The sequence below is a fragment of the Equus quagga genome, chromosome 2, assembly GCF_021613505.1.
Source record: "Equus quagga isolate Etosha38 chromosome 2, UCLA_HA_Equagga_1.0, whole genome shotgun sequence".
NCBI classification, from domain to species: Eukaryota; Metazoa; Chordata; class Mammalia; order Perissodactyla; family Equidae; genus Equus; species Equus quagga.
Window position 1 is genome coordinate 176,730,182 of NC_060268.1, and position 71,786 is coordinate 176,801,967.

Genomic DNA, 71,786 nt, shown 5'->3' on the forward strand with positions numbered 1-71,786 from the left:
CTATATCTTTTAGCTTAAAAAATACTTGAAGTATTTGTCCAAGGATCCCTAAGTCCCAAACACCAGTCCAAAACTTGACTGCACAGGCATAGTGCAATTACAGCACTTTTCAGTCTAAAGTGTGCAGACACAAGGATTTTCTACCAATACAGTAGCGCCTCACAATGGAACTCACCAAAGATAAGTTCTGCTTAAAGGTTAAGCTTTCAGTTTAAGATTTACTCTTCCTCCTATTAAGTACAGTTTCCCCTCCCCCATCACTTGCCTTCCCTTCCTACTTCACCTCTCTAGAATCCCTGCTCCTCTCACCCCTCCAAGTTACCGCTCATCCTTACCTTTCCCCACAGTCATTCATTCCTCCATCTAATAATTCATAAAATAATTACTGAGCGTCTGTTTTAGGTCACATCACTTTCTCCCACCCCAAGATGCCCCACTATCTCCTCGCTCCCTCCTCAGGTCATCCTCCACTCCCACCCCTTCCTGCTCCCATAGCCCTTCCCTCGTCGTCTTAACCTTGTCAGCTCCGGGGCCCGGCAGTTCCCTCCGCCTCCGCCCCCCCCCCCCCCCCCCCCCCCCCCCCCCCCCCCCCCCCCCCCCCCCGGCCTCTTACCCTCGCCTACCAGCCCTATTCGTTGGTCCCGCCCCCTCTCCCTTTCCCCAAGCCCGCCCCTTAGGTTCAAAACCCCCAAAAGGCCTCCCCAAGAGCCTCAAAACCCGTCCTGCACCCCACGAGCCCCTTAGACGTTAACCTCTTGAAATGCCTCTTAACCGCCCCCGGGGTGCCCCTCGGGATTTTATCGCTTCAATCCCCCTTACCCTCGCCCAAGACGGCCCTTTAGGCTTCCTCCCGTCACGCCCCCAAGACTCTTCCCATCTTCTGGGGCCCTCGGGGCCCCATCCCTCCGTTCCCTCCCGGGGTCCAGTCCGGACAGCTCCGCTCACCCTCCCCTGCCCTAAGCCACACTCACTGCTCTCGGGTCCCCAACGCCGACGGTACGAAGTCATCCGCTCCTGGACTGGCCGCTCGGGACCGCGCCTCGGTCCCAGCGCCGCCGCCGCCGCCGTCGGCGCCCGCGCTCATCCCGCTCCGAGACCCGGACGGTCGTTGGGACCGCCATAGAGACGTGGCGCGGGTAGAGCGGATGGGAGGGGCTGGCGCCTCCAGGCGGCGGGAGGCCGCCTTCTCAACTGCTCCCGGCCCCTTGCCTGGTCCTCGGTCCTTCTGCGCTTCTCTTGGCTCCGTCTTAGTCCTTAGTCGGGGATGTCAAGCCCAGGCATGGGGCGGACTGGGCCTCGCCTCCTTCCCTCGCCCCCTCCAGCCAGCGTCAGATGCACCTCCTTCCTCGGGGTGGCTGTCTAGGCGCCACTGTGTTTGGGAACGGCTGTTTATAAGGGACTATTCCAGGTCTTGCAGTTTGGAAAAAGGCAGGCGATGGGGAAGCGACACTAAATACCTAAAGCCGACACTGCTCAACCCAAACTCACAGATCACCTCATCTCTCCACGTCGTGGGCAGATCTTGGAAACATTATTTGGTTTCCTGGCCGAAGGCTAATTCCATTTGTGGCTGGGATTCTGCCTTGAACATAGCATTCTGACTTCTTCTGACTTGACGTCACTGGTGGACATGGGAATTTATGCCTAGAGAAATGAATACCCTATAACCCCCCCCCCCCACATACACACACACCCCCGAAAATACACCGATCAGGGGGATCAGAGTGTTGTGGAAGAAAGAGTACTAAGTGAGAGTCAACATGCCTGATACTGGCTCAGCTCTGCCCCTAACCAGGGATGTGGCCCTGTCCAAGACCCCTAACCTCTGTGTGTGTCCTTCACTGGTATGACGCTGCAATAGACGGTAACTTGTTCGATGAGATCGCTCCCAACCAGTGAACCTGAGATTCATCTGCCTCTTGGTCTGACTGCTGTTGGTAGTTCTGCAGTATAATGTGGGAGATCTTATGGGCCAAAGGTCTGGGGGGTTCTGTAGCAGCAATGAAATACTGGTAGTCCACTGTCCCAGGCAAGGATCTCAAAAGCCCCTAGCAAGGCTGCCTTCCAACCAGAAGGAATGCTTCCTAGCCACGTTTCTGTTGACTCTGCGGACAGAAGGCCAATAACAAATCCCTAGAGGTAAACAGTAACAACAGTTGCCTCTCCAGCTCATAGAAACCTGGATTAGAACCAAATGTGCATCTCCTCCTATACAAGATGTTCCAAGATCTTCAGGCAGCCACTGATGATAGAATAGGTAAAAGACAGATGGGAATCCATGTGCATGGTGATTAAAGAACTCGAGAGAGAGTGTAAGTAACCTTATTACAGAGTAATAAAACCACCAGATGCCATAGCCAATTAGTGCTGTCCTGGGCGAATGGTTGTTTTGATCTTTTTGAGACTCCAGATGCTAGGGAAAGCAACCTTGAATGTGACTGAGAGGGTCTTAAAAAGTTTTAGGTTCTAATGAAGAAGCACCCATGAAAGATAAGGCCATCTTCAATCTGATGTCTTGCCAACACTTAAGATGTTTCTGCTATGTGTGATGAACGCTATAAACAGCTGTTGGTGGAGCCCTGGAAAAACCCACGGTTTATACAGAATTCCTTCTCTGGCTCCAGGATTACTCTGGCTGTTTAGTCCTGAAGGCTGTATGAGGCACTACCTCTGATCACCCAGGGCAACGGGATTCTTGGTAGGGGTGGAGAAGCTCAATCCTAGCAGAGCTGCCCATCACCAGGGAGAAGCTGGAATGTGCCAGGGAACACAGTCCCTCCCACTGGGTGCCTATAACATGAGACAGGAGGGAGGCCCTGCCAGTGCTCCAGGTTGCCTGTCTCCCTCTCACTCTGCCACTCCCTGAAGCCTGGAACCCTGCTCACCTGCAACTTCCCTGAAACTGCGCTTATCGAGAGTCCTCAAATGCTTCCCAATTGGCAAACCAGGAGTCAAGTTCCAAGCTTTATCATCCGTGATCCCCTGTATCAGTTGACACCGCTAAGCGCACTCTTCTTAAAATTCCCTCCTTGTTTTCCCAACACCACCTGTTCTTTTGCTTTTTTTTTTTAAGGATTTTATTTTTTTCCTTTGTTCTCCCCAAAGCCTCCCGGCACACAGTTGTATATTCTTCGTTGTGGGTCCTTCTAGTTGTGGCATGTGGGACGCTGCCTCAGTGTGGTTTGATGAGCAGTGCCATGTCTGCGCCCAGGATTCGAACCAACGAAACCCTGGGCCACCTGCAGCGGAGCGCGAGAACTTAACCACTCGGCCACGGGGCCAGCCCCCACCACCTGTTCTTAAGTGAGGCTTTAAGAAAGGAGGCAGGGCACCCTGCTCTGGAGTTGGACTGCCAGGTTTTGAGACCTGGCCTTACCATGTGTGACCCTGGTCAAGTTCCTTAGCTTCTCGGAGCCTCGGTTTACCCATCCTTATAACAAGGATAATAATAGCATCTATGGCATGGGGCAGCTGTAGAGATTAAATGAGATGATTCTTGTAATATCCTACATGCCTGACACATGGCAAATGCTCCATAAATGCCAGCTCAGTTTCTTCACCTATAAAATGGACTTCAGAGGGTTATTAGGAAGATTGAATAAGCTAATACAGTGTACATGTAAAGAGCTTAGAACAGAGCCTGACATGTAGTCAGTGTTCAGTAAATGTTAGCAATCATTCTTTTTATTAATGACTTCCAATTCCATCCTCTACCGCCAGCTCCAGACTTCTATTGCAGCTGCTTAGACGTCTCTTGTTACATTAAATTCAGCCTGTTCAAAACCAAACTCTCTTGCACTGCCTTCTTCCCACCACCCATGCCTCCAAACCCTCTCTTCCCTGTGTTCTCCACTCAACTAGTCCCTGACCATCCTACTGTCACCCAAAGCAGAGCATCATCCTTGTCCTTCCCTCACCCTCCCCATACAGCCCCTCCTGGTCTCCTCTTGGTCTCTGGGCTCAGGGGCATTCTTCCATCCTGTCACCACTTCTCTTCCTTCCTTTGGGCCATGTAGGCTTACAGCTCACTGGAGCCATTGCAGCAGCTTCCTAACAAACCTCATGCAAGCCACTCCGCACTAGGACCCTTCTTAGGTAACAGCTACGCCCTGTTCTCCTCTTTTCCTCCAGAGAGGCCCCAAGACTCACCCAAGTTTTCTCTCCTTCAGTGCCTGACACCAGTCACTCCTTTCCTTTGCATTTTTTTACCTCATCATGAACTGTGGAGTCAAGCCGACTTGAACTTCAATCAAAATTTCATCCATACCAGGTATGACCTTGGGTAAGTTATTAATTTAAATCTCTTAAGTCTCCGTTTCCTCAACTACAAAATGGGTATAATCCAAATGAAATTGGACTTTCTTATTCCCACTTTGAGATTCATCATAGCAGAGTGTGGCATTTGCATGCATAACGCACATGCAGAAATACATTATTTTGATAGATATATATAAATGGAATCTTACCATCTGCCTTGTTTGCAACTTGCATTTTCACTTAACAATATTGTGGTGATATACTTAGAAGTCTTTTCCTATCAACACCTATAGATCTCTTTTAGCTTTTAAACTACTTCTTGATAATAGCAATGATGGCTAACATTCATCCAGCTGTCACTGTGTGCCAGGGACTGTGTTAAGCATGTCCAATATATTACCTCATTTATTCCTAAAGATAGCCACATGAGGCAGATACTAGAATCCTCATTTTACAGATGAGTAAACCAGGGCACAGAGAAGTTGCCTGAGGTCACACAGTGAGTGCTGGAGCTGAGAATGGAACCCAAACAATCTACTGTAAAACCTTCAAGCTTAGCCACTACATGGATGTGTGCTACCACAATAGATGTTTTGCTGAAGGTTTTCATGAGGAAGGCAGCCGAGAGGAATTACAGTGCACGACACACAATGCTAGATCCTAAAATTGCCTTATCCTCATCTCTCTCCCTCTCCCTCTAAAGTCCAGAATCTCACTACAGCTACTCATTTTCCCTTCTTTCTTTCTCCTTTCCCCCACAAACTCTGCCAGTCCATCAGGCTCTCTTTCCTCTCTCATCTCATCCTGCATCCCAAATTGTTTCTTCAGTGGGCAACCCAAGGCACCTCATTTATTAATAATCTTACTCTTTTTATCAGCTTCTTCTGTTTCCATCCCCCTCTTGCACTCTGCTGATAAAACAACCATCTTCTGTGGGGCCCTCCTCCTTTTTCATGCAACAGTCACTCAACAATCAGATATCAAGCAACATCTACATGCCAGGCATTATTCCAGATGATGGAGATACAACAGTAAGCAAATCAAAGATGAGTCCCTGTCTTCCTGAAGTTCAGAACATGCTAGTGGAAGGAGAAAGGCAGTAGATTGGAAAAATAAGTAAAATAGAGGTGATGTTAGCTGGTGACAGTGGTAAAGGGGAAAGTAAAGCGGGGAAGCCATATTGAGAATGTTGAGTGAGGGTCGCAGTCCTGTTAGGATGATAGAGGACAGTTTCCCTGAGAGGATGGCACTGAGTGAAACCTAAAAGAGGTTGTCACAGGTTGTGTCCCCAGGGAAGCAGTGTCTGAGACTGAGATGAACATGGAAGAAGTTTATTAGGGTGTGCTCTCAGGATCACCCCCTATTGGGGAAGGGAAAGAAGCAGGATTGAACAGAAGAAGTAGTTGGGCTGGGGTACCATTACAACAGAGCCTCAGCTACCACTTCTTCCCCCGACAGGGCGCTGGGAAGCTGGGATGACCTTTTGGAATTGCCCCAAGTCAGAGTGAAGGCACTGGGCCTTTATTCATCTACATTGATCAGGCGTTGAATGCTAGTTACCCAGAAAAGGAGGATTGACCTTGGGCAATGAGATTCTCTTTCATTGAGGATAATTCTAGGAGAGGGCTGAGAGCCCAGAGCTGTCAGCTGACAACTTCCCCAGCAGCTGGGATAATAATTCAATCAATCCTGCAAGGGGAAGTCTGGGTCGCACATTACAGCATCTAGAACAAAGATAAAGGAGTAAACCTTGCAGCTTTCTGGGAGTAGAGTATTCCAGGCAAAGGGAACAGTATATGCAAAGGCCCTGAGGTAGAATGAGGTGAGGATATCCAGGAAGCAGAAAGAAGACTAGGGTAGCTGAAGTAGAGTGAACAAAGCGGCAGTAGCAGGAATTGAGTCAGATGGGTAATAGGAGCCAGGTAAGGTTTGGGATTTAACCAAGAAGCAAGATGATTTGAATTTAAGTTTTGGCATGACCATTTTGACTGCTATGTTGAGGACAGATTTTCTAGGGAAGGAGTTAAAGCAGAAACTAGATCACAGGGTTTCTCGACCTCATCCCTTTGATGTTTTGGGTAGGATAATTCTGTGTTGTAAAGGGCTGTCCTATGCATTGTAGGATGTTTAGCAGCATCCTTGGCCTCTGTCCACTAAATACCAGTGGCACCTTCCCCCCAGTTATGACATCCCAAAATGTCTCCAGACATTGCCAAATGTCCCATGAGGGGGAAAACTGCCCCCAGTTCAGACCCCTTGAGTTAGAGGCTGTTAGAGTGATCCAGGAGAGAGATGATGATAGATTGGATCACCGTGATAGGTATGCTGGTGGTGAGTTGGGGGCGGGGGGCAGCGGGGGGGGGGGGGGGGGGGGGGGGAAGCGCGGTTGTCAAGAATAATTCTAAAGTAGTTGGCCTGCACAACTGTAAGAAAACGGTTCTGTTTGCTGAGCTTCAAAAGAGTGTGGTAGAAGGAGCTGTGTAGGAGATCAGGAGCCCAGTTTTGAACCCGACCGATTGAACAAATTGAAGAATAATGATTAGAAAGATTAGTCCCTTCCGTAAGTTTCTTTTCCTAACTTTGTTATGATTTATTTACACTGTTATTTTTTATTTATGTTGTTTTCATCTTCTTTCCATGGTTTTTCATTAAATTTGTGTTCTTTTGTACCCAGAATCCAGTTGCTCCTTACCACCTCCACTGCTACCACCATTTCACTTCTTCCCACCCCCAGCCACCGTCGTCCCGCGTCTGGATTATTGTGTTAACCTCCCTTCCCCCTTCTCCCTGCCCCAGCACTGCATTCGCCACATTGCAGCCTGAGTGATCATGTGAAAATTGAGAGTACATCATGTTATTTCTGTGTCAAACCTAAACGGTAAAATTGCCTGAATCATGTCACTCTTTTCATCCTTGAACACGGCAAATGTTGGCTTTTAATACTAAGAGTTGCATTTGCAAAGAGAAAAAACGGTTTGGGGAACTATCAAGGGCTATACAGAAGAGGCAGTGTGCTGCGCGCGAGACCTAGGCAGAGAGTATGACGTAGGAGGCGTTCACTTCTGGTAAACACGCGCTTCTCAGCGCTCAGTCCCCCGCACCCCGGGCCGTCGACCTCCCCAGTCAAAGACTTCATTTCCCAGGATGCCAAGGGGCGGGGCCGGCCGGAAGTCTGTGTGCCCTCCGTGGAGCATGATGGGGGAGTTGGAGATTTCCATCATGGCGGCTTCCATTTCGGGCTACACCTTCAGCGCTGTGTGTTTCCACAGCGCCAACAGCAACGCCGACCACGTAGGTGCCGGGCCCCCAGCTGTGGCTGCAGGGGCCTCCACCCTCCGTCTCAGGCCGGCGCCTGTGGCCAAGCCGGGACCACCCGAGGCTCGCTCCCCGGTCTCCAGGGCCGGCCCGGGAAGCTGGTGACCCAGGCGGCTCCCGCCCCCGGCGAGCTTCTGCTGCCTGAGGTTCCTTCGCCCCCGGGGTGGGCCCCCTCGCTTGGTGCCTTCGGCCGCCCAGCCGTCTCAGGACAGCCATCTTCCGTTTAGCAAAGCTTTCCTGGCCGGCCGTCGGCAGTGTCAGGGGTCGTCTAGTGGAAACCGAGCGCCTGCCCCTCCCTGAGAGTCAGACTTCTAGACTTGTGAGGGGTGCCTGGGGTCGAGAAAGACCCGAGCGACAGGGCTTTAGTCTGGGAGCCGAGGAACCCAGCCCCGCCCGCCAGTCTCACAGGTTGTTGTGGGATGCGACGAGGGAAACCATGGCTGTCACTATTCATACTTGTTAGATACGATCGTTTGTTTTCTTTGCCTCGATGGGAAATGGAGAATGTAAACAAGAGTGTTAGGTGTAGGGTCTACTAGGCTTGAAGCTGCATGCTTAGTTCTTTTGCGAATGTTCTAATGCCACGGGACTAAGTCGCAGTGAAATAGGGAAGTGATAGGCCTAAGTATGAGTGATCGGAAATGCATAGGCTTCGGAGCCCAGAGAGGGAGCAGCGCCTGTCTGCTTCAGTGTCTTTATTTTACGAATTGGCTTTTAAGGTCACTGGCCTCTGGTTGCAAGTTCTTTGTGAAACTAGATAATTTTTATCTTTAAGCACGTATTTACTTTGCCCACCAAGTTGGGGGATTGTTTTTAAATGTCAATAGTGAATTATTCAAATTCGTCAAATAGGTGTGTGTGGGGGGGGGCGGGGGTTGTGGTTGTCATTACAAAGCAAAATGATACACCCCAGAAGAAGGAACTGAATTTGGTTTGATGTCAGCAGTCTTAGCTTTCATTAATAAAAACTGATTTCAGAGAGGTGATTCCATTAGTAAATTGGATGGCATTAAATTATTGTACTTTTCATCTCTTCAGTGGCGATGGTAGAGAGTAATGATAAGAATGTACACAACATGGGTTTTTCCAGAGGCAGCTCATGTCTCTGGACATGAAGGCCTTTGATACTGCAGCCAGCTATTTAATAATATAATACAGTTCCATATATGGGTAGTTTGTGGTACTCCTAGTGTCTGTGGAAGTATTAAATACGGTTTCAATAATGCTTCTTAACCGCTTTAGTTCTTGGAGTGCCTAGTAATATCGCAGGTTATGTATAAGGCAAGATTATTTTAAGAATGAGTGGCTACCTGTTAAAAAGTGGATAGTTTTCCTACAAACTACAGTGAGATGGCCGGGTTTCTTGAGTTGTTATTAACTTAATTCAAGAGATCTCTCTTTAATATCTATGCTGTGCCGGGGATGGTGCTAGACTTTATGGACATTTTCACCAATGACAATAGTTTGCATCTGTGTCTTAAATGACCTTACCTGTTTGTAATAACCTTGCCACAGATATCTATGTGGACTACTTTATTTTCAATTTTACATATTTTAAAGTTGAAGAACCAAGAATTTTCTTTTGTAGTACATTCTTGTTTTATCCAGGCAAGAAATTAGTTTAAAACCACTCAGTCCACAGAGCTGGCGTTAGCAAACTTTTTCTGTAAAGGGCCGCATACTAAATATTTTAGGCTTTCTGAGCCATGGGTCTCTGTAGCAACTACTCAATTCTGTGTTGGAGGGAGAAAGCAGCCATAGACAATAAATAAGTTAGGGTGACTATTTCCCATAAACTTTATTTATGGACACTGAAATTTGAATTTCACGTAATTTTCACATGTCATGAAATGTTATTTCTATTTTTAATTTTTTCAACCATTTAAGAGTGTAGAAACCGTTCTTAGCTTGTCAGCTGTACGATAACAGGCATCAGGCTGGATTTAGCCCACACATTGTAGTTTGCCTTCTCCTGCTATAAAGTAACAGTGGCTCAAATAATCCAGACCAGTAGATAAATAAGCATTCATTTTATACTTGGAGTTAGAATGTCTGGATGTCACTGTTGGCTTACTCAGACTGAGGACTGCAGTAGGGTTGCCAGATAAAATATAAGGCACCTAATTTAATTCAAATGTCAGATAAACAATAAATTTTTTAGTTAACTATATCCCAATATGACATCAAAATTATTTGCTGTTTATTTGAAATTCAAATTTAACTAAGTGTCTTGTATTTTTATTTGCTAAATCTGGCAACCCTAGACTATGGAACACTAGGAATATGTAGATAATGTTCTTAAGGTCTAAAGTTCTGTAGGAATTTTAAATTGGTTTTTTCAATTTGGTTAAAACTTTTTTTTTAATGTGTTACAAAGACAAAGCTGCTCTTTTCTGGTGAGAACTCATAACTGAAAGACTTTCATAGGGTAAAACAAGCTTCTTTAGTCAATATTTCTCAGACCAATAGCCACGGATACTCCTTAAGGTCTGAGAAAAGATTTTTAAAGAGGTCTCTATATTACTCAGGTTTGAGAAATGCCCTGTTCATGATGGTTTGGAATTTTAGGACACTCCATGCCCCTAATCCAATACAAAGCTATACCATAAAGCATCTGTCTCTCCCTCTTCACCTCCTGAGATTCTCACTTCTAACTGGCAATGTTCTTAAACTAGGAACATTCTTTAATTGATTTGAAGGATCTACTTAGAATAGAAATGTATATAGTACAAGGGCATTGTTTCAACCAGTACTTACTGGGCACCTCCTCTGTGTTGGGCTCTGTGCTGGGTGCTGAGACCTAGTGGTGAACAAGCACGGAGTCCCTGCTCTCATGGAGCTGACATCTTAGTGGGGGATAGGCATTTGTTTATTCATATAAATATGTAATATGACGGAGAGTGAGAAGACTGAGAAGAAAAAGAATGCAGAGTGAAGGGGCCTGAAGTCTGGCAGATGCTGTTTCCGTTACATTGGCCAGGGAAGGCCTCTCTGATAAGGTGCCATTCGAGTAAAGAGCCTAGTGGAGGGCAGGAGTAAGTCATGTGGGTATCTGGGGAGGGAAATTCAGGACAGCCTATCAGTTTACCCTCTACAGGAAAGTTATTTTGACATTTAGGGTCTATGTTCTTCAACTTTGCTTATCCTCAACAGGATAGCAGGTACTCAAACAAGTAGGTTATACACTAAGTAATCCAGAATTGATTATCGTGGAATATGTTCTCCAAAGGTGTAAATAAATTAACCTCTGCCTTTCTTAAAGGAAAACTTTGATGTGAGTTCTAGGAAATTTAATTTATTTGCTGAGATCCTAATTTCCCATGCCAGCCTATACAAGAGCAATTAGTTGTGCATTGTGTTAACTTCTTTATCCTTTTGTCATTAGCAGTGTTTTTAAAACAATGAAATAAATTATATGCTGTTTTGAGAAAGCAGCTTTGGACTATTTCTGCTTCCTGAGGTTTTTTGACGTGGGTTATTACACTTAGTAGGATTTAGGTCATGAGTTCACTCTGCTTGTTTTTACTTAAAAAAAAACCAAGGAAGACTTGAAGGGATTAAAATAATATTTCATCTTGTTATCAAACAATCCAGTTAATAGATGTATCTCAGGTTGCTTTAGTCTTCTTGTTCCTTTATAGGGTAGTAGTTTACATGGCAAGCTTATTTGGACTATTGTTTAAATTATAATGTCCTCAATTCCTCTTAATTCCCTTAAAAACTATCTTTAGTTTTAGTCTGCAACTATTTTCTTTTATTACTTTTAGGAAGGCTTTTTGCTGGGAGAGGTAAGACAAGAGGAAACCTTTAGCATCAGTGACTCACAAATCAGCAACACAGAATTTCTGCAAGTGATTGGTAAGTTTACTACTGACCTTAGAAATACTCTTTCTGTATATATACTATTTGTTTTGTTTTTTGGCCCTTAACTGATTTTGATCCAAAAGATTAAAAGAGTTCATGGAAAACTACTAAGATCACAATGCAAATTATTTGCACTAGTAAAAGATAGGAAATGTTTTTGTAAGTCACTGTAAACTTACAGTGCGTAGCTGTAAGTTTAGATATTCAGTAGAGCTATCCCTTTCCCACTAACTGGTCTGACTTTACTGAAGAGCTTTGTGCTATTGCACTTGATAATCTCTTGAAAACCATCATGAACCTCACATTTGCATGTTAGGCTAGCCTGTTGCCAGCCTCACATCATACCATAACGAAAGGATGTGCTGTGCTGGTCCTTCCTGGAGGGATCTGACAAAGGTGTTCACACTTGTTTACATGAGATTATTTGTTAAACCTACCCAGCCTTCTGAGGAGTGAGCCAGTCAGTCAGTTTGGGGGAGATTGTTGGGGAAGGCGAAGGAGTGTGTATAGACTCACCCCCTCTCTTTGGATTAGTCTCCTTTTGATAAATAGGGATCACAGTTCTTTCAGCTACACCTCGAGCATATCACCAAATAGCATATCAGCAAGGGACATTTCATTCACTTATGCAGCCAACGTTTATTGAAGAACATTCGTATGTGAGGCATATGCTAGGCAATGAGAGGACCATCCGGAGGCATCCCTGCCTTCCAGGAGTGTGGGGAGGGCAAGACATGTATATAGAAGTACTAGACAGTGCAGATGAGTGCTATAAGAAGAAGAAAAAGAAAGTCCCAGAGGTTGAAAATAAAATAGCTAGTGGGTGAAATCAGTAAAGGCATCATGAAGGAGGTGAACTTAGGGCCAGTGGGTGGTGCATTCAGTGGAACATAGAGCAAGGAGTGCATAAGACATACAGGGAATCTGGCCTATTTCTATGTGACTAAAATACAGAATGGGTGATGGTGAGAGTGAGTGGTTTGTGGTTTGAAATACTGCTGGAAGGTTAGGTTATATTGGAGCCAAATCATCAATTTTAAGCCTGTTCTGATAACCTTCTAGTGCATGTATTGGGAGGCCAGGATGGGGGTTGAGGTGGGCTTAGGACTGGGGGGAGACCAGAGACTCAACTGTGTCCTAAGGGACCAAAACTATAAAACCACTCCCACAATATTGACTTGTTAAATAAAGACTGGATATACAGAGATAGGTATTCTCTCATTGAGGTTTTGTTTTTTGTTTTGCTTAACTCTTTAAAAATTCTAAAATAGAGAAATTGGTTTCATTGGATATCAGTGTGATTATTTGTTGTTTGCATTTGGGTTTTAAAAATTAATTTGGTAGATGAAGGTTAGAATGGCAGATGTAATTAACTGACAGCAAACCACGCAAGAAAGAGCTCTCTTATCTGGCATGATCACAAAATAGCATTTCTGATGAATATTCTGGCTATTTATTTATTTTTGAAGAAATAGAGTGGTAAACTAATTGAAATTCTACTGCATAATGTACTGATTCTTTGATTTATAAACCTTCTGGTTCTTGCAGTAAATATGTCTCCATGGTATTGTAGCTATGGAGGAGTACCAGTTGATAGAGAGTCCCGGTGAATACAGTGCCATGACAACCATCTTTTGCTGTACAACCTTTAATTTATTAGCTACATTCAATTCATTGTTTGAAATGATTATGGATCACATGGAGAAAGTATTTGCTAGTGTTATCTTAAATGTATTGTTATATTTTATATTGTAATATTATATTGTTATATTATATTGTAATATTATATTGTTATATTGTAACAGTTTTCTTTTAAGAATACAGTAATTACTATATACAGTAAGGACGTGCTAGGCAATTTATATAGAACACATCTTGAACACGAAGTATATCTGTGTCTTGTTTGAATACATATCAATTTTAAAAGCTGTGCTAACTCCCTTTAAACAGAGCTGTCCACCCTCAGTTCTAGGAGTGGTAGGGAGGAGACAACAGAAGAGCTTCCGTTGTTGTTGAGGTGTTGCAGTAGAGTGACTGGAAAGGACGAAAGGGGAAGGAGAGGAACTGTCCCGCTCCCCCACCAGGAGAGGCAGAGACAGGAAGATAAGCAAGAACAGCAGTGCATCCCATGGGGGTTTAAAGAAATGAGGGCAGAGACGACTTCCATCCCTGAAGAGGAGGCTCCCGTGTGGTTAAGCTCTTGAGGTGTGGGAAACTCTAGAATCCCAGGTTCCTGCCTGCTTCCAGAGGTCCACCTATCAGCTGTGTCTGCCACCTTCCTTCCGATCTGCAGCTTTATCACGTTTGAGCCTGTCACCCTGTTTGCTCCATGGAGTGCTTTATTAGGAATTGCAAAAAATCATATGCAAGAAAGCTTTAACTTCCTTTGGAAAAGGCCACATGGTATCTAGAGCGTATCTTTGTGTGCTTCCAGTCCAGGTGGTAAATCATGGGAGACGTCTGCTGGGGGGTGGACTGGTGACAGGAGTGTGTATTCAGAGTTCAGAATTTACTCTAGGGATTTTCTTAACATATTCTTTCCTTTAAAGTGGAAGATGAGTTTTTTCTTTTTCCTAAACTCTAGGTAATATTTTTGCTACAAATATTCCACATTCTAATTACTTTACTAACATTATCTCTGAAATAACTTATGGTGGTATACTGTATCATTTTTGGTGATAAAAGAAGGAACTATTTCTAGATGATGTTTTCTTATTTGCATCACTATGTCAACAGCCATACTAGGCACGTGAACTTTTCTTTCCTATGGAAGTACTGCGTTTGTGTGTGTGTTTGGCAGCATTAACATCAGCACAGAAGCTAATAGCCCATGTCCTTCAGGGTTGTGGTTCCATTTTAATTGAGTTAAAATTGCAGCCTGGAACTCTGCTGCTGTGACTTTTTAAATAGCAGGTAATGAGTTGCTCTCCAGAAGAATGTGATTAATAGAATTGAATGGTTAATTAGTCTCATGCTCTTATAAAGCAACCCAGACCCTAAGCCCCCTGATGAGCTTCAAGAAATTGTTCGCTCTGGTTAATCACAGCAATCTCTTCAGAAGCCATTAGGCTCTGCCTTATAAATGACAGTCTCCCTTGGTGCTGACCATCTTTGAAAGGGTTAACAGGCTTCCGGAGTTTCCTCCCTTCCCCTTCAAAATGCCTGGCCCCAGTTGTCATGGGTTGTTAGCAGGTTATTGATGGTAGGGTGGTTAAGACCCTCCTCTCCCCAAGCTGTCCTCACGGCTTTTATCCACCTTGATTAAATGCCTGCAGTCAGTGGTTACTTTTTCCTCCTATGCTTTGTTTAAATAGCTAGGATTGGATAAGGGCACACAATAGCTGCGTATTCCTGAATAAGAGCTTTCAGATGTGTACTCATCATATGTGGACAAATGGAAACAGAACTTTTGGTATCTACTTTATTTTGTTCTGCGAATGTGTCCCGGAGTTTGAATATTAAGAGGAGTCACTGCCTTCACTGGTGTACACACAGCACCTATTTGGGAGAAGAAAACTGTCTTTTTATTGTCTGAGATTTTGGTTAAAAAACTCCTGAGCAATTTTATAGTTGCCTGTGTCTTACATGATTAACTGATTTCATCTTTCTAATTACAGAAATCCATAACCATCACCCTTGTTCAAAACTTTTTAGGTAAGCCACGTCCTTCTTTGTAGCTCTTAGTCCTTATTAAGAGATTAATTGATTAAAAACTAGTGATTTTAGACCTGTACCTGATTATGGCTATAAAATTACAAGTATAACTGAGGGCATCCAAATTCATTTATTTATTGAGTGTCAGAAGTGTGTGTGGCACTGTGTTAGGTTAGGAAGAGGGGAGGCGACCGTATAAATCTTGACCTCAGAGATTTAGGATGGAAGCCTTCCCCACCAGCCTCCCTAGCAAGGGCTCTGTGACTGGTAGAGAGGGAAGTTAATCAGGATCACATATAGATAAAATAATTTAATGGGTGTTTTTAAGAAGAATAAAAAATGTTCAGTGTTCAACTTTAAGATGTAAGGAAAGGGAACATAAAACCTCCTTTTTGTGTTTAAGTTAATCTACACCAGTTGCATCTTATGACCAGCTAAGGGACAGAAAGAGAAAGCAAAGGGAGGAGCGAAATTTAGAAGGGAGAAAGCAAATGGCAGAGAGACACATGGAGGGGAAAGGGTGAGGAAGAAAAAGGCCAGTATCTCCCACACATTGGACTTTTCCCCAGACCACTACCCAGGCCCCTGCCTTCTTTCTCAGCCCGAAACCCTTCCATCTGATGGCTGGTATGATGATTTCAACTGTGTTTCTTAAAACTCCCTGAGACCCTATTCTCGTACCTTCCCAGAAACCAGGCCAATACTTTCCTTCCCATGCTGCTCACACTAGTACAATTCAGTGTTCTTGGTTAGCACTTCCTTCTTTAACACCTGCAAACCCTTGTGCCTGGCTGCGCCTGCTATGTGTTCCCTGCAGCTTTCACCCTGACCACTCTCCTATCCTCAGCTGGCCCAAACATCCAGCCCCCTTGCACCCAAGAACCCCTGGAGACTTGTATCATGTTCTTCCACACACAAACACACCTACCCATTGATTATTTCAGAGGATTGTCATCATGCAACATGGCTACCTGTAGATGAAGCTTCAGAGTAGCTGAGAACTTCATCTTTTTTAGATTTACACAGAACTGCAAGAGGAGTGGGAAACAAGACGAGCAACCAGCAGTTCATTTGAGCAGAATCTCAGTGCAAATAAAATGATTCGGGCCCTGGTCCACACATTGCCTTTGTCTGATCCATGAAAGTGTCCTAGGGGCCAGCCCAGTGGCACAGTGGTTAAGTTTGCACATTCCACTGCGGTGGCCTGGGGTTTGCCGGCACGAATCCAGGATGTGGACCTAGGCACCACTTGTCAAGCCATGATGTGGCAGGCGTCCCACGTATAAAGTAAAGGAAGGTGGGCACAGATGTTAGCTCAGGGCCAGTCTTCCTCAGCAAAAAGAGGAGTATTGGTGGCAGATGTTAGACCTAATCTTCCTCCAAAAAAAAAAAGATAATTTCTTGTAGGCCCCATGGCCGAGTGGTTAAGTTCGTGCGCTTTGCTCCTGCAGCCCAGGGTTTCACCGGTTAGGATCCTGGGTGTGGATGTGGCACTGCTCGTCAGGCCACGCTGAGGCGGCGTCCCACATGCCACAACTAGAAGGACCCACAACTAAAATATACAACTATGTACTGGGCGGATTTGGGGAGAAAAAGCAGGAAAAAAAAAAGAAAGTGTCCTATTTGGCCCTATCCAAAGCTTTGCTAGCTGTGCCCTGCCTTGCCCTTCCAAGGAATTCCTTAAAACACTGTCAGCAAAGCTGTACCAGAATAAGAGTTTAACTAAGTTTAAATCATAAACTCATAATTCTTAGAGCTGAAAGAGACCTTAGAAATTATGTTTCTACTCCAAACTCTTTATTTTGGAAAAAAGGAAGTAGAGGCCAGATTGGTTGTAATCATACAGTGAGAAGTAGAACTGAGCTGGAGCTGTTATCTCCTGATTCCCAATTCACTGTTTTTGCAATGTCTTAAACTCTTTCCTGCCTTATAAGGCCTGGGATTTACAGTGGAGGGAGGGGGAGAGAAAGGGTGACGTTTCTGAAACTCTGACCAGTGGTAGACAAGCCCACCCATCGTTACTGCTCACCACAGGGTCCTGGTCAAGTTGGTCTGTCTGAGGGTGAGTGCATTCAGTTGGCACCTAGCCAGACTTGGCTTCAAATCCCAGCTCTTCATCCTCCAGCTCTGTGATTTAGGGCAAGTCACTGAACGTCAGTATCTTTATCTACAAAAATGGGAATGAAGCTTGTTGACTTGTTGGGCTGAACTAATACTTGCCTCCCAGCATTGAGATAAGAATGAAATGAAATAACATAAGAAAGCATGCAGCCGAGCATGTTATTGAACATTCAACAATTGTTCACTTCCCTTCTTCATTTCTCAGAAATGAGCTCCTGAGTTCTTTTTTTTCATAAGTAATTGATACTTAGAAAAAAGGAAAAGATGTCACAGCCATTTGAAACCACACATTTTGTAATCACTTGCTATCAGCACCTCCCACATGTGGAAGTTATACCCTCTGAATGTAGCAGTCTCTTGAGTATTCTTTCATGCAAAAGATACCTCATGTATAAAGCATTTAGATTGATTTCTCTATATACCTATTGAAGACAAGCAATTATATTTTTACTACCAACTTTTAGGGTTAGATGACCCATAGACACATGTAGCTAAGCATATTCATTGCAAAATACTATGTAATTTTAGTAAAATATTTTTTCTCTTAAAAAAACAGTTTTTATGACTATGCAAGCAAAGTTAATGAAGAGAGTTTGGACAGGATTCTTAAAGACCGGAGAAAGGTATGTTCTATTTGTTGCCTAGTCTGATTTGGAAATCGCTTCTTACCACCCAAACTTGAAACCAGAAAGGAATAGAAAAGGAAACAATGTGATATTTATTTATGAGAGTTCTGGTAAGTAGATTTTAAAAGTAAATTGTGGATGTGAGACAATGTTTACAGTATATCAATAGAAAAAATGTAGATATTTGTAGTATAATTCCATTATGTAAAAATCAGAAGAAAAGCAAATGAAGTATAATCCAGAAAGTTAACAATAGTTGAGTTGATTCTGGGTAGTTCTCCCTTTCTATTTTGTAATTTAAAAAATAGTTTTGCAAGTGCTGGCCTGGTGGTGTAGTGGTTAAGTTTGCATGCTCCACTTCAGTAGCCCAGGGCTCACAGGTTTGGATCCTGGGTGCAGACCTACACACCGCTCATCAAGCCATGCTGTGGCAGTGTCCTACATACAAAATGGAGGAAGATTGGCACAGGTGTTGGCTCAGCAACAATTTTCCTCAAGCAAAAAGAGGAAGATTGGTAACAGATGTTAGCTTGGGGCCAATCTTCCCCACCAAAAAAAAAATTTTGCACATTTTTAATACATATGCATTAATTTTATAATCAGGAAAATATTTCTAAAGAATGTAAATTGCAATCAAACATCTTTGGATATGTTACTCTTTCAAGTTCAATTACCGTTGAGCATAGATGTTTTTCCAAAAGGTCAAGCATTTATTATTTCTGTCCACCTATGCATATGATGTACTGATTGTGTATGGTAGGCAAATCTGAATCGAATTGAAAATGAACCAAAGTTTTGTTGCTGAAGCATTGTCTGATGGTCTCATTTATAATTTACTCTATTGTACCATATGTGGGTTTTACTTTTTTACCTTGGGATATTAATTTCAGAAAAATAGATTGGTTATTAAACCATCACTTGAGGAAAAAAGTACCAGTAAAAGTTTTCAGTTTGTCAAACAGAAAACAGAATGCCTTTGTTTAAAAGAAGCGTATAGTATAGAAAATCTTCTAAAAAATTCTCCGTGGATAAAAATAACCCTGGCGGTGTGGGCCGTGGGCCGTAAGGCGTCTGAAGAGGGCGCTGGGAGAGAGTGCAGTTAGAGTAGGTCAGCCTCCTTCCCCTTGGACGGGCGGTTCAGCACCACTGTCAGTGCGAGGCAGAAAGGACAGCAGGTAAACCCAGAGGAGGGTGGGAAGCCTGGGGGATAGGTGGGACAGAAGGACAGATAGCTTTTCTAACAAGAATAAGCTCAGGAGGGGCTCAGTGTTGGCAGAGGCTGACCCAGTCACCTGCCCAACTAGGAAAGAGAGAGCAGCCACAGGTGTCATGGTCCGGCTCTCTTATTGTCAGTGACTTGCCCGAGAGCACGCGTTCTGGAATCTCTTAACAGTCTATCCATCTCCCAGCCACCGCCTTGCCTCCTCATGCTATTTATTTTCATATTTTGGATAATGAACCTTTATCGTACTTTCTAAAACTAAAATTTGTTCCACGAAAATTCTTATGGAGCACAGGTCTCTAGAGCCCTCACTACATACGAAAAGTACTAGGAAGTTTTTTTTTTTAATAGATAAAAAAAATTTTAAGTGAGCAAAAATGAATAAAGAATATGAACAGGAAATTCACAGGAGAAAAAAAGAGATCCACAAATGGCCAAGAAATAAATGAAAAGATGTTCAACTTCAATCAGGAAACTCAAATTGAAACAGCGTGATACCATTTTTTTGCCCATCAGATTGGCAGAAGCATGAAAGGATTGCTAGTATTCACTGCTGGCAAGGCTGTGGGAAATGAAAGCTGTAGTTGGTGGGAATGTAAGTTGATATCGACATTTAGAAGAAGAATTTTGCAATAACAGAATTTTAAATATGCAGTTCCACCTCTAGGAGTCTGGCCCAAGTAAATAATTGCATCTAGGCATATGAAAAACTGGCCTTATTGAACACTTAACTCTGTGCCAGGCCACACTCTAAGCACTTTTCAGGTATTGACACGTTTAATCCTTGCAGCAGCCGCATGAGGTGAACTGGTGTTGTTATCATCCCCATTTTACCGTGGAGGCAACTGAGGTGAAGTCATTTGCTTAAGGTCACCAGTGGGACGTGGGGGAGCCAAGGCTTAAACCCAGCAGTCTGGACTCTTAATCAAGTGTACAGGGATGTTTGTTGCATCTTCGCTTAATAGTGAGAAGTTGGAAAACAATCTCAGTGTCCTCCAGTGGGGAGTAAATTGCGTTGGTACCTCCCTACTATGGGACACAAAGCAGCCACCAGAAAGAATGTGGGAAGTTCTCATATAATGTCATAGAAAGGTCTCTAAGTTATGTTAAATGAAACAAGTAGTATTATAATTTGAGCCTGTTTTATGTAAAAGCAAAAGCATGAGTGTGTGTTTAAATGTACAGAAAAGGATCTGGAAAGAAGCCAACTGCACTTAAAAGGGATGACTTTGGGGAGTGGAGAGACGCTGCTGCTGAAGTGAGACATCATTCGAGAAGCTGGGTTTTTTTGTTTTTTAAAGATTTTATTTTTCCTTCTTCTCCCCAAAGCTCCCCAGTACATAGTTGTGTACTTTTAGTTGTGGGTCCTTCTAGTCGTGGCATGTGGGACACCACCTCAGCACGGCCCAAAGAGCGGTGCCGTGTCCGCACCCAGGATCCAAACTGGCAAAACCCCGGACCACTGAAGCAGAGCACACGAACTCAAGCACTCCGCCACGGGGCCGGCCCTTGATAAGTTTTTTTTAACTGTATTTTATAATTGAAGATAAATTGAAAAGAGAAAAGGACTCTACTCTGTAGTTCTTCCACATTCCAGTCAATTCAGGGATTTTAAAATTGGATTTGCTGTTTGAGGACACAGTAGACCAGTCATAGGTTGTCACCTGGAGTTAACTTTGCTTTACCTGGGGCCAAGATTCTCAAAAAAGTTAAAAGTTGATCTGCAGTTTTGATTTTATAGAACTTTGTGCTAAAGCAAATGTTTATGTTTTCCTTTGCAATTAAATTTATGAGTTTGTTGCTTCAGTTTACTTGGAAATTATGTTTTATTTCCCATGGTATTTGTTAAGGGCAAGAACTACTGCATATTTCATTGCACATGTTTCTTGCAGCACCTTATACATAATATAAACTCTGTAAGGATTTTTTTGCAAAACCCAAATTTCCAGCGCAAAAGCAAAGATGATATATGTTTAAACGACTGAAAAGCTTTATACTTGATTCTAGTTTGAGTTATTTTCTCCCAGGAAAAGAACAAAATTGTATCTTCACCTTGAAAGAGTTATTGTACTACCCACGAAGGGACATTTAAAATGTTAGGCTTAAGATAGAGGCTATTGTTTTTGATATGAAAATCCTCCAGTAGGTACACCATGGTTGTGTGCTGAAATACTGCCCTGGCAGAATCATAGAATCATAGTGTGTTCACGAAGTTTCCACAAGCCTCAGGTTTGGGGCTAAGGCCAACAAAGCAAGTGAGAGGAGTATTTCTGCCTTCTGGAAGCATCTGCTCTGAAATAGATAATGATAAACATAACAGCCATCTTAATATCATTATAAGGCCGAAAAGGATGCAACCTCAAGATAATAAATGTGCCCAGTGTTGGGGATAATTGCTTTGACTCCAGAAAATGTAAGTGACTATCTAGTATAGAGAGTAGAAAGGAAAGCCTTTGTGAAAAATTGTCTATGAAACTTCAGCAGAAATAAGGTTTTAGGGAAAGATGTCCATAATTTTGCATCATGGCCCAAACATAGCTGTCAAAAAGGTGCTTTTCAGCATTGGCAACCTAGTTTGTCAGTAGCCTCCCGAGTAACTTGTTAGCTCTAAAAGGCAGTTTTGTAGCTGTCACCAATGTGAATTAAGTTGGCTTCTCATCTTTAATTGATCTGAGTGATGGGAGCATCTTTTTTGTCAAGTATCAAATGAATAAGTTGATTACTATCAGTTGGTATCCAAAATAATTTATAAGGTTCCCCACTTCTCAGAAAATACAAATAGAATAAAACGATTGGAATCAACGTAAGTGAAAAGTACCATTAGTCATCCAGTAAGCACTTGCAAGATTCTGTTAAACAGCGAGTATTTCATGAGAACAGCCAGTGTACTGAGTGCTGCTCAGGCCTTTGCAGGGATGCAGAGGGAGTATGAGACACACCCAGTGCTTAGAGGAGCTAAGTCCAGCATTAATACAGAGCACTGAGACTTAGGACTGATGTGCCATGTTCTTGGACATCCATAGCTCTAGTCTGTTGATAGGACTATCGCACATAAAGCTGCTGTGACCCTTTGTATATAAGTGTTTGTGTGGATACATTGAGAATTAAATTTGTAAGATTGCATGTAACTTTTAATGCTTTTTTCCTTCTGTTTTTGTTGCAGAAAGTTATTGGGTGGTACAGATTCCGGCGAAACACACAGCAGCAAATGTCCTACAGAGAGCAGGTTATCCATAAGCAACTCACCCGCATCCTTGGGGTGCCCGACCTCGTCTTCCTTCTCTTCAGCTTCATCTCCACAGCCAACAATTCCACCCATGCTTTAGAATATGTTCTCTTTAGACCAAATCGAAGGTAAAGAAAGTGTCCCTACCAGCCTCATATATAGGAAAGATGTTGGTAGAAAAGCTTTTGTAAGCTTTGTTTTTTGTAATTAGAGAAGGTACTTTTCCTTGTTGGTTAGTTGTATAAATTAAAATTGTTTTTGAATCAAGAAGGCTTAGCAAGACATGTTAATTACGCATAAATTCTTATAGGAATAAACAGCTGGAAATCATCATTTGCTTCTCTGTAATCCATTATGTAGAAATACAGTTTTATTGCTCTGAAAGTCATTGTAATTTTAAAACATAGATTTCACAGACAAAATTGTAAAATTGATCCACCTACTGGTTAATGAAGGTTTTGCATTGTGAACTTGTTAAAGCAAAAAAAAAATGACCATCTGATTATGGTGTCTGTCTGTAAGCAACAGAAAGGTTTCCCTCTGGAAATTCATTTGCAGAATAAATTAAATTGAGATCAGTGAAAATAGTTATTAATTGTTAAATAGCCATTTGCAGGATTTTAGTAATGAATCAGTAGGTATTTCTTGAGCACTTAGAAGCTCCTCAGCACTCTGTCAGTCACTGCGGGGATGCAAAAGAAGTGTAAGACATGACCTCTGCCCTCAGGGAGTTTATAATCGGGTTTCCACTTTACGAGAAGGAAAAGAGCAGCTAATTCCCGCATGCTCGGGCTGTGTGTGGAAGCAGGCCCTCCGTGAGCCCTCCTGTTAGCTCCTCGGGGCAGAGGCTCGGACTCCTGTCGGCAAGACCCAGTCTTCAAGCAGAGCATCTCTCATAACATCCTCTCTCTCCATCCCCCACAGGTATAATCAAAGGATATCCCTTGCTATTCCCAATTTAGGCAATACTAGCCAGCAAGAGTATAAAGTGTCCTCAGTGCCAAATACTTCTCAGAGCTACGCCAAAGTTATTAAAGAACATGGGTAAGTTGAAAGTAAAAGGAAAGTGTTCCCCTTCTTTTGTTAATAGTATTTAAGAAGTATATGGAGAAATGTGGAATCAAGTTTGATATAATTAAAAGTGAAAAATGCTGTAAGGTGATTCTCTAGGACACCACCACTATATAGCAACATTTTATTCCTATTGAAAAGATGGTTTACTTTTACTAATACTTATTTTTTTTATCATTTGTCATGTTTTTTGTGGGGTTTTTTTGCAATTGATATAAACGTTTGGGTAAAGTTTGTGTATTTCTGAGGTTCTAAAAGCTAAATGTGGTCACTGAAGAATATATAGCTTATATTTTTTAAATTGTCTTGGTAACAATGGTTCTTTTTTATTTCTCTTCTGTAATTCTAATAGTGTGGACATTATTACTGAGACATTGTCACCTTGGAGTTGCAGCATTTAAGTAACAGATTACAGTAGAAGTGATAGGAAAATGCCTTTCAGGTTTACAGCAGTTTGAATAACTGTGTGACGTCTTTTTTCTGTCTGTCTTCTAGTACTGACTTTTTTGACAAGGATGGAGTAATGAAAGACATCAGGGCGATTTATCAGGTTTATAATGCGCTTCAGGAGAAAGTGCAGGTAACTGATTTATTTACTAGTTTTCATCTTATTTATATTGCCCAAATGCTTTTAATTCTACTTTAATTTTTAATAATCTCCCAATTGACAAATGAATTGTCTGAAAGTTGGAATATGCTTTCCCAAAATAATATCAGATGTATAGGGTAGTTACTCATGCCATCCTGCAAAAGCCTGTCTCACTCGTGCCTGAAGCAGAGACTCTGAAGTATAGTATTAATATTAGTGTTTTAAATACCTATGACCCTGTTTATAACAGTGTTTTTTCTAGGGAAATGTATTCTGAGATTAGGGAAGGATTGCTAAGAACACAGCTGTCTCCATTGGTTATACTCTAAGTAGAGACTACATCACAAGGCACCCATAACTCTGTGCAGCTCTGCTTCCGTCATTCTAGTTCACTCGCTTTGCCTCCAGCTGCCTTCATCGAGTGGGAGGATCACAGTGGAGCCTGTTCATTCCTAGTCATTCATGCAACAAATATTTATGGAAACATCTCTCACAAGCCAGATACTGAGCTAGGTGCTAACAATACTTTCCCACGTTCTTTTCATCAGCCCCAGTGTGTTCTTAGGGGTAATTTGCTCTAAAACCCTAAGAACAAAAGAGCCTTTGAGAACAAGAAGGAAAGTGGTAGAACTGAAGAAGCTGTCCCAGGCTTGGAGAAAGCCTAACTTTGAGGAGGAAGGCCCCGAGGAATAGAGAGAGGAATGAAGGCAGCTAGTGAAAAAGAGGAAAGCAGACTGAGTTCAGCCTGGAGCAAAAGAAGAAAGCTTAGGATGGGCAATTTCCACTGTTAGTGTTCCAAACTAGGGTCACGGTACACCTGGTGGTGTAGGGAACTTTTTTCAGACTCACTGGTCACTGGCTTACTTTCCAGCAGTTTCTGGTATTTCTGCTATGGAAGGAACGTGCAGTGAAAAACAGCTTTTTGTCCTGAATTCATGACCATGCTCTTTTGAGACTGTCAGCACTGCCTAATGGACTTCAGAGTGGCTGTTATACATTTCTTTGCCAATTGAATGAGGCCTGCTCTGCAAATGTCAGTATCGTGCGGAGTGCCCTGATCTGAATGGTTAAATTGCAGAGGTGTAGTCTCAAATAGTTAGTTTATGAAATCTTAACTTGGAAGCTTATTTTCTTTTTCAGCTTTCCCTGATTATAAATATTTTCTGTTGAATAAATCTCTTTGTGTCATCTGATTTTTGATTGTTATAAATAAAAGTCGAAGGCATCTCATTCCTGTCTTATCTTTTATTCTTCCTTTGTATACTAGACTGATATTAAAAATGCCTTTTTCATTTCAATAAAATGAATAATCAAAGGAAAAGATTAAATCTTTCCCATCTGACCCTTACTGGTAAAGAATTTATAAATGAAACAGCATAATCATCATAGCAAAATTAAGGATTCGACTCAGTGAATAGCAGCGATAGTGCCGGGCTCGTGGACCATCGTGATTTTGTTCTGCCTTCCGTGTCTGTTTCTTAACTCAGTAAAGCAGCTGGGCTCCTCCTAGGATTCAAGTTGGTGCTTCCATATGGAATGCCTTGTGCTTGGATTTGAAACTAATTGTTCTTGTTGTCATTTTTCCCTCAGGCAGTTTGTGCAGATGTAGAAAAGAGTGAGCGAGTTGTCGAATCTTGTCAGGCAGAAGTGAACAAATTAAGAAGACAAATTACTCAGAGGAAAAATGAGAAGGAACAAGAAAGAAGTGAGTTTCTTATTAATTGTACCATTCAGTATCAGGGAACTGTCTGATTTTAAACATCAAATTATACAATAGGGGCTGGCTCTGTCGCCGAGTGTTTGAGTTCGCGCCCTCCACTGCGGCGGCCCAGGGTTCGGATCCTGGCCCAGACATGGCACCGCTCGTCAGGCCATGTTGAGGCGGTGTCCCACATCCCACAACTAGAAGGACCTGCAACTAAGATATACAACTGTGTACCGGGGGGGCGTTGGGGAGATAAAGCAGGGGGAAAAAAAAAAAAAGATCGGCAACAGTTGTTAGCCCAGGTGCCAATCTTTAAAAAAAAAAAAAATTATGGGGCTGGCCCCGTGGCCGAGTGGTTAAGTTCGCGTGCTCCGCTGCAGGTGGCCCAGTGTTTCGTTGGTTCGAATCCTGGGCGCGGACATGGCACTGCTCGTCAGACCACGCTGAGGCAGCGTCCCACATGCCACAACTAGAAGGACCCACAACGAAGAATATACAACTATGTACTGGGGGGCTTTAGGGAGAAAAAGGAAAAAAATAAAATCTTTAAAAAAAAAAAATTATACAATAAAATACGCGAATCCTTCCACACTCATCAAGCCCCAGGTTAAGCTGTTTGGGGGAGGGCACGCACTTGCCTTTAAGCTTTCCCAGAAGAGAAGTATGTTTTTCGTAGCATCCCTCTCAAGTCTCTACCTGGAAGAAAAAGACCAAAGGTAGAAAGACTGAAGTACGGTTAGAATAAATCCCGAGAAGAGATTATTGCAGACTGGTGCATATATTGACGGATGTAATCCACTTAGAATGGAGGACGGGCTGTGGGGTTTTTTACTAAGTCCACCCTGGCATGCCTAGCATGCAGGGACTGTGTCCTGTTGATGAGAGCCACGCAGAGGAGCTACCTAAAGGTCTTTTAACCTTATATTTGATTCATAGTCAAGGTCACAATGAAGGCTTTGCATGTCTTATTTTTGGTAGCTGTGGATGAATGGATACCATTAGGCTAAGGAACCAGCTGGCTGAATGAGAATTAGGCCCAAGAATCTATTAATTCCGGCATGGTAACAGACATATTTGCTACAATGCCTTCAAATTTAACATTCGTAAACAAAATGTATTAAATGTATGGCAGATAATATCAAGTGTAAAGAGGTAAGGTTGTGGCTAACCTTTTCTAATTTAATAAGAACATTTACAAACCAATTAAAATGTAGCTTTTTTTAAATGTAATTTTTATTTCCAGGTAAATGATGTCTGATTTATTTTTATTAAAAATAAGTTATATTTTTCTAGAAATAATTAGAAATGCAGACAGGGATTTATGTACAAGAATGTTAATCACAACTTTATAATTCTCAATTCTTGGAAACAACCTATTAGAGTTGTTGAATAAGCAACAGTAGAATAGCTGAGTAAATTCCAGTGTATCTATGTGATGAAATATTATACAGCCGTTGAAGTGAATTTTTAATAACATGGGATAATGCTTAATGTATAATCTTAAGTGAAAACACTAGGATATAATATGGTATAAACATCTGGTCTCAGCTCTGTTTAAAATACATATATCCCAAACGCATACACAAGGCTGGATAATGATACTGGAGTTCAGAAAAGAACTTGGGACCTGACACTTAAAATTCACATCTTTTAACCCCAAGTCTTTTGGGTTTTTCACCAAAATTCTAACAGTGTTATCTGGATGATAGAATTGTGGTAAATTTTTATTTTCTTTGTTCTTTTCTAAATTTTGTACAAGTATGTATCTCTCTCTCTCTCTCTTTTTTTTTTTGCTGAGGAAGATTTGTCCTGAGCTCACATCTGTGCCAACCCTCCTCTATAGTGTATGTGGGTCACTGCCACAGCATGGCTGACAAGTGATGTAGATCCGTGCCTGGGATCCGAGCCCATGAACCTGGGCTGCCCCCTGCGTCATTTTTATAATATTAAAAAATGTATTTAAAACACTTTTAAAGGCTGTATAGACTTGTAACTGTGCGACTGTTTCAGAGCATTCATAAAAATGCTTAAAATTATGGCCTAGTACCTGGAAAACTGGTCATCTAACAGGGCTTTTAACGTTTTAAGGAGAAAGACACATATAAGTGTATTGTGACAAGTAGTTGTAAAGAAGTGTTTTCTGATGTGAGGCCTGTAAAGAAAAACATTTACATTCAAATGACTTGCCAAGGGTGGTAGGGACTATTTCTTTCATCCTCAGGCCCCACAGCCTTCGAGCACTGTAAGCAGCAGGCGGGGAAACAGCACAGGGTTGGGAGTTCAAAGACCTGCACTTTGCATATCAGGTCCCCGAGTGTAGCTATTCCCTTAGTCAAGTCATTTAATCTTTCTGAACTCTGGTTTCTTTGCCTATAAAATGGAAACAATAATAGTAATAATGATGACAGTAATACTTCAGAAGCTTGTTATGAGGTGAGAATGAATTGGTGTATAGGAAAATATTTTGTAGATTATAAAGAACTATGCAAATTAAAATAATAGTAAGAATTGATTTTACTGCCTTGTTGCTATTTTCTAGAACTTTTAGGTTGACCATTTAATGCATTGAGATGCAAAGCTGTGACAATATAGAAAGTATTACAGTTTTTTTCCTGTTTTCACCCAGGATTGCAGCAGGCAATGCTCAGCAGACAGATGGCGCCTGAAAGTTTGGAACCAGGCTTCAGCCCTCGGATGCCCTATTCTGGGTTTGTGGCTGAAGGTAGAAGTCCACTTGGAGATGCAGAGGCCTCTGATCCTCCTCCCCCTTACTCTGATTTTCACTCAAACAATCAAGAAAGTACTTTGAGCCATCCTCGCATGGAAACTAGTGTCTTTATGCCTCGACCTCAAGCCGTGGGCTCTTCCAGTTATGCTTCCACCAGCGCCGGACTGAAGTATCCTGGGAGTGGAGCAGACCTTCCTCCTCCCCAAAGGGCAGCTGCAGACAGTGCTGAGGAATCAGACGACAGTGATTATGAAAATTTGATTGACCCTACAGAGCCCTTGAATAGCGAATGCTCACATTCGAGGGATTCTCGACCCATGACACATCCCGACGGGGGCTCCAGGAACACTCAGACCTCCCAGATTTGACTAAACAAAAGAAACTCTCCACTTAGCACTGTTTTTGTTAATCGCTTATTGAGAGAGGTTTTCGAGGACTTAATTTGGGGGGAGAACTGCTTTCTCAGACCCCTGGACTCCCAAGAGGAGAGTCCTTGGGCACAGAACTGTAGGAGCCTCGCCTCCGAGGGTCCTCACCTGTGGACGCGGTGTGCAGGTTTCACGGCAGAATCATTAAGATAATCAAATTGTCCTAATTCTGGTGCGATTCATGGATGTACTGGTAAATTTAGGCAAAGTGAAACTTATCAACGTAGTTTCTGTTCTTTAAAATAAATTGGAAGTTAGAGACTAAGCACAATTAGTCTATAAATGTTCTATAAATCAAAAACTTACCTCTTGCACTATCATGCCTTGAAATTTACTTTTTCAAAGGGAAATGAGTTTAGCAGCAGCCTTCAAGAACTTTCTTTCTATGATGAGCCAAATTCATCTTTGCCAGAAAAGAAATTTTGATAATTCCAAGAAGCCTGATTGGAACAAATCAGATGTACCTTCTCTCATCTGCATGACTTTGTGAGATTGAAAGAGAGGGCTTTGTTTCAACTTTTTTCTACTAGCCTGATATGTATTGTCACTTAAAATGGTTGCCTTTAAAAAAAGATGTAGAAATACTAATTACCAGTAAGTAATCATCCAAATAAGTATGTCATAAAATAAATCACTTATTTTTCTTTTGGGGAATTACAGTGACTGCTGTGTTGCACTAGCCACATTTATGGTCTCTGTTCTGGAGTCTTAAATGAAGGACACCCAGCAGTGGATAACGGAAGGGAGTTGTATTCCAGACCTGAGCTTTATGGTGAACAGATTCCAGACATAGTGGATCTAGCCGAGTTCATATGTAAGGGAGATAATTCATTTAGAGCTTCTGACAAATCCTAGTCTTAGTTTTATTTGTGGAGGAAAGACATTTAATAAACTGTCTTGGAATCTTGGTAAATAAAGATTCATTTTAAATCTGCATAACCATACTTATTTTTTCTTTTAAGTTGCCATTTGGAGGAAAATTGTGGAATGTATAGAGACTTCCTGTTGGGACGCACTTATATTTTTGTTTACTACTTATTTTCTAGTTTTGCCCAGAATGTGTGAAACCACTAAAGATGTTCATGAGCATGTTAGGCTCCTCGTTTGGAAATGACAAGACCTACCGTTTACGATGAGGTCAGTCCATGAAGTTAATGCTTGGGAATATAACTGCCTTTCCTTTGGACTAGTTAAAACCTGTAGGACTAAGGAAGTTGTTAAAGAGGCTTAAAGTCCACGTTCTGAAAAAGTAGTTTCATTTTATAGGAAAAAAGTTTACTTACTGAGCTCCAGTTCCAATACTAAATTAGACGATATAATAGGGACTGCAAATGAAATGCTAAAACTGCCATTCTTCAGATACCCACCTGCTGGGGTCTGCATTTTACTCCTCTCCTGGTTTTGCTGGCCTCCTACCACTGCCATTTGATTTAAAATGTTGGCAGATCACTTTACCTGCAAATGCGTTCCAGTTTTTATCAGCTACCTACTAGCGGCTTCAGCACCAGTGTGAATGAATGAGTTTTTTTTAAGTGCCATTGCCATCTCCTCTGTTCAGATTCTGACATTCAGGAAAATGTTATTTTATGCCATACTGAAACCTACAATGTATATCTGACAAAGCAGTTAAATGTGACAATAAAAACTTATTTAATCATGGAACCATTGTTTTAATGTCTGTCTCAGCACCCAACAAGGTCTTGCCTCAGTTTACTCGTTCTGGCTGCTCTTAGTAGACTTAGTACAGTTTTGAAATGGCGCTAAGATTCATCTCTAGACAGATGTTTTTGTCAGGCTGGTTTCAAGGGAAGTCGAAGAGCCCAACTTACTAAAATGTTTCTGTAGATTTCAGGGAGAATGTGTTGAGTATCAAGTTACCAAGAGAAGTGAGTATCAATTGATAGAAAATTTAATCTTAGAAAGCCCCCAAAAGGCACCTTTCACATAAGGACTGATGTTTGAAGAGCCTCCCCAGCCTGGATCACCTAACATTGAGATGTCGTCGTGGAACTTGGTGCTCTCAGGGTGCTGGGAGTTGTGGAGCCTCCTTAGAATGAGAAGTGTATTCTGGATTCTGTGGGCTGTTCCGTCTGAGTGGCGGATGTCTTCCCAGAGCCCAGGGTGAGTCTGTTTTCAGCAGGATTGTAAAATGTGGGTTGTAGCCTCTTAGGATCCTATTCTGTGTCTCCCCTAACCATTCAGAGAAAAGAAGACTGGATTCTTTTAACTTAGAAGTCTGGAAATGCTTAATTACATGTTATAATTGGCTTTTCTGAAGAAAGATCAAAACATAATAACAGAAATCTCATCCCCAAACATTCAGGCCCTAAGGATATACATTTTAAAATTCCAGACACAGTGGGGCAGTAAGCATGACTGCTTTAATAAAAAAGATTTAAATTGACTGTCTTGTGAATCCATACTGTAAGAAAGTGAAGTCTAGGGTAAGGCAGAATAAAAACAGCAGAAAGCAGTAATGGTTTGTAACTGTGCTGGGTCTGGTTTGCCTTGACTATAGGTTTCGTTTCAGTTACTTAAAGATCTTCACTCTTTTACGAGGTTCTACTTCATCCTTTCCCACAGCAAACCTTAATTCTGCTGGATAGGGAGCCTGAAGGCAACTGGTCCTGCAAATGTGGTGCTAATAAATAATGGAAAATGTTTACTTTTCAACTTTATGACAAACAGATTTGGGAAAAGTTCTGGAATTTAGCTTAACTGTGTTCCTTTTGACAGTGATTTTTGTAATGCCATAAATAAGGCCGGAGAGTCAGGACACAGAGTACATCCAATTTGAGTTACTCTTGGGCTGCTCTGATCCCTGGAGATTGGGGGAGGGGCACCCTCTAGCAGCGAGGCCTTGGAACGTCATGGAGATGTCCTCTCGAATGCCAGATGCTACACATGGTCCGGATTGTAGTACTTAGTAGTGGCCTTCTATTTGTGCAAAGACTTAGCAAAAGAAGTTCATTGCAGCATTTTTCTAATAGCAGAGAACTGGAAATTAATGCTAATGATAGCAGAATGGTTAAATTTTGATACGCACCCAGAAGAAATGTCTGCAACCATTAAAAATACTGAAGTAGAAGTCAAAAAGATTTCTTGGCATGGAAAGATGGTTTCTAGATACCAAATGAAGAAAGCCAGGTTTCTAAATAGTATGTAAGGTATGATCTGATTTTTGTGGGGAAAAAAAAATTTATTTAATATTACTGTTGACAGAAAACAATCCTAAAGGATATTCACCAAAGGGTTAACAGCGTTGTCCGTAGGTCATGGCGATACAGGGGATTTGTTTTTCATCCTTCACTTATTTGCATTTTCTAATTTTTCTGCAATAAGTGTTTATGTAATAAAATACTTCAGAAATGATGAGTCGTTGACTACATGAATTATTTCATGCACATCACCCTAGGAGTGATTCTGGAAACATTCTTGGTTCTCTGGGTCTCTTCAGCACCGCACTTCAATTTTTTAGGTTTGTGGCCCATGTAAGATCAGCCTTGTTGATACAGCTAGCTTCCCTGCATTCAACTTTTAGCTCATTTCCAGATGAAATCATGTACTGAGATTTTTTGCATTGACACTGATTTTTTTTCAAATAAGTCTAGAGCCAATTCCACTTTTCGTAGTTCAGAATCCATTTCCTAATTTCAAAGAAGCACTTAAGACATGCCTTCTGAGATTGAAAATGATTGAAAACTGGAGCAATTATTTATAATATTTCTCTAAGGCGAAAGTGCTGACTGAAAAATGGATTTTGGGAGACTTAAAATGCAGGAATGATTTCCTTGGTCTTGCAGACAACCTTCTGCAAGACACACATGTCCTACTTGCTGCTATTCCTCGGTGCGGTTCCCTTCCATCATCGCAGAGGCGGACCCGTGATAGTCCACTCCACACGTAAGCAAGTCTGGAGGCGTTTGGTTGCAAAGCAAATGTCTGCTTGCCTGGGACCTCTGCTGTGGCCAACCAATTGTGGGCCCTGCTTGCTAGAGCTCGGGGCCATTAGTCGTGAAACGTGACTGATTAGAAGCAGATGTGGTTTAGCTGAACTAAAACGTGGCTCATCCGAAAGGCCTTGCAGACAGTTTCAGGGTGTGCGCCTGTGGGAGGAATTCAGGGACAGTGAGTGAACGCTCTCTAAAAATAATAAGTCCAAGGCAGATCCCTGGCATGCGTGAGATGGAGAGTTCAGAGGTGGATGTCATGCAACTTGAATCTTTAAAAAGTTCTCCATCCTTTCAATCTGTCACAGCCCTACTCACTGTTTAAGGCCCAGCTCAAACACCACCTCTTTTAGGAGAGCTTGCTGACTCACCTGGGAGGTGCTTGCCCGTACATTGATACAGCCCTCAGCATGTCCTATATAGTTATAGTTAATCTGTCTGACTCCCCAGCAGGATGTGTAGTCCTCGAGGGCAGGACAGGGATGGAGGCATCTCAGAATTCCCAGCGCCAGCACAGTCTTGGCATAGAGTGAGTATCAATAAATATTTGTTGTTCTCATGTTTAATGAAAGTAGGAGGACCCAAATAAAACTGCCCCGTAGATAGACTCATTCCTGAAGAATCAGGCGATAAAACAAAGATTATCATCTGGACAGGTTACTAGTGAAATTTTTTTTCTTCTCCCCAAAACCCCCCCAGTACATAGTTGTATATTCTAGCTGTAGGTCCTTTTAGTTCTGCCATGTGGGACGCCGCCTCAGCATGGCTTGATGAGCAGTGCTAGGTCCACGCCCAGGATCCTAACTGTTGAAACCCTGGGCTGCAGAAGCGGAGCGCATGAACTTAACCACTCAGCCACGGGGCCCGCCCCAGTAGTAAAAATTTTTACTTCTTTAAACTGCCCTTGTATTGAAAACCTTCTTGACAAACAGTTCCGTACCTAGGCCTTTGGGTCTTTATGCAGTGCACAAGGGTGGGCACGAAACCAGCATCGTGTAGAGGCAAGATTGATGATTGAAGGAAGATTTCCCTTCAGGCCCAACTGCACCCTGTGTTAGCTGTGTGGTCTCCAGAAGTCTCTTAGCCTCTCAGGGCCTCCGTGTTCTTATCTATGAAACAGGCTTAAGAGGGATGCTGCGCGTCCTGCAGGGTGGGTGGGTAAATTGCTGAGAAACACGTGAAAATCCCTTTTTGTAAATGGTAAAGCGGGACAGAAGCACCTACCGTAGAGCTGCCTAGACCTCATTTTAACGTCTTCCTAGGTTGAGGTCCCTGAGACACCAAGGCTGTCTCTGAAGAGAGTTGCAGGCTGTCCCCCAGGGGAACCCGGAAGGGCCTGACAAGCGGTCCCATGAGGATCATTGCTTTCATTGATTGGGTTTCCTTCCAAGGCCAGGATGGGGTTCTGCCAAGCATATTTGAACCCAAAGCCCCGTGCGGCTCCCAGATTTATCTCCTGAGGCAGGACTGGAAATACGCACGAAGGAAATGTGACATTACTCAACAAAACCTACCTCTTAGAAGCAGCTGTTGTTTTAAACGTCATCCTTCAGCCATTTTGGAAAATTATTTGTGACTTTTACTTGGGCAAACAAGGGTGAGTGAACTTTAGAAAGTTAAGATTGGCGAAAGGATGTTTTACCCTTTAAAGGAGTGGTGAGAATATTCTGATCCGTTTTATAAAGTTGGCTGCGTGGGCATTTGCTTGGTGTGCTGTGAGGGCAAGAAAATCATTCGACACTGACCGTAGACAATGAGTCATCTATGGGATTTGCGTTCCAACCAGTTACCAGCACATATTCAGGATTTAGCTGTGTTTGACTTCATCATCTCCAAATCATTCATTCATTCTTTTTTTCTCCTTTCGTAATATGAAAGTTTTAAAGGATAATCAAAAGCAGAGAGAACAGTATCAAGAACCACTATTTTTCCCTCCCCCAGCGTCAAGGATTATCAACTATTTGACACCCTTGCTTAATCTACCTCTTTTCCTCTAAAAAATCATTGCTGTGTTCTTTTAAAACATATTCCCAACATCTCATCCTTTTACCTGCTCCTAAATACTTCTTAAAAATAAGGACATTTTCTTACACAATCACAAGGCCATTATCACCCCTAATGAAATTAATTCCTTAATATTATCTAGTATTTTGTCCATATTCCACTGTCCTTGGTTGTCTCAAAATTCTCTGTTTACAGTGGAGAGATCTCACTCTCACTCCCTTAATCAAGTGAGTTTAGCATCACAGACAGGGCCACAGAATGACATCAGGAGACTCCTGGTGTGATGCGAATCGAGTGCATGTCGCCCATGAGGTACGTCAACCCACTTTCCACCAGGATTTAATCAACTCTTCAGGCCTAATTTCCAATCTACAAGAAATACGCAGGAACAAGCTGACCCAAACCATGAGGAAACCATCAGACAAGTCCAGAACATGGGGCGTTCTATAACTGGCCTAATTCCTTTAAAAACTCAGTGTCATGGGAGAAAAAGGGTGAAGGGACCACTCTGACTAAAAGAGATTATAGAAACACAACAACGTTGATTGGCTTCAACTTTGAAAAAACGATACATTTAGAGAAATTTGAATAGGGACTGCGTTAGATAACATGAGGAAAGTATCGCGAGTTTTCTTAGGCACAAAATAATGATGTGGTTACGTGAGAGAATCTCCTTATTTTTAGGAAATTTTTAGGCTGTATGGTTGGAGGGGAGAGTCATGATGTCTGCAGCTCACATTCAAATGGCTCAAAAACCACATGTACAGAGGAAGACAATAGGGCAAAGGTTAGCAATTGCTGGACCTGGGTGATGGGTATACGAGAGTTCATTCCACTCTTCTTTCTATTCTTCCGTGTGTTTGAAATTTACACAATGAAAAGCTGGGAAAAAATAAAAGTAAAACAGCGCTGATGATAATTCTGACTTTGCTATCCCACAGGCAGGATGATATTAAAAATATTCAGTGACTGATATGGAATATAGAAATAAATTAATATATTTTCTTTTATTCATGAAATAACCTAAAATACATAATGGTATTTCATATATATATACATAAAACAAAGGGGTGTATAGTGTAATATAAATTATTTATCACGTTATTCTAGTAATTTGCAAATCACTTTTTGACATTTAGAAAATGTTAGTGATGTTTAGTTTAGCATAGCCGTCACTAGCTAAATGGCGCCCCTGTCTGGGCCATGATCTGACTTGCAAATTGCATCAAAGTTTTCCAATGGCTTTCTCATTAAATCAATAGCACTGACTGACACACAGTCTCAGTAAGTAGAAAATCACTTTTATCATCAACAACCTTGCTCTGAATGCTAGAATCTCTCTCAGCTTCTACTTAACCCAAAACTTCTACATCTGGGATTTTTCCAGCCTTTTCATAGTAGGGGTTTTATATAGCCAATCTCTCTTATCAACTGTCTTGGAAATACTTTATTAGAATGTCATATAAGTGTTTAAATGTTATAACTTTTTTTTTTTTTGGTGAGGAAGATTGGCCCTGAGCGAACACCTGTTGCCAGTCTTCCTCTTTTTTTCTTGAGGAAGATTGTTGCTGAGCTAACATCTATGCCACTCTTCCACTATCTTGCATGTGTGACGCTGCCTTAGCATGGCTTAATGAGTGGTGTGTAGGTCCATGCCTGGGATCCGAACCCATGAACCCCAGGCTACCAAGGTAGAGAGCGCAAACTTAACCACTATGCAACTGGGCTGGCCCCTATAACTTTTGGTTTAGTTAAAATCCATGGAGCTTTGCAAATATCAATTGGTCAAGTTTCAGGATTAAATAAAAGACATCAAAGTTTACTATATTTATTTATTTTTATCATAAAACAGCAAATATGTTCTCACGTAACATCTTAGACAATTTAGTAGTTTTTACCTAGGAATTGCCACTTTGTTGTTTCAGAAGGCATATCATATTTCTTTGTTTTTCTAATGCCTTCTGCTCCTTTTCCCTGCTTTCTGTTATCTGTTTTATACATCCAATCACTTCTATTATTTTATCAGCTTCAATAGCCGACACGCTTCTTGTAGAACGAAAGAAAGTCCTGACATCTTGGCTGGAATATCATTTATTAAACCCAAATCTGTTTAAGTGTTTTCTTTTTCCAAATGTCAACCACTCCTATTTTATAATTTCTATTAAAGATAATATTGAAGACTCAATTCAATTGTCAAACTACCTTTGTAGCTCTAGCGCCTCAGAGCTCACCCATTGAGATGCAAATATTCTTCTAATTTTCCATTTTTAGGTTCTCTGTAAGATACACGAATTTTCTCTGATGTTTATTTGATGTGATAGTAAGTAGAATGCTTTTTCAAGAAGAGATTTTAAGTGATTTAATTGAGTTACATCTTTTATTGCATCATTCACAGAAAATTTAATATACCCACTAAGTATCAAACTAAAACACGCAGAAAATCTTCTAAATCTGGGCCAGAACTTAGACTTTCTCACTAGCAATATGCAGATACACTAGCAAAACACTATACAAAATCAGCAGTGTTTGCTTGTAAATTCTCAGCGGGATCATTTTTCTTGAGTGCCAGCAATAAAGCTCAATATGTTACTTCAACTATTGTTCCATGAGGACAACAAAAATCATTAAATATCTTTAAAATCTTAAATTTCACTTCTAGGTAAATTATCAAGGTATTTCTACATATGAGATGAAGTTTCAAAATTTTATTGCCTTGATTTACACTTTCCAAAAAGATGTTTTCTTATTTTGGTAGATTTATTTTGCAATAAGTTTTTTTTCACTTGTTTACTTTTTAAGTAATAGCTTTATTAAAATATAATTCATATAACATAAACTTCAACCTTTTAAATTATTCAATTCAGTGATTACTAGCATATTCACAGATTTGTGCACCCATCACCACTAATTTTGGAACGTTTTCATCACCCCTAAAAAGAAACCCCGTCCTCACCTCTCCCCAGGCCCTGGAAACCACTAATCTACTTTCTGTCCCTATGGTTTTGCCTACGGATCCCTATGGATTCTGGACTTTACATATACGTGGAATTGTACAATATGTCCTCTTTTGTGTCTTGGTTTTATTTACCATAATGTTTTCAAGATTCATACATGTTGTAGCATATATCTGTGCTCCATTCCTTTTTGTGGCCAATAATATTCCATTGGATGGAAATACTGCATTTTGTCTATTCATTTGTCAGATGGTAGACATTTGGGTTGCTTCCACTTTTTGGTGATTTTGAATAATACTTTGCAATGAGTTTTGCAAATATACACGACTCCTCCAATTAAGAGGTAGGATCTATTTCCCTGCTTCTTGAATCTGAGCTGGTCTTATGATTGGCTTTGGCCATTAGAATGTAACAGAGGCTGGGGGCTGGCCCCGTGGCCGAGTGGTTAAGTTCGCGCTCTCCGCTGCAGGCAGCCCAGTGTTTCGTCAGTTCGAATCCTGGGCGCGGACATGGCACCGCTCATCAAACCACGCTGAGGCAGCATCCCACATGCCACAACTAGAAGGACCCACAACGAAGAATATACAACTATGTACCGGGGGGCTTTGGGGAGAAAAAAGAAAAAAAAATAATAATAATAAAATAAAAAAATGAAAAAAAAAAAAAGTGCATGAGAGAAAGCCTGGCGGGCTTTTAAAAAAAAAAAAAAAAAAAAAAAATGTAACAGAGGCCCAAGTGCTTCTGCTGTCCCTCTTAACCCCTTCCTCCACCATGAGGACAAACCCAGGATGGTCTGCTGGATCACAAGGGACATTGTGGAGGAGAGCCCAGTTGTCCCAGCCAAAACCATCCTAGACTGGGTCTGCAGCCAACTGACCCCCAAACAGGAGTGGAATAAAGTGGCCCCCAGAGGGAATAAGTCAGTTAACATCTAGATCACTAAGGAAAAGCTCAAGGTCAGGGTCCCCAGCATCCCACCGCCAGCACAGAGGGCACTAGTGCACAGTAGAAAGAGCGCTGAACAGCATGTGGTCGAAGACACCTGTTGTGAATACGCTATGATCTTGAGCAAAACACCACACCTCCCCAGATCTCAGTTCCCCTCTCTGAAAAAGTAAGGGGTGGCACTAGGTGACTTCTGAGGTCCCATGCCCTCCAAGCTTGCATGAGCCATCTTGCTGGAAGGTTGCAGGCAAAGTCAGCGATCATAGATCTCCTCGTGCTCAGGAAACCCACTACTGAGAGCATCTCAGAGCGCAGAATCTGGCGAACTACACATTCGTACTCCTCCTCTGGGTTGATCTTGCATCTAAGACTTGGTCTTCATATCCTGGTGGTTGGTGGATCTGCGTCTGACCTGCCCTCCAGGCCCCGTGACCCTGCTAACCCAGTGGGTCCAACACCCTACCCCTGCTCAGGGGGACAGGTCGTGAGAAAGGCCGTGCACAGTCTCTGGAAGAATAGAATCCTAGGACAAGCCTGGCATGGATGGGGCAGATGATGTGACCTCTTGGAGGCAGGTTCATGCATTCGTACATTCTTTTTCTCTACAAAACTTGAGCGCCTGCTGCATCAGGCAGTGTGAGGTGTACAAGACATAGCCGCTACCTTAGCGGACATAATGTTTTCCTGCCCCTCCCCCTCCATGTGGTTCTAGAAGGCTCTCAGAGGCCCCAATCACCCCAATCGTGGTGGTGGACACCAGACGGAAGCTAGACCAATCAGACTCTCTAGAAATTTGAATGTTGAGCCGCGATACCCAGAGTCGGAAGGTGACTGGAGTCGAGTCACCTGGTGGCCTGAGTTGTCCCTAAATCCCAAGATCCTTGGAGATGTCTCAGTTCCCACCGTGGCTCTTCAGTTCTTCCTCTGAAAGTATGTCTTACTTAGAATTCTCCTAGTAAATCCTGGTTTCTGCCAAAGTTAGAAAAGTTTAGTTTTTGTTCTTTGCAACTTTAAAACCCTTGCTGATATGCAACCCTCAAGGAGTTGCCAGTCTAGAATTCCAGAGAGCACCCAACACAGCCCCCCCCCGCCCACAGCCCCCCAGGTAAATAAATATCAGCCATTTGGATAATTGGTAAGGATGTAACAGGTAAATCAGTGAATAATCGGGGATGGGGGGCTGCAGAGAGAGGCTTCAGGGGATCTCCCAAGAGTCTAGGGGGAGGCAGCACGGTGTAGGGCATTCCATAGAGGGATACTGGGAGACGCTGGTGTGTGGGGCATTATTCTAGGCCCCAAGGGTGAGCGTGGATGAGACGATAGCTATGAAGTAAATTAGAATGCAATGTGATATGTGAAATAATAAATACATCTTCCAAGTTCGGGAATAGCACGAAGGAGGGTCAGGGAAGGCTTTTGGGAGGAAGTGACACCCAGGCAAGCTTTGAAAGACGAGAGGAGATTGCCAGGCCGACAAGCGGGGATGGATGTCAGGGGCGAAGCCTGGGAAACAGGAAGCAGCTTGGTGTGCTCAGTGCTCAGCGGATAACCAGTAGTTGTTCGTTTTTTTACTTAATAAACTTTATTTTTTAGAGCAGTTTTAGGTTCACAGCAAAACTGAGCAGGAAATATAGAGAGTTCCCATACACCCCCAATTCCCACACGTTCACAGCCTCCCCCACTATCGACATCCCCCACCAGGTGGTACGTTTGTTACAAGTGTGAACCTACATTGGCTCATCACTATCCCCCAGAGTCCGCAGTTTACATTAGGGCTCCTCTGAGTGCAGTACGTTCTATAGGTTTTGACAAATGCATAATGACACGTATCTACCATTGCAGTACCGTACAGAATTGTATCACTGCCCTGAAAACCCCACATGTTCCAGCTCTTCATCCCTCCCTCAGTCTGTGCCCTAAACCCCCGGCAACCACTGATCTTTCTACTGTCTCCGTAATTTTGCCTTTTCAGGTCGTGTTCTTTCACTTAGCAGTATGCCATGTCATTTCATGGCTTGATAGCTCATTTCTTTCTAGTGCTGAATAATATTCCTCTGTCTGGACATAGCACAGATTATTTATCCACAGTGACCAGTAGTTTCGTGACTGAGGGTGCAATGGAGAATATTGTGGTGGGCAAAGCCCACTGCTGCTAGAACACAGAGGGCTTTCGCATAGCACACAGGAGTTGGTCCCTGTCTAGTAGGTGTAAGGGCCCCACAAAGGGATATTCAGCTTGAGGGAGTAATGGGGGATTGGGTCTTGGTTTGAGGAGGCCAAGCCTAAGACCACACATGGACCACGTCACTGGGTGGGGATTCCATCACTTAGCTATGAAAGCTTCTGAGCCTCAGTTTACTCACCCTTAAAACGGGCTGATGCTAATACCCAACCTGCCTATGTCACAGGGTTGCCATGAAAATGACCTGAGAGGATCCAAGACAGGGCTCTGTGAACTGCTATGCATAGCACCCGGTAGGGATTAGCGTCCCAGACAGCCCTCCCCCGCCGCCCCCACCTCACACTCTGTTCTCCTCTGGCTATTTAGATGAATGCGATGCTAGCTTATGTTTCTTCTAGTCAAAACCCAGAGCAGATTCCCTTCCAGAGGAGAGAGAGAGTGGGGGAGAGATGAAACGTCTTCCACTCAAGTGGGGACACACAGCCTACCTGAGAGCTTTCTCCTCGTTCCTTTTCTACCTGAGGTCAGTGGGTATTTCCTGAAGCCTCTCAGAACAGGAGCACAGCAAGGGTTCTGTCCTCAGATAGCACTGGGCCTCCCATTCTCAAGCCAGCCCCTCCTGCTCGGTGGCTGGCAATCCCACCCTTTTCCTCCTGTCTCAGCAACTGTGCATTATTTATTGAGAAGTTACAAGCTCCCAAGTGCTCGGGCATTTTCGTGTGCGGTGTTGGCATGGGCGTTTCTGGCACGTGCAGCCTGCCTGCCAAGCCAAGCTCCCATCATCTTCCTCCGCTCGACAGTTCTCAAAACGCCTTCAGCGGCTGAGGCCCATGGTGCCTGCAGCATTTAGAAAGTGAAGATGAGTTTCCTGGAGAGTAGCCACTAATTAGGGTGACCAGCTCATCCTGGTTTGCCAGGAACTTCTCATTTTAGCACTGAAATTCCCACATCCTGGAAACATCTCAGAATGGTGGTCATCCTACATCCACTCGAAACTGAACTCAGGGATCCAAATGACGTTTCAAGGATGGTGATTTTGTAGGATTACCATCCCTACAAACCCCTGGTGATTTCCCCAGCCTGCTTTAATAGTTGGTTCTTCCTTGGGTGAAATTGGCAAAGCCTGGTGCATCCTGGGCCAACCAGAGCTAGTAAAACTCCATGTGGAGTGTATTCACTTGCAGGCTGTATAGACTAGAAGAAATGAGCACACCTGGATGAACAATGACCTTAGGGTAAATAAAAGCCAAAGGGGAGAAACCCACGGCGGGGAGCGGGGTAGGAGGAAAGGGAGGGGCAGGGACAGCGGCAGCGGCAGCGGCAGCGGCAGCGGCAGCGGCAGCGGCAGGGGAGTGAATAGACCAGGCCTGGCCTCCATGGGATGTCTTAAGCCAGTCGGGGTCCTCCAAGTAGCCAGGACCATCTCACCTGCTGCGTGGTGTTCTTTAAGAGGGACTTTCACATTCTCCTTCCTTTCAGAGACAAGGCACTAGTCTGCACTACCCCCCACCTGTCCAGGCCATCAGTTCTGGTCCAGCTGGACAGATTCCCTGTCCATTCAGCTCTGGCTTCTCTCCTGAGCCCCCTCCCCCAGCACACTAGCTGCCCCAGAGAAGAACTAAGGCGTTCTGCACAAACTCATTCCCCGTGCAGTGGTGATGGAGACCCCCATTATGGAGTGGTGATCTCAGGGGCTTGCTGGCCACCTCTCCTAGGCCTGGGAAGTAGCTTAAAACACTGCTATGAAGTGGCCTTTGGAGTCAGAATCACCTGGGGTTTGAATTCCTCAACTGTGTGCCCTGGGGCAAGTTACTCAACCTCTCTGTGCCTTATCTGTACCTAGAGATGGGGTAATACCTTTTCATAGGGTTAGTGTGAGGATTAAGTGAGATAGAGTAGGTGAAGTCCTGAAAACAAAGTCTGGAAGACAATAATAAGTGCCGATTACCTGGGGCTACTGTTGTCTCGAACCACGTCTTCATCCCACAGAGCTTTATAGATAGTTGGCAAGCACTGGCGCTGGAAGGTCTTCCACGGAAGGGGCCCCGTGGAGGAGTCTGGGGGCCAAGTGGGATGTGAAGAACGTCAGGAGCTCAGGGCGCCTCTTCCTCATTTTATCTGTTGAATACACGGGGCTTTGGGTAAGCTTTGGTGGGAAGAAAGAGTTCTACTCACTAATAAAAATGGTCATGAAACCACAGACTGTTCTAGCCCAGCAGGGTCCGATGGAACTTTCTGTGATGATGGAATTGTTCTGCATCTGCACCATCCAGTACAGTAGCCACTAGCCACGTGTGGCTACTGAGTACTTAACATATGGGCTAGCACAACTGAAGAACCGAATTCTTAATTGTATTCCATTTTAACTGATTTGAATCCAGATTTAAATAGCCAGTGGCTACCATATTGGGCAGCACAGGACGCTAGGCCTTTATGTCCCAAAGAAGGACTGAGGCTAGGGCAGTGTTGTATGGGCCCCAGGCCGTAAAGCTGGTGAAAGAACCAGAGTCCAGGCCTCCTGCCTCCTCCTTCAGCTGTGTCTGCTCCAGACCATCATGGACTCAGGAGTTTAGCCCATCTCGGGGGACATTTGTCCCAGATTGACGCAAACAAAGAACGGCTGGAGCATTCACTATGGAGCCCCCGTGGGGTTTGGCATCCTGCTCAGGAAGCTTGGCTGTCCTTGGCTAAGCCTGCGATGCCCTCAGTGGTGTCCTGGCCCTACAGTAGCAGGCAGGCCAGAGCCAGGCAGGGGTCAGGGGACCTCGCCTGGGCAGCTGCAATCTAGGCGACCCCTTCCTGACCAGCACACTCCTCCCTCTGCCCCAGCTTGGGTAAGAGGGGCTGGATCAAGGTGGAGGTCAGTCACATGTCTGCGGCTCACGCACACGTTCCACCTGCTCATTCCCGAGTTCTGCCCACTCACAGGTACCCAGGTGGAGGATCAAATTAATCCCCATTCTTTATCCGGAGGCTGGCATTCAAGTCTCCACCCACCCAGGGAGAGTGGGCACAGAGTTACAAGCTAGGCTGAGTGACATCCAAGCCCTCAGGAGAAGGGGACTGGCAGGAGAGATCCTGGCACTTTTCTCTCGCCATCTGTCCCCCACCAAATCCTGCATGAGTGCGCTTTACTGCAGCCGATGCTGGGAAATCATGCTCCGGGCGCCTGGAGACCTGGTGGGACCGATTGTCAGCCCCGTTTCCTTAGTGGGGGATGTGGTGTCTTCTCTCTCTCCCTCCCTTGCTCTCTCTTTTTCTGTTTCCCACCTCCTTCCTCTTTGCCCCTTCCCTTCTCTTTTGTTCGAGTAAATTTTTATCAAAATGTAACGTATATATAGAAAAGGACACAAAGTGTAAATTTATGGCTTGTTGAATTTTCACAAAGCAAGCATACCTATGAAACCAGCACAAAAATCAAGAAATACGCATATTGTGGCGATCATTTTGCTATATATACGTATATAGAATCATTATGTTGTACAACTGAAACAAATATAATGTTATATGTCGATTATATCTCAATTTAAAAAAAAGAAATAGAACATACCTGTGGATTAGAATGCTCCTGCAAGCTCCCTCAGTCCTCGCTCCTCCTCTCCTGACTCGTCTCGTTGTCGTGGACTGAATGTTTGTGTCCTCCCAAATTTCATGTGTTGAAACTCTACTCCCCAGGGGGATGGTATCTGGAGGTGGGGCCTTTGGAAGGTGATTAGGGCTCGACTAGGTCATGAGGGCGGAGCCCTCAGGTTGGGATCGGAGCCCTTATAAGTGGAGAGGGTTTGAGAACCAGGCAGAGGATCCTCGCCAGAATTCCACCACCATCCTGATCTCAGACTGCCAGCCTCCAGAACTGTGAGGAATACATTTCTGTTGTTTATAAACCACTCAATCCATAGTATTCTGTTCTAGCAGCCCAAGTTGACTACGACACTCTCCATAAACTAATTTACTATAAATTAATTTTGTCTATTTATGAACCTGTCTACTTCTTTCACTCAAGATTGTGTTTGTAAGATTCCATGTTGGTGAGTACAGCAATTGTTCAGCTGAATGGATTTTTGAGAGTTTTCTGGAAGAGGGTGCAAATAATGCAGGTAGGGACATTCTCATCATGTGTTTTGTTAAACCTACATCTGTATTTCTTTGGTGTATATATTAAAGAGTAAATTGCTAGTCATAGGGACGCAAATGTTCAGCTTTAGTAGATACAGCCCACAGCTTTCCAATGTTGTCACACCAATTCATACTCCCATGGCAAAGCATGAGAGTTCCAGGAGCTCCATCCTCACTGACACTTGAGTTTGTCAGTTTGAAACATTTTAGCCATTCTGGTTAGTGTGAGCAGCGATCACTGTGGTTTGAAATTGCGCCTCCCTAGAAACTAACGAGGCTGAGCACCTCTCTGTGTGTTTATTGGCTGTTTGAATAACTTCTTTTGCGAAGTTCCTGTTTGAGCTCATTTTTTTTTATGTCTGCCCTTTTTTTATTGATTTGTAAGAGTTCTTATACACTCCAGACATGTTTTTGAAATATGTATGTATGCATATATGTATGTGTGCGTATGTTGTGTGTCTGCATTTAAAGGTGTTTTCTGCTGAACAGAAATTTTAAATTTTAATCTAATCCAATTTACCAGTTGTTTTCCTTTATGGTTAAGTGTTTTTGCATCTTATTTAGGAAATCTTAACCTATTCCACAGTCATGAAAATGTTCTGCTGAATTTTTTTCTAGGAAGTTTATTGTTTTACTTTTCATATTTTAATTTTTGCATATGGTGTGAGGTAAGGATCAAAATTTTTGTTAAATGATCTGAGTGTCAAAATTTGTTTTTTCCCTGTGTATATCTGGTTGACTCAGCACTAGTTATTAAAGATAATCCTTTCCTCATAACACCCCACCGTCACATTTGTTGTAAATCAAATCAGATCTGTTTCTGAACTCTCTTTTGTTCTCATGACCTGTTTATTGTAACATAGGTTTATAATAACTGTTGATATCTGGTAGTATAAATCCCTGAGGTTTGTTCTTTTTGGACATTCTTGGCTCTTTGCACTTCCATATAAATTTTAGAATCAGCTTGTCAATTTCCACATCCCCCAAATAATCTTGCTGGGATTTTGATTGCATTGAATCCATAGATCAAATGGGAAGAACTGACATCTTTACAATATTGAGTCTTCTAAACCACGAACCAGATATACCTATCCATTTATTTAGGCTTTTATTAATTTCTTGCAATACTGACTTGTATTCTGTGTAGAGATCTCGTGCATCTTTCACTAGTTTTATTCCAAGGCATTCGATGGGGTGGGGAGTGGGGGTGGCATGTACGTGTGTGTGTGCACATACAATATTATAAATAGCAATATTTTTAAATTTCATTTTCTACTTGTTTGTTGCTAGTATACTGAAATACAACCAACTTTTATGGATATTGACCTTGCATTGAGCAGCCTTGCTAAATTCACTTATAATTCCAAGAGTTTATCTACAGATTTTTTGACTTTCTATGGGTACAATCGTGTTTCCTGTGACTAACAACAGTCTTATTTTTTCCCTTCCATTCTTTATACCTTTTACTTATCTTTTTACCTTTTTTCTCTTGCTTGGCCCTTTGTATAATGTTTAACAGAAGAGTCGGCACGGCTCGTCCTTGTCTCATTCCTGATCTCAGGGAGAAAGCTTTCATTATTTCCTATTCAGAAGGATGCTCACAACAGTTTTTTTGCAGATATTCTCATATTGAGGAGGTTTCCTCACTCTTCTATAAATTTCTCTTCCTAGTTTTCTGAGAGTTTCTTATTATTACTATGAATAAATATTGAATTTTATCAAATGCATATGATTTTCCCACTTATTTGGTTAATGTGATAAACTACCTTGATTGAATTTTTTTAAGATTTTATTTTTCCTTTTTATCCCCAAAGCTCCCCAGTACACAGCTGTGTATTTTTAGTTGTGCGTCCTAGTTGTGGCATGTGGGATGCTGCCTCAGCATGGCTTGATGAGCAATGCCATGTACGCACCCAGGATTCAAACTGGTGAAACCCTGGGCTGCCGAAGCGGAGCAAATGAACTTAACCACTCAGCCACGGGGCCGGCCCCTGAATTTTTTTTTTAATGTTAGAATAATCCTTCAGGGCCAGCATGGTGGCATGGTGGTTAAGTTTGCATGCTCTGCTTTGGTGGCCTGGGGTTTGCAGGTTCTAATCCCAGGCACAGACCTACATACCACTCATCAAGCCATGCTGTGGTGGCATCCCACATGTAAAATAGAGGAAGATTGGCACAAATGTTAGCTCATCAACAATCTTCCTCACACACACACACAAAATCTTACATTTGTAGAATAAACTTTCTTGTGAGATATTATCCTCTTCATATATCACTGGATTTAGTTTCCTAATACTTTGTTAAGGGATTTTGCATCAGTGTTCAGGAAAGAGATTCACTTGTAATTTTCCATTTCTGTAACGCCCTTATCAGATTTTGAAATCAAGATTACGCTGGCTTTGCAAGATGAGTTGGACAGTGTTCCATCTATTTCTATTCTCTGGAACAGTTTGTGTAAGATTGGAGTTATTTCTTCCTAAATTGTTCAAAAGGATTCTCTGGTGAAGCCATATGTACCTGGAGAGTGTGTGTGTGTGTGTGTGTGTGTGTGTGTTTTACTCAGTTTTTCTAGTTGTTTTCAGAGAAAATTGGTCTTCCTGAAGCTACTGCATCATAGCTGGAAGCAGAATTCCCTGAAAGTCTCTTAAATCAAGTTTTGCTGCAAGTGGATCATGACTGAAAGAAGGAGGTGTGAGGAGCTTAAACCCTAGCTCCACATGCACTAACAAGATGCAAGTCAGGGCAGTGGGCTCGCCCAGCAGGCAGTCTCAGGCCCACATGAGGAGAAGGGGGCAGGGTGGTTTGACAGAGGTTTCAGGGACAACTGGCCCTTCAGACTAGGGAATGAACTCTGGCTTAGCAATTTTATTCTAGGTGAGGCTTGAACTAGTTACCAAGCTTATTTCTTTGTCTATGAAATAGGGACCATACCTCCTGCCTCACGGGGATCCTGCAGGAAGTAGGATTTGGCTAATGCACGTGAAGGAGGTAGTACTGGCCAGACACTGAGGCGGCCCTCAAGAAAGGGGTGGTAACGAAGTTGCTGTTGTTGTTATTGTTAAAATCACTGGACCTCAGTCCTTACCCTTTTGCAGACCACTAAGGACCTGGAAGGGGTGTGAGGCCGCTGCCGGGTTGGCCCAGCTGTCAGAGAGAGGCTGGTGCCATTCCTGGACAGGCTGTACTTCCCAGCCCGTGGGTGGGTGCGCTGTTGGGCCAGGACCCTTTAGGCACAGCCTGTGGGCATGCACAAGGCAGCCCCACCAGGATCGCAGCCCAGGTTAGGCTTGACCTCTGACCACAACAGACTCCTGAGCAAGGGTCCTACCTCTTCCAGACCAGGGCAGTGGAGCAGGCCCTGCTGGCTGAGCTTTGCAATCCTGCCTTTGTGTAACAGCTTGTAACTTGGCCTCACAGTTGGGATGGGGCTAGTTGGCTGGCTCAGCTGTGCTGAATTCACACCTGAAGGTCACTGGCCTTGGATTTGTGAGTCTAAACTATCAACTCTATGAAAGGCATTTCTCTAATCAGGGTTCTCCACCCTGGCTGCACTCTGATTCTCCAGGGAGTGTTAGCAACACACCAAGACCCAGGCCCCACCACTGGGCTCTCGTCTAACAGGGCTTACCAGGTGATTGTGATGTGTGGTCAGGGGTGAGACGGCCACTCTAAGTCTGCACGACCATTCAAGTGGGCAGCCTGTTGAAGCAGGAGGGGCCCAGGGCACCTCCATCCAGGCATCTTCTTATGAGGGGTGACTGAGGCCTGGGAAGATCACCTGGGCTCTTAATGACAGGGTGGCAAACAGGCTCCGTTTCCTGGGCTGGCCACTCTGCAGCTGTGGCCTGACACAACATTCCCTTTGTAGAGCACAGCATGGCACTGCGACAGCTTCTCGGCCCCAAACCAGGTCAGGCTGGTGGGTGGAGTCCAGGCCCGGGTGACCACAGCTGCTGTCACTCAGGGCACACCCACCACCAGCCAGGCTTGGGGCACTTTACATGCATCATGCAGGTGGCACCATCCACACTCTGTGGTGATGGCAGTGAGGCCACCAGAGGGAATCATCCTGACTGGGAGGCCTGCGTGTGTCCCCTTAACCCTCCCTCCCAGGGGAGGCCCTCCAGAACGGAAATCAGCCAATGGGGCCCCTCCCCAGGGCTTCCCGCAGAGGATAGGGAGGGAAGAGCAAAGATCCGCTCCTCTGAGCGTCAGTTTCTGGCAGCCCAAAGGCCATCTGGTCCTTGGTGCAAAAAAATATTTCTAAGAAATCCTGTCCAACGATGGCCGAGTGTCCCCGGCCTCACCTCTGGATATTTACATATTCATCAGCACAAGTCTGCCATTAAAAGAAAATGATGGTCATTTGACACCCATATGTTCCCTTTCAAAACGACAGACTGATATTTATCCTCCCGAAAAGAGCGAGTTCTAAAACAGACGGCTGAGCACGCATGTCCCTGATTTGCAGAGAAACAATCCTCTAAATTAAAAAGGTGTCAACGCAGCACACCAACCAGTGGATCTCTGTCCACAAGTCAGGTTAAGGCTCCCACTCAGTTTTGGCTAAATCTGAACATCATGAGGTTTACTTTCTTTAAAAGGAAAGTGTTTAAATATGTTGGCAGGAAATGTATTCTTCCACCTTTTGAATTAAAAAAAAAAATGCTTCCAAGGACATGAGGCCTCCTCGTTGGTTTTCCCATGTTGCCTTGTGGCTGCAGGGAGCCCCTGCAGGAAAGGAGAGGCCTTGGGTTCTGAGGACCGATTGCAGGTGCTGTCCCCAGCTTGGCCATCAACTGGCTGCAGGACCTGGGGCAGGCCACTTCCCCGCCCTGCGCCTCCGTTCCCCTAGCTGTCCAGGGAATGGGGAGTTGGACTAGCTCCGTTGTCCATGAGCCTGGCCACCCCACCTGGAGAGGTTTTAGTCTGTCGGCCTTTTAAGCTCTCCAGTCTCTTCTGAAGCACAGCAGGGTTTGGGAGCTCCTGGCCCGCTGGCCGCCCAGGCCCTCTCGCTTGGACATCCTGCATCTGGAGGAAAAGCAACCGAGTCCTTGGCTGCACGGCACATCTGACCTGAGATTTCTTGCCCGCTTCCATCTCTGGTGTGTTGTAATTACAACAGATCTGGTTAGTCTCTGGTGGCATGCTCAGGACAATGACCATTGCCGACATCTGCCAAGCCCTTCCCAGGGTCAGCGCGTGCTGCACACAGTTATCCCATTTAACCCTCGCAACAGCCTAGGAGGCAGCTACTAATACTAGCTCTATGTACAGCTAAGGAAACCGAGAGACTAACTGGCGTGAATTCAGGTTGTAGGACTTCTGGGCAGCGGAGTCAGAACTAGAACTCTGGCAGCTTGGCTGTAAGCCTGTGCCTTAGTAACTCCATTATTTGGTCAGAGTCGCGGGGCCGCCCCAAGAGATGCAAGGTGAACTGGGCCTTCCCCAAAGCAGCACACTCTCCCCTCCCCCAGCCCAGGTGTCCCCTGACAAGGATATTTTACTGCCTTCCTGAAAGGTGTGCAGCTGACCTGGTTCAGTCTTAGACATCGTGGCCAACAATGACCAATTCCCTGGACATCCAGTTCCTTCCGAAATGAATGGGTCATCTATGTGCTGTCCTTCTCCCTATGACTCTGGAAGAGATTGCTCCAGAAAACGCCAGCTGCACGGGTGGGAAACATGAGAGGTGGGACACTGGACACACCTCACATGTCGGCAGACATGGATGCATGGCTGCCACCTCCTGTCTCTTGGCTAGGCACTTGTTGCTCAGCTGCGTCCCTGCCCTTGGTCCTGGCACGTGGGCCTGGCAGGGCACCTCTCCTGTGCCAGCCACACAGGAGAACTTATCTGATATCCAAGGCCCCTTCAGCTCTTGTATCAGCTCCAGAAAGTTCAAGGAATCTTTGATCTGCACATTATTTTTTTTTCTTGTTTGATCTTTCCAAACCACAATCAATTCATCCTGGACATAGGATTGGCCCTCCAATACAAATGTGTGCGGATACGTGTGCCCTTGAGGAAGAAAGGAAGAAATATTTAGCCAAGGAAACAGACTTCAGATTGCTGCTTCCGGGGGTGGTGGGGAATCAGCTTGAAAAACAAGAAAAGGCAAAACCACATTACACGTCGGTGATTGCGCTTTTGAACAAGCGGAGCCAACATTCCAAAAAAGATTGTTGCTAATGTGCTAGATGTTTAACTATTTCAGGCACACCCAGCCCCAACTGGAATTTTTTTCCCATCCAATTTGTCACGAACTTGCGAAATGCAAGTGTACACTGGGACCAGCTGTCAGAGGCGCTGGTTGCTGGACTTACGTTATAAGGAAGGGCCTTGACCTCACAGGAAGGCACGACATCGAGAGACAAAAAGCCTTTGATGTGTGTAGACGATGAACCGTCTCTTTCTTGCCGACTTATTTCTCAAACGTAATACTCAATGAGAAAGCAGATATCAAGGTCCTGCAAAAGAAGGCATTTCATTGAAGTGCGTGAGGCTGGGCTTGATGAAGCTTCAAATGCAAAGGAAGAGGTTCTCCTTCAGGTCAGTGTAAAAGCAAAGACCTTGATGTCGTAGTCTGTAGCGCTTACTCATCTGCATGTGGTAGGTGCTTTCATGATGTAAGAGTGAATCTATTTGAGCAAAGTGTCCTCCAGGATGTCCAGCCAGGATGCATTAAATAGATTACGGGCCCTCCATACCACGGAAGACAGTTCCATCTTTCTCAAGAACTAGGCATATCCAGATATTGACCGATATGAAACAAGATATATTGTTAAGGAAGACTTACTTTCACTTTTTTGCATGTTTTGAAGTTTGATTTTGAAACTTGTGAATATGTAACCACTTAAAAAAGGAATTAATTAAAAATATAATAAAATCGGTTAAAAAGTGACTGGGTTTGTGCAAACTAAGGATATTCACCAAAATGATCATTGAGGCTATCTCTGGGTATGGAATTTTGGATAATTTCCACATTCTTCTTGATATGTTTCTTTATTATTTTTTATAATAAATATGTGTCATTTTGATGACTGGAGCTTTTAAAAATTACTAAATAAAAGTCAAGGACTTAAGAACATTTCGTTAAGAAGAGTAGCAAATGAAACAAACATGGAATGACTAATTGGTTAACAACTACATCAAGTAAACGGTGGTGGAAAATAGAGACAATAGGAGAAAAGGTGGAAAATCATGTGTTTCTAACATCACACAGGTAAGATAGTATTGCTTTAAAGTGTTTCATGAAAAAAATAATACATAATGCAGCCAGCCCAGTGGCACAGCGGTTAAGTTTGCATGTTCCGCTTCAGTGGCCTGGGGTTCCAGTCTGGATCCTGGGTGCAGACCTTGCACCACTTGTGAAGCCATGCTGTGTAGGTGTCCCACATATAAAGTAGAGGAAGATGGGCACGGATGTTAGCTCAGGGCCAGTCTTCCTCAGCAAAAAGAGGAGGATTCGTGGCAGATGTTAGCTTCCTAAAAATAATAATATTAATAATAATAATACATATACATTAAATTAGAAAAACTCAGAGCCAGTCCTGATGGCCTAGTGGTTAAGGTTTGGCACTCTCACCACTTTGGTGGCCTGGGTTCACTTCCTAGCTGTGGAACCACACCACCTGTCTGTCAATTGCCATGTTGTGGCAGAGGCTCACATAGAAACACTAGAAAAATTTACAACTAGGATATACAATCACGCACTGGGTCTTTGGGGAGGGAATAAAAAAAAGAGGAAGATTGGTAACATGTTAGCTCAGGGTGACTCTTTCCCTTCAAAAAAAAAAAATTAGAAAAATTCAAAAACATAGAAAAAAGTCACTTCTAGATTCCTCGCCTACACAATCACTGTTAATATGTTCACGTATTTTCCCTAATCTTTTATTCTAGACATAGGGATCCTTGGTGTCAGATAGGCATAGCATAACCACATGACCGCTATTAACCTGGTCAGTCAGCTACTGAAGCAGCAATAGGCTTAACTGGTTCATTAGTTGTGGGTCCCCAGGTGATGTGGTTGAAGTCAGTGTTTAATGTCCTCTAGGATGCTCACAACATGGACCCCATCCCCAACAACCGTGAAGATGTTGATTGAGTGTAGATCCCACCTTCAAAATGGAATGTTTCTGCTCTGTAACCACAGACCGCCAAGCCTGGAAAGATTGTGGCCACCTTGTCCCTCTGTCTTGCCTGAGCAGGTTGGCCTCCTGCTTTATGCCTGAGCACCTTGGGCACACTATTGATGCCACATGGTAGAGTCCAGCTTCCCATGTGATGGGCATGCTGGGACCCAGGCACTTCGAGCTGGAGGAAATTGGATTTAAGGATCCCTCAGAAATGACTATTAACTATCACCCCCACCCCAACTCACCCAGGGGCTGCAGGCTCAGTCTCTGTGTGAGAGAGAGGGGATGAGGACGGAAGGTGAATGTCATCAAGGGAATGGGCTTCAGAGAAGCCAGCCTTGTGGGAATCTAAAAAGGCACAGCGACTATGGGAAACAGTATGGCAGTTCCTCAAAAAATTGAACATGGAATTATGATATGATCCAGTAATTCCACATCTGGGAATAGACCCAAAAGACTTGAAAGCAGCATCTCAAAGAAATATTTGTACACCACGTTCATAGCAGCATTATTCACAATAGTCAAAACTTGGAAGCAACCCAAGTGTCTATCGGTGAATGAATGGGTAAACAAAATGTGGTATATCCATACAATGGAATACTATTCAGCCATGAAAAGGAAGGAGATTCTGACACAGGCTACAACACGAATGAACCTTGAGAACATTATGCTAAGTTAAATAAGCAGTCACAAAAGGAGAAATATTATATGATTCCACTTATATGGTGTACCCAGAATAGGCAAATTCATAGAGACAGAAAGTAGAATGGTGGCCACCAGGGGCTGGGGAGTCAGGAATGGGGAATTAGTGTTTAATGGGTACAGAGTTTCAGCCTTGGAAGATGAAAAAGTTCTGGAGATGAATGGTGGTGATGGTCACACAGCAATGTGAATGTACTTGATGCCACTGGGCTGTACACTTAACCATGGTTACAGTGGTAAATTTTAGGTTATATAAAAAAAGAAAAGAAAAGGCGATCTCCTCTTGAATAGAAAGCCCCTCCTGGAACATGCTCCTGCTGCCCCTCTGAGGAGACACGACTGGCTGCATAATTTATGGATCCCTGTAAACAATGAAAATATGGGGCCCCTTGTTCAAAGAGCAAGGAAGAAGCTCTTTCCTTTCTTCTATGGTCTTTACGTGTCAGCGTGTCTGATTTGCTTTGGAATGTTGTGCTCCTTCAGGCGTGGGGGTCCTGGCAGGAGAGTGAAGACCCTCAAAGGCACTCGGGACCCCACTCGTGCTTCCATGTGCAAGACAAGAGCAATGGGCCTGGGTCCTGCCCGCACCCGCAGGCAGGCTGGGGCTGGAGGGCGGCAGCAGTAGCTGCTGGGTGGGTCGGGGAGGAGTGGCTGAGAACCCCTCCGAGGGGGCCGGCACACACAGGAGCTGAGGCTCAGCGTCCCTCCTGCGAGCTCCATTGCTCCATCACTCCATCAGACTCCACCTATAAACGCAGATTCAAAGATAAGATTATTGCAAATTTTAAGATGATGACAGCAGAGCATGAAGCCCAAAGGGTGGGTAGCGTTCTGAGTGTAGGGTCCTGTGCGACAGCTCAGTTTCCACACCCACGAAGCCGGCCCCAGGTGGGTATTTCTGGTTTCCGTGAGTCTCTGTGCTTATTCATCTACATTCTTTCGTATCTTTCCTGAGTCATCTGCAGGGGGCTGAGAGCCAGGGTGGGAGGGTAAGGCCCGGCCCACCTCTGCGGCCATCTTCCTTCTCTGTCTGCAGAGGGGGCCCAGCCAGGGTCCCAGGTGGCAGGACTTGGGTCAGGCTGTAAGAACCCCTGCCTTTGAGCACCTGCTTCCCATCTGCCTGTGACTCTGTGACTGCTCAGTCCTCTGTCCCAAGGGAGGACAGTGCCTGTCAAAATACAGTCTGTTTGGATGGAGTGACCCAGTGGGAGGGAGCCGATGTGGTGGCCCTGGGCCTGGGCTGTGGGCCCAGCTCCCTCATCCTGTCCAGCAGGACCCTGGTTTTGGTCACCAGAGGTTCCTAGGGCCTAGCAAAATGCCTGGCACATAGTGGGGACTTGGGAGGAATGACGGAACAAATGGCTGGGTGTGAGACGCTGGGCCGCTTCCCCAGACACCATGGTCACCCCCGGGGATGGGGGTGGGGCTGGAAGATGCGAGAAGAAAACCTGCTCTCAGGACTGCCTCTGTGGTCCTGATGTTGCAGGCTCCTCTGTAAAGCTGGGGCCAGCCCAGAACACGAGGATTTGGGAGCAAGGCCAATTAACATGGATAACATGGACTGGGGGCTGCCAGCAAGCCCACAGTGGTGAGTCCAAGTCAGCTTTTGGGTGGGTGGGGGTGTGTGTGACAGAGGCCAGGTTAGAAACTGGACAGGCCCAAGGCTGGAGTCTGAAGGCCTGAGGTGACAGCTGCGTGATCCTTACAGGCTGCCCAACCTCCCCCTCCCAGAGCCCTGGGTTTCTCACCTGTTCAACGAGGATAATTACCTGCCTTCTTCACAGGCGGTTGTGAGATCAAAAAGCTAACGTGTGGAAAAGCGTTTTATAACCTACAGAGAGCAAGATGACTTGTCAGGTTTTAACTTCTTCCCTCCCTTCCCCGCCCCCCCCTCCTTCCTCGCTCTCTCCCATTGAAGCCCCTCAACCTCCTGCCTGCTACATCCTTGTGCCCTCTTCACTCTTGAAAGCAAATGCCTCTGACCCCCGCCTTCTCTCTGGGGAAGCCTCTCCTTCTTCACCTTTCTCTTCTGATGGTGATGGCCGCTCAGAGAATCCCTGACGCAGCCTCACAGAGTCTCTCCCTGAGCCTTCAAAGCCATGGCCGGTGGGTGGGGGTGGGGCACGGAGCTCTTCGTAGTAGCCAGAACTCACACACCTGCAGGGCCACCCCAAACTCAGGCGGGCAGGGCCACCCCAAACTTAGGCAGGCAGTGCCTCTAGGGGCATTATTTCTCTCCCTGTGTTAGTCATCCAAAGGCTGGGCCCACTGAAACATGGGAGCCTGTGTGCCTGACGACCTTGATCACAGCACCACCACCCTGGCCTCAGTTTCCCCATGTTCCAGAGTCTCCTCTGAGGTCCTTCCCTGCTCTGGAATTTCTGTTCTTGCCCTGCTGCTGGGGCAAGTCCTGGGCTGAGGGCAAGGAGATGCCAGCGGCTGTCAGGGCTTTCCTGCTCCTTCCTGCCCCACCATTGCCTGGGTGAGAGAGGAAGGATCTGAGTCCCAGCTCCAGGCTGCAAAGTAGCATTGTGGACCCACCTACCTGTCCAGAATCCCAGCTGACCCTGCCAGGTGGAGGAGCTGCTCCGTGCCAGGCACTGCCTCACTGCCTCGACCTCCCCAAAGTGTGGGTAGTATATGACCCAGGTTATGTCTGTGCGTCCTCCAAGACGCAGACACAGGACAGGGTCAGACAAGCAGAGATTTATTGGAGGAAATGCCTGGGAGGGATGAGAGAAGGGAGCTGGAGAGCAGGGAGCCCTCCCATGAAGACGGTAAAGATGCAGGTCTAAGCCCTGAGCAACGGGAGGAGACAGGAAGGGAGACCGGGTGGTGTGTTAGTCTGCTCGGGCCGCCAAGACCGAACACCACAACCTGGGGGCTACCTACACAAATCTGTTTGCTCACAGTCCTGGCGGCTGGAAGTCCATAATCAACTGCCTCGGCAGGTTGGGTTCTTCTGAGGCCTCTCTCCTTGGCTTGTGGATGGCCACCTTCTTGCTGTGTCCTCACCTGGTGTTCCCTCTGTGTGCGTGCACGTATGTGTCCTAATCTTCTTATAAGGACGGCAGTCAGATTGGATTAGGCCCTGCCCTAATGACCTCATTTGACCTTAATCACCTCTTTAAAGGCCCTGTCTCCAGATACAGTCACATTCTGAGGTCCTGGGGGTTAGGACTTCAACATAGGAATTTGAGGGGACACACTGCAGCCCATAACAAGTAGGAAGAGCCTCATGCCTCAGGGCAGCTCTAACAGAGTCTCAGCCAGACTGTTGGGGAGGCCCTGAGCCCCAGTGCCCAGTGGGGAGTCCCATGTCCTGGAGGAATGGGCTGGCACAAGTCCCCATTGTTTGGTTGTTGGCAGGGGTCAGCTGAGGCAGGTGGATCCTAAAGGGCAGTGCTGGGGTGTCAGCCATCTGTGCCCACAGCAGCAGGTTCTCTCGAAGAAGATACAAGTGGTGTTCCTTTGTGGCCATCACGTAAGTATTTACCCAAGATAAATGGAAATACACATCCACCAAAACTGAAGGAAAAATGCTCTTAGTATCTTTATCATAATTGCCACCAACTGGAAACAATCCAACTGTCCATAGACACGTGGGTGGATACATATGGGTGGTATGTCCAAACAATAATGGATATAAATCAAGAGGAATAAAGTGTGGATACGTGCAGCCATATGGACAAATCATAAAAACTTATGCTAAAAGAAGCCAGACACAAAAGAGTACATATTGTGTGACTGTGTTTATAGGAAGTCCAAGAAAGCAAAATTCATCTCTGGAGACAGATAATGAGTGCCTAAGGGGTTGAGGGCAGGGAACCGAGAAGGGAATTCACTAGGGTTATGGAAATGCTCTATATCTTGACTTGGGTTTTGGTTATACTTTGTCAAAACTCACTGATAGTACCGTAAATTCCGTGTATTTCACAGTTTATAAATTTTACCACGATGAAGGAAAAAATCCCCAATGTATAGATGAGGCTCAGAGAGGTTAAGGATTTGCTTAAGATGCTCAGCAGTTGGGCTTGGGGTGGAACCCTGCCTGCCCAACCTCTAATCCATGCCCATCCAAGATCTGGCTGTCTTGTGATGCCCAGGACTGACCCAAGAGTCTCCTGTGGAACCACATAAATTCCTGGGTCATTGCCCTGGCATGTGGCTGTTGTTCCCTTGATGGCTGGGACCAGAGGATTCCAGAAGGCTCCACAGGTCCTGGGCTGGGGTCCAGCTCCTGTCAGCAAAACTAGAATTTGGCGGAGTGACGTCAGCATCGTGGCAGAGTAAGCTGTTTCCTTGGTCTCTACCCCCTAAGTTACAACCAAACAGAAATTCATTAACCAACAGAGGATTCCCTATAAAGCACAATAAGACATCTGAGAGATCCACGCAGCCATATATCTGAAGGCAGGGGTACTGGATCCCTGGGAAACAGTGGAAGGAGGTAAGCAGATCCCCTCCCCCTCCCCAGCAGCAGCAATCTAGTTCACAGATCCTCACACAGCAGCCGATGTGCAACTGGTAAGAGGAGGCAGGGGAGCAGGCAGGCCTGCATGTGAACACTTTCACTTTCAGAGTTGCAGCCCAGTCCACAGGAACGCTCTACACTTAGTGGTGTGGCTCAGCCACTACATGGGCACCCCCACCAAGTGCAGCAGCCCAGACGAACCACCCATGAGCACAGAGTGGGCCGTGCAAAAGAGCCCCCCTCCCCCACCTACAGCACCAGCTTGCGTGGTCCTGGGCAAGGCAGTGGATCCATACCAGAGTGCCTGCGTGTGTGTGTTTGACTCACCAAGCAGCTGCGGCCAGTGGGCAAATGCAGACGAGCTGTATCAGCACAACTTCCAGCAGACGTGGTGGATTCAGAAAACACAGCTCCTGCCCCCGACGGTGGTGGCAGATGGAATCTGTGACCTGATACTACTACTATGCTCTGGCAAAGAATACTTCATCAAACACTGTGAAGAACTACAATAACACTCCAGAATAGAAGGAAAATGACAAGTCTCCAGAAACCAATCCTGAAGTCACAGAAATTTACAATTTAAATGACAGAGAATTCAAAATAGTCATCATAAAGAAACTCAACAAGTTACAAGAAAACTCAGAAAGACAGTTCAATGAAGTCAAGAATAAAATTAATGAGGAGAAGGAATTCTTCACAAAATAGATTGTAACTCTAAAAAAAAAACAAACAGAAATTCTGGAGATGAAGAACACAGTGAATGAGATAAAAAACAATCTAGAAACCTTAAAAAACAGAGCTGACATTATGGATGACAGAATTAGTAATTTAGCGGAGACAGAAATATAGAAATGCTTCAGGTGGAGGAAGAGAGAGAACTAAGACTTAAAAAAATGAAGAAATTTTTTGAGAAACATTTGACTCAATTAGGAAATGCAATAAGGATTATAGGTATTCCAGAGGGAGAAGAGAGGAAGAAAGGAGCAGGGAGCTTGTTCAAAGAAATAATAGCTGAGAACTTCCCAAACCTGAGGAAAAAACTAGACTTACAAGTATATGAAGCCAATAGAACTCTTAATTACATCAATGCAAAAAGACCTTCTCCAAAGCACATAATAGTAAAACTGGCAAAAGTCAATGAGGAACCCCTGTCAGTCTTTCAGCAGATTTCTCAGCAGAAACCTTACAGGCTAGGGGAGAGTGGAATGATCTATTCAAAATACTGAAAGGCAAAAACTTCCAGCTAAGAATACTCTATCCAGTGAAAATATCCTTCAGATACAATGGAGAAATAAAAACTTTCCCAGATAAACAAAAGCTGAGGGAGTTCATCACCACTAGAGCTCCCTTACAAGAAATGATCAAGGATGCCTTCACACCTGAAAGAAAAAGGTAAAGGTTTACAAAACCTTGAGCAAAGAGGTAAATAGATAAACAAAATCAGAAAATTGCAGCTCCCTATCAGAATAGGTTAGCAAACACTTATCTATGACATAAAAGATAAAGGGAAGGAAAGCATCAAAAATAACTATAAAAATTTCATTTTAACCACAAACTCACAACACAAAACAGAATAATTTGTGGCAACAATAACTTAGATAGGCAAGAGGAAAGGGATGAAACATGCTTAGGCTAATGGAGATAAGAGACTATCAGAAAATGGACTATCTCATCTATGAGATTTTTTATACAAACCTCATGGTAACCACTAAACAAAAAAAAATCAGAGCAGAAACGCAAATCATAAATAAAGAGAAAACTGAGAAAACCATCATAGAAAACCACCAAACTGAAATGGCAGTCAGAAATACAAGGGAAGAGAAACAATGGAAATATAGAACAAGTGGAAAACAAGAGATAAAATGACAATATTAAGCCCCCATTTATCAATAATCTCTTTAAATGTAAATGGATTGAATTCTCCAATCAAAAGACACAGAGTGACTGGATGGACTTAAAAACAGGACCCAACAACATGCTGCCTCCAGGAAACACACCTCAGCTCCAAAGACAAACGCAGGCTCAGAGGGAAGGGATGGAAGACGATACTCCAAGCTAACGGCAAACAAAAGAAAGCAGGTGTTGCCATACTTATATCAGACAAAGCAGACTTCAAGATAAAAAAAATGCAATGAGAGAGAAAGAGGGGCAGTGTATAATAATAAAAGGTACATGCCCCCAAGAGGAGATAACACTCATGAATACATACACACCTAACACAAAAGCACCAAAGTATATAAAGCAACTATTAACAGACCTAAAGGGAGAAATTAACAGCAATGCAATAATAGTAGGGGACTTCAACCCCCCACTTACATCAATGGATAGATCATCCAGACAGAAAGTCAATAGGAAATAGTGGACTTACATGAAAACCTAGACCAGATGGACTTAATAGATATAGAACATTCCATCCAAAACCAGCAGAATACAGACTCTTCTCAAGTGCACATGGCTCATTCCCAAAGATAGTCCATATGTTGAGGAAGAAGGCAAGCCTCAATAAATTTAAGAAGATTGAAATCATATCAAGTATCTTTTCTGACCATAATGCTCTGAAACTGGAAATCAATTACAAGAAAAAAGCTGGGAAATTTGCAAATATGTGGAGACTAAATGACATGTTACTGAACAACCATTGGATCAATGAAGAAATCAAAGGAGAAATATAAAAATACCTGGAGACAAATGAAAATGAAAATACATCATATCAACTCTTATGGGATGCAGCAAAGTGGGTCTAAGAGGGAAATTCATAGCAATACAGGCCCACCTCAACAAACAAGAAAAATTTCAAATAACTAATCTTAAGCTACACCTAACAGAACTAGAAAAAGAATAAACAAAGCCCAAAGTCAGCAGAAGGAGGGAAATAATAAAAATTAGAGTAGAAATAAATGAAATAGAGATCAAAAAACTGTAGGAAGGAACAATGAAACTAAGAGCTGTTTCTTTGAGAAGATAAATAAAAAGGACAAACCCTTTGCCAGGCTCACTAAGGAAAAAAGAAAGAAGGCTCAAATAAATAACATTAGAAATAAAAGAGGAGAAATTACAACAGATACCACAGAAATACAAAAGGATTCTAAGAGAATATTATGAAAAACCATATGCCCACAAATTGGATAACCCAGAAGAAGTTGATAAATTCTTAGACTCATACAACCTCCCAGAACTGAATCAAGAAGAAATAGACAATCTTAATAGATCAATCACCAGTAAAAAGATAGAGATAGCAATCAAAAACCTCCCAAAAAACAAAAGTCCAGGATCAGATGGCTTCTCTGGAGAATTCTACCAAATATTCAGAGATTTAATACCTATCTTTCTCAAACTATTCCAAAAAATTGAAAAATATGGAATGCTTCTAATTCATTCTATGAGGCCAACATTACCCTGATACCAAAACCAGACAAGGACAACACAAAGAAAAAAAATTACAGGCCAATATTGCTGGTGAACATAGATGCAAAAGTCCTCAACAAAATATTGGCAAACCAAATACAGCAATACATTAAAAGGATTATACACCATGATCAAATGGGATTTATACCAGGGATACAGGGATCATTCAACCTCCACAATCAATCAATGTAATACACCACCTTAACAAAATGAGGAATAAAAATCACATGATCATCTCAATAGATGCAGAGAAAGCATTTGACAAGATCCAACATCCATTTGCGATAAAAACGCTCAGTAAAATGGGTATAGAAGGAGAGCACCTCAACATAATAAAGGCCATATATGACAAATCCGTAGCCAACATTATACTCGATGGTGAAAAACTGAAAGCCATCCCTCTGAGAACAGGAACAAGATAAGAGTGCCCACTCTCGCCACTCCTTTTCAACACAGTACTGGAGGTTTTGGCCAGAGCAATTAGGCAAGAAAAAGAAATAAAAGGAATCCAAATTGGAAAGGAAGAAGTGAAACTCTTGCTGTTTGTGGATGACATGATCCTATATATAGAAAACCCTAAAAAATCCACCAGAAAACTATTGGAAATAATCCACAACTCCAGCAAAGTTTCAGGGTACAAAATCAACTTACGAAAATCGGCTGCATTTCCATACGCTAATAATGAACTAGCAGAAAGAGAACTCAATCCCATTTACAATTGCAGCAAAACTAATAAAATACCTAGGAATAAATTTAACCAAGGAGGTGAGAGACCTGTACACTGAAAACTATAAGACATTATTGAAGGGAATTGAAGATGACATAAAGAAATCAAAAGATATTCCATGTACATGGATTGAAAGAATAAATATAGTTAAAATGTCCATACTACCCAAAGCAATCTACAGATTCAATGCAATCCCAATCAGAATCCCAATGACATTCTTCATGGAAAATAGAACAAAGAATCCTAAAATTTATGTGGAATAACAAAAGACCGCGAAAAGCTAACGCAATCCTGAGAAAATAGAACAAAGCTGGAGGCATCACAATCCCCAACTTCAAAATGTACTACAAAGCTACAGTAATCAAAACAGTCTGGCACAAAAGCAGACACACAGAGTGATGGAACAGAACCTAAAGCCTATAAATAAACCTATACATCTATGGACAGCTAATCTTAGACAAAGGAGCCAAGAACATTCAATGGAGAAAGGAAAATCTCTTCAATAAATGGCGTTGGGAAAACTGGACAGCCATATGCAAACGAAAGTAGACCATTATCTTACACCATACACAAAAGTTAACTCAATAGGGATTAAAGACTTGAATGTAAGACCTGAAACTATAAAACTCTCAGGAGAAAATATAGGCAGTACACTCTTTGACATCAGTCTTCACAGCATCTTTTTGAATACTATATCCACTCAGGCGAGGGAAACAAAAGAAAAAATAAACAAGTGGGACTACATCAGACTAAAGAGCTTCTGCAAGGCAAAGGAAACCATGAGCAAAACGAAAAGACAACCCACCAACTGGGAGAAAATATTTGTAAATCGTAGATCCAACAAGGGGTTAATTTCCAAAATATATAAAGAACTCATACAACTCAACAACAAAAACAAACAGCCCAACCAAAAAATGGGCAGAAGACATGAACAGACATTTTTCCAGAGAAGATATACAGATGGCCAACAGGCACATGAAAAGATGCTCAACATCACTAATTATTAGGGAAATGTAAATCAAAACTACAATCAGATATTATCTGTTAGAATGGCTATAATCACCAAGACAAAAAATAAACCTTGGAGACAATCCGGAGAAAAGGGAACCCTCATACACTGCTGGTAGGAATGCAAACTGGTGCAGCCACTATGGAAAACAGTATGGAGATTTCTCAAAAAATTAAAAATAGAAATCCCATATGACCCAGCCATCCCACTACTGGGCATTTATCCAAAGAACTTGAAATCAACAATTCAAAGAGACTTATGGACCCCCATGTTCGTTGCAGCGTTGTTCACTATAGCCGAGACATGGAAGCAACAGAGGTGCCCATCAACGGATGAGTGGATAAAGAAAATGTGATATATACAGTGGAATACTACTCAGCCGTGAAAAGACAAATTGTCCCATTTGCAACAACATGGATAGACCTTGAGGGTGTTATGTTAAGCAAAAAAAGTCCATAAGAGAAAGACAAACACCACATGATTTCACTCATATGGGGAAGATAAACAAACACATGGATAAAGAGAACAGATTAGTGGTTACCAGGGGGGAGGGGAGTAGCAGGTGGGTGAAAGAGGTAAAGGGGCACATACGTATGGTGATGGATAAAAACTAGACTATTAGGGGTGAGCACGATGCAGTCTATACAGAAACTGAAACATAATAATGTACACCTGAAGTTACACAAAGTTATAAACGATTATGACCTTAATAAAGTAATTAAAAAACAAAACAAAACTAGAATTTGTCCCCAGTCAACCTCTACAGCAGCACCGGCAGTGACACTGAGAGGTGGTGACCCAGCCCCATACAGGAGCTGGCTTTGTCAGACCTGGGCTCAGCTAGAGGAACCAGCTTCTTTGGGCAAGCTGCAGGTGATGCCACTTCAAGGCCCTGGTGAGCTCAGCAGGGAATCAGTCAAGACCAAATCTTAGCCCCACCCCTTACACTAGCTGAGTATCCTGGTCTGACTATTCTGAGCCTGTTTGCTTAGGAGTAAAATGGGGGTTAAAAATGGAGATAAAAGGAGAAAACAAATGTATAATACCTGAGACAGAGCAGATTTTCAACAACATAGTTTCTTTCACCTCTCCCAATCTGTTTACTCATTCATTCAGTTAGTCATTCAACAAACATTTATCAATTCCCTACTCTCGCCAGAACTGTTCCACACACAGAGATGAATCAGTCCTTGCAGTCAATGAGCTCACAGCCTAATAAACAAATAATTAGAATTACTAGTAGTTTTATAATGCATTTTAATACCTAGTTGGGTAAGTTCTGTCCTCATTGTACTTCTTTCTTTGAATTTTCCTGGCTGTTCTTGAATATTTACTTATAGAAACCTTAGAAGCAGTTTGTCTAATTTTTAAAAATCAGTATATAGAATGATTATGTACATAACGTAGGTGGCGTTTCAAATCAGTGAGGAAAAGGTGAATAATTTAGTAAAAATATTGAAAAAACCAGGTAGCCATTTTAGAAAAAATATTCCAAAATAAATTCCAGAAGGAAAAAACGTTTTAAACGTAAAAAATACGACCATAAATATATTAGAAGAAAATTTTCTAAAGGAAGAAAGAGCTTTCTTGGCACAAAACCATAAAGGAAAGGCTGACCAATTTGTCTAAGGAAAAATGAAACAATTTTTTGCTTTACAAGCAATCGGAAACAAAATCAAAGACAAAAGATGGAGAGAAAGTATTTACAGCACATATCACAGAAAGCCCATTTTCTCTAATGTATGAGAGAATTTCTAGAAATCTTTATGTACAAGACAAAAAATCAAATTAAAAAATGAGTGTACATGAGCAGATAGTTCACAGAAAAGGGAATACAAATACCTTTAAAAAAAATCAAAGAAAACCTTTCTTATTTTGAGACAATTGTAGTCTTCAGAAGAGCTGTAAAGACAATACAGTTTCCATGTACCCTTCATCCAGCTTCCCCTAATATTAACATCTAACACAACCGTGGTACAATTATCAAAACTAAGAGAGCACCTCGGGACAATACTATTCACTAAAGTACACAGTTTGTTTGTATTTTGCCAGTTTTCCGGCTAATGTCATTTTTCTGGTCCAGGATCCAGTTTGGGACAAGCTGACAAAGATGAAAAAGCTACCTGACACAGGGTATTAATGAGAATAAGGGGAACGGTGGCTCATATCGGGGTGGGATTAGAGACTGTACCACATCTGTGGAGGGCCGTCTGGCAATACCAATTAAAATTAAAATGCCTTACACTGAGCAATTTAACTTCCAGGAATTTTTCCTAGAGATAGACTCTCACACAGGAAATGACAACTGTGCCAATGTGGCATTAGCAACATTGCTTGTAATATCAAAAGATGGGAAGCTGCGTAAATGTCAGCCATCAGGACACTGGTTAAGTCGTTACGAGCCAGCCCACAAGGGAACACCATGTGGTGGTTATAATGAGGCAGGTCTGTAAGGAGTGACATTGGGCATGATCCCCAAGCAGCGAGGTTATGTGAAAAGTCAAGATTTACAATGTGTATGTAGAAATGCTTTCTGAGAAATTTTCTTAAATTCTTGACCTGGTGACTCTATCCTCTTTATCTTCTCATTTCTCATTTTTGGGGAACTTGTGTTAGTTGTAAGTGGTGCCTCCTGGACGGGTCCTCTGATTTTCTAACTCTTTTTTTAAACTATTTTTTATTTATTTGTTTTTTTTACTCAACTTTCTGAGAAATTTCTTCAGTTTTATCTTCTAAACCTTCTATTAAGCTTCCCTAGTGTAATTTTAAAGTTGAAGTATTCATTTACATGAAATAAAGTGCACAGATTTTGAATGCACAGCTTGATACATTTTGACAAAGGTCTGTATCAATGTTACCACCCGCCCAATAAGAGGTATTCTTTTCCATCATCCCAGTAAATTCCTTCCTGCCCCTTTCCAGTCGGTCTCCTGCCTCCTCCCCACTCCTTACAAAATCACTGTTCTGATTTCTATGAACCAAAATAAATTCCTGAAGGATGACTATATGAAAATTAAAACCATAAACGTATTAAAAGGGAACATTCCAAGCAGAGAAAGGACTTCCTAAACATAACACAGAAGGGTACTTTTTTTTTTAACTAATAGACTTTATTTTTTAGAGCAGTCTTAGGTCCACAGGAAAACTGAGCAGAAGGTACAGAGAGTTTTTTATATACCTCTCCCCAACACCCCGCCTCCCCACCCCTCCCCAGCCTTCCTCATCATGACATCCCTGCCTCAGAGGGGTACATTTGTTACAATCCATGAACCTACATTGACACATCATTATCAAAAGTCCAAAGTTTACATTAGGGGTCACTCTTGGAGTTGTGCATTCTGTGGCTTGGGACAAATGTATAACGAAACACATCCACCATTACAGTATCATCCAGAGTGATTTCATTGCCCTAAAAATCCCCTGTATTCTCCCTATTCATCCTCCCCTCCCCCAACCCCTGGCAACCACTGATCTTTGTATTGTCTCCATAGTTTTGCCTTTTCCAGGAATTCATATAGTGAGAATCATATAGCATGTAGCCGTTTCAGATTGGCTTCTTTCACTTAGTAACATGCATTTAAGGTTCTTCTGTGTCTTTTCATGACTTGAAAGCTCATTTCTTTTTAGGGCTGAATAATATTCCATTGTCTGGATGTTCCACAGTTTATTTACCCATTCACCTACTGAAGGACGTCTTGGTTGCTTGCAGGTCCTGGCAATTATGAATAAAGCTGCTATAAACATCCATGTGCAGGTTTTTGTGTGGACACAAGCTTTCTACTCCTTTGGGTAAAGACCAAGGAATTGATTGCTGGATCATATGGTAAGAGCATGTTTAGTTGTGTAAGAATTCTCTTCTGAAGCAGCTGTACTATTTTGCTTTTTTACGAGTGATGAATGAGAGTTCCTACTGCTCCACATCCTCACTAGCATTTGGTGTTGTCAGTGTTTTGGATTTCAGCCATTCTAATAGGTATGTAGTGATGTCTCATTGTTTTAGTTTTCAGTTTCCTAGTGAGCATCTTTTCATTTGCTTATTCGCCATCAGTATATCATCTTTGGTGAGGTGTCTATTCAGATCTTCCCCTGCCTTCTTTTAGTATTTAAAAGATTTAATTCTGGGGCCGGCCTGGTGGTGCAGCGGTTAAGTTCGCATGTTCTGCTTCTTGGCAGCCCAGGGTTCGTCGGTTTGGATCCTGGGTGCGGACATGGCACCGCTTGGCAAAAGCCATGCTGTGGCAGGCGTCCCATGTATAAAGTTGAGGAAGGTGGACATGGATGTTAGCTCAGGGCTGGTCTTCCTCGGCAAAAAGAGGAGGATTGGCAGTAGTTGGCTCAAGGCTAATCTCCCCCCACCCACTCAAAATGAAAGATTTTATTTCTTTGTTGCTAGTGTATAGAAATAGAATAATTTTTGTATACTGACCTTGTAGTCTTACTTAAATTCATTTATTATAGTATTTTTATAGATTCCTTATGATGTCTGATGTAGATAATAACGTTGTCTACAGATACAGTTTCACTTCTTCCTTTGATCTTTATGCCTTCTATTTCTTTTCCTTGCCTAATCCACTGCCAGAACTCTGAGTTTTTTACTGCTGCGCATGTGTTTTCAAGAAATTTCGTTCTCTGGATGTAACTTTTTCCATAGCGTCCTACTGTTGTTTCATGATGCAATATCTTCTGTTTTCTCTCTTTGACAGTTTTTTCTTTTAATTTAATTTTCTTTTCTGGACATAGTCTTTGTTTCCACCAAATTCTTTTTTTCTATTTGTTTCTTTCGGTTGCCTCAGATGCTCTGTTTTCTCAGATGTTTAATAATCCTGGGTTGTATACTCATGATGACAAAATGGGGTCTTAAAAACTTGTTGGACAAACTGTGCACACGAGTGGGACTTGTTGACTTCATCTCCTCTAGGGGACGATCAGGTGGACCGCTCACTGGGGGAGCTCCTGTTGTCATAACTTTTGGTACTTCCCCGTGGCCGGCTAGGTTCCCCGGGACATAGCCTTCCCATCTCCTGTCTAGAGAGCCATGGCCTGGCTGCCAGCCTTCTAGCAGTTCAGGAGGAGGCAAAGGTTATCAGTATCCAGTATTCATGTGCATTTGGTATGGTGCCCGCACCACCAACTGCGCTTGGCATCCCTTAGCTTAGATCCTGTTTTACCAAGACGGGGCTGGAGGTGGGACTATCACGCAGTCTCCTAGATTAGGGAGCACGTCTAGGAATCCAAATGAATACCAAACAGCTTCCACCCAGCCCACCTCATTCTGACACATTCGCTTTCACCTCCAGTTCAGACGTCTTTGGTATTGCGGGTTCCCGAGCCTTTTCAAGGTTCTGCCGCATGAACCAAAGGCTCTCAGCTTCCCTCACTGCTGGTGGAGGAGCTGGCCTTCTCGGGTCTCCCAAGTCGGTTACCATCAGCTCATTTGATTTCCAGTTTCCAAAATGTTCTTGCTGCTTTCCTCTCTCGTTCTCTCTAAACTTATTCCTTTCTATTTTTGTTTTTGTTTGTTTTTCAAATCCCTTTATGGTAGATTTCAGGAGGAAGTGAAGTTAGGTGCATGTGTTCAATCCACCGTTTCAACCCAGCCATCCTCCCGCTATCTTTTACTTGTTTTATAATGAACTAAATAAAAGTATGTCCTGATTCTTCTTCTATTCTTATGTGGCAAATCTAGCAGAATTTTAAAATATAAAGTTGGTCCCCTGAGCTTTAAATTTTATTTCCAACATTACTGAATTTCTCAAGTTCTTGCTTCAAAATTCATTTTAAGACTGTTGAAAAAAAGGTCTTGCTTTGTCTTCATAGTCATGGTATGAAAGTTCTTGGAAGCAACACACAACACTGAAATTTCTCTTGTCTGAATAGTAATTTTAATGTGAAACTCAAAGAATTCTTGAGCACCTGCAGCGAGCACATCGGGTCTGAAGCATGCCTGTTTAGTGAGGCTTCAGTGCTGATGGGGCCCCTCCCCCTCCCCCTCCATCCTGGCCTCACAGGTCCCCGCCTCCAGGAAGTCCCGGCACAAAGCTCCCTGGTCACTTCCAGCCAGCCCTCCCTGTCCAGCTGGACCTGTGGGACAGGTATCCCTCTCAGCTCCGCCCACTTGGCTCCTTTCACTCCCTTGCTGCTGAGAACAGAATTGTGGGGCTGGTGACCCCATAGTCACAGAACCTTATGTGGGATCTCCACTTTGGGTTGCTTTCCTCTGTGTTTTATTTATATAGCTATTAAAACAGCCTTGACAGTGACAACAAAACAAAGCCTCTTTCTGCAATGAGCGCAGTCAAACGATTCTCAGCAGTTGATTGAAATGGAGTCTCATTTGCTAACGTAACTTTTTCTGTCTAGGAGGAGAGGTCGGTGAGTGACAAGTGTCCCCACCTTCTAAAGAAGGGAATGGGACACATCACAGGAGCAGCACAGAGAGTGGGCAAAACTGGTTCTGCAAACTTGCCCTGCTAGCCCCCCCACCCCAGCCCACATCAGAGTGAGGATGGGCTGGGAAGGGACACTAGCCTATGGGCAGTGGGCCCCGAGGGTCTCTCCACACCCTCCCTCTTCTAGCCAAGGGAGGTGGGCACTGACAGGACCACCCTAGGCAGTGGGGTGCTTGCCATAGGGGACACTGTCGGCTCAGCCTTCAGATTGATGCCTGCAGAATTGCAGAATTGCCCTTGGTGGTGTACTAGTGACAAGCTTAGGAAAGCTCTTGGGGAGGTCACAGTGGGCCAAATGCCACCCCTGAAGGAGTGGGGCAGTGGCCTGGGAGCTGGGGCTTTGGGAGAGGCCAGCCTGACAGTGCTTCACCTGCATCAGGGACCTGTGTGATGTCAGGGGTAGCCTTGGAGGTGTGGGTCGGTCCCCCAATGTATCCCAAGAGACAAGGAGTCAGCATTTAGACATCTGCCAGGATGGAGGGCATTCAACAGCCAAGGGGGAGTAACACTAAGGATAAACGCCTTTTTGTTTTTTTACCATCCCTCCCTTCTACCTGCCCCAAGCCTGGAGTAGCCACAGGGAGCACTTAGCAAGCTGGGGACGGGATGACTGAGAAGCGGGTGGAATGCAGAAGCCAGACCGCTTTTCAGGCTCACCTTGGCAGAAAGGGGGAAGCTTTGAACTGGAAGTGAAATTGGGGTTTTGACTTAACTCAAACTGTACTCTTTGAGGACTGAAAATGAGGACGGTTGGTCAACACCTGGAAACCACTGAGAAGGTATGGGATCCCCTGGAAATGTCATCTGGGAGGAGAAGAGTCAGCAGGGGAGGTTTGCCCGGCATTGGTGGGAGACAGATACAGCTGGTTCCTAACTACAGCAAGTCCTCCTGAAGAAATGGGTTAAAGAAGGTGCCAGAAATCGCTCCAGCCCTCTTCCATTTGTCCTTCAAAACTCAGCTCAGATGTCCCTCCTCTGAGGAGCCTTCCTGGACAAGGACTGCATGGCTCCATGCCCACCTCTCTCACGGCACTGTTGACTCTGCAGTACAGGTGTTTATCTGATCCCCAGGGCCTCAAGGGCAAGGGCTGGGCCTTACCCCAGCGCGGAGCCCAGCACCCTGCCATGGGGCTGCTCAGCAGTGTTTATTGGGTTAATGAATGAGAAGAAATGAGCATGGCCGGCCCAGGCACAGGATTGTCTGAAAATAAGTTCTACTAAAATGGTGATGTCTATTGCCTCTGCATTTTGTCTGGGGAAAACATTCACAACTGAATTTGCAAAAAGAATTCTTTGTTGACTAAGATCTCAGATTGCAAGCCTGCTCCTCCTCTACTTGTTTCTAAAGCCGTTTTCTGCAAAGCCATCAAAATCGCCTTGACAGAAGATGAAAGAAACTCCACCCCTTCAGGGCCAGCAGCTGGAGGAGAAGAGTATTTCTCTGACTAATTGTTCACATGTGAGATGCAGGGGGCTGCATTGCTAAATAGCAAGTCAAAGTCAGGACACATGTGGTAAAATGATGTATCAGGAAAATGGAGACAATAAATAAGGAACATATTAGTGGCCCTGAAAATTAGGAGAATGAAGGGCTTTTCAAATCCATCCCCCAATTCTGTTCATTGTGTCCTTTCATGTAAATAAGTCATCCTAAATATCCCATGCATTAAAGGGAAATAATTCCTCATCTCGACTTTTTGGACTTCTTTTCCTGTGTGTTGAGTCATTTTACATCTTTCCAAGAGAGAAAGTTCTGAGCTAAAACAGAGAAAAATGTCTGTAATGCTCTCTTTGAAGTCACAGAGCTTACCCAGTCTGTCACCCAGAACTTCTCACGTCTGTGTTCTCATTTGCTTCTTAATCTCACCATACCCCAGTGAGGTTAGGAGACCTGGCAGATGTTCTCATTACCTTAATTTAAATTT

General features: G+C 43.5%; 2 protein-coding genes and 1 long non-coding RNA gene across 3 annotated transcripts in view; 1 reads left to right on the forward strand and 2 right to left on the reverse strand.

The window, feature by feature from the left end:
• Positions 1 to 1,109, reverse strand: part of EEF1AKMT2 (EEF1A lysine methyltransferase 2) — a 30,506-nt gene extending 29,397 nt beyond the window's left edge. Inside the window, exon 1 of the mRNA XM_046653478.1 lies at positions 972 to 1,109. Within this exon, the coding sequence (XP_046509434.1) occupies positions 972 to 1,084 (113 nt within the window). The 5' untranslated portion in view covers positions 1,085 to 1,109. The remainder of the gene's footprint in view (positions 1 to 971) is intronic.
• A 6,340-nt stretch (positions 1,110 to 7,449) lies between these two features.
• Positions 7,450 to 30,468, forward strand: ABRAXAS2 (abraxas 2, BRISC complex subunit). Its single transcript, XM_046654686.1, has 9 exons — positions 7,450 to 7,548; positions 11,340 to 11,430; positions 15,054 to 15,090; positions 17,768 to 17,834; positions 22,223 to 22,413; positions 23,210 to 23,329; positions 23,852 to 23,936; positions 25,536 to 25,650; positions 28,277 to 30,468. The coding sequence occupies exons 1-9, from the start codon at positions 7,450 to 7,452 to the stop codon at positions 28,744 to 28,746; spliced, it is 1,275 nt and encodes a 424-aa protein (XP_046510642.1). The 3' UTR covers positions 28,747 to 30,468.
• Positions 30,469 to 38,450: 7,982 nt separating this feature from the next.
• Positions 38,451 to 44,461, reverse strand: LOC124236205 (uncharacterized). Its single transcript, XR_006887665.1, has 3 exons — positions 44,392 to 44,461; positions 42,790 to 42,959; positions 38,451 to 39,628 (listed from the first exon to the last, which is right to left on the reverse strand). It is a non-coding gene; the product is annotated as an uncharacterized LOC124236205 (long non-coding RNA).
• Positions 44,462 to 71,786: the final 27,325 nt, after the last annotated feature.

What these genes read in the sequence shown, in the direction of transcription:
- ABRAXAS2 (XM_046654686.1), top strand. Translation starts at nt 7,450, where the DNA reads ATGATGGGGGAGTTGGAGATTTCCATCATGGCGGCTTCCATTTCGGGC. An exon ending in CCAACAGCAACGCCGACCAC is followed by an intron (nt 7,549 to 11,339) that starts GTAGGTGCCGGG and finishes TATTACTTTTAG; the next exon opens with GAAGGCTTTTTGCTGGGAGA. An exon ending in TGAGAAGGAACAAGAAAGAA is followed by an intron (nt 25,651 to 28,276) that starts GTGAGTTTCTTA and finishes GTTTTCACCCAG; the next exon opens with GATTGCAGCAGGCAATGCTC.